The following is a 71574-nucleotide window of genomic DNA, read 5'->3' as shown; positions in this document are numbered from 1 at the left end:
GTGTAGTGCTGACTTGCCTGATGGACAAGCCTCCCATAACCCACTTAGCCGGCGGGGTACCTCTTTGGCCGATTGGTAAAGAAGTGGCTCTCCCGTTACGCTGGTCGCGGGTTTGATCCCCGGCGCCGGCAAACCTTTCCTTGTCTGGATTAATTTCTCGTGTGTTTCGTTACACGCAGAGATCGTGTTGGAGTATAGAAAAGAGAAAATTTCTGGCATTTCACTGGTGGCATGGCGGTGGCATCCTCTCCTGTCGTTCTGTTGTGTCACCCCGAGGGGGTAACAGGTAGAGTGATGGCCCATGCTCTCCGAAGTTCATAGAAAATGGGAACTCAACACACAAAAATTAATCTAAATGGGAATGGGGAGACGTGTAATGCTGACTTGCCTGATGGGCGAGCCTCCCATAACCCACTTAGCCAGCGGGGTACCTCTTTGGCCGACTGGTAAAAAAGTGGCTATCCCGTTACGCTGGTCGCGGGTTTGATCCCCGGCGCCGGCAAACCTCTCCTTGTCTGGATTAATTTCTCGTGTGTTTCGTTACACGCAGAGATCGTGTTGGAGTATAGAAAAGGGAAAAATTCTGGCATTTCAGCAGCATTCTCAAGCGATCTCGCGTAATCACTTAACACAAATGATGCTGAAGGCCCTGCCATTTGCCCGCGGGTAGTGACTTGGGGATGGGGCACACGTGGTCCGTCTGCTCACTCTGCTGGGAAGGTGACCACCAGCGGGTTTGCAGACGACGCACAAGGTGCAGACGACGCTATTTCGTGACGTAACTGCAAAACCTCTATACAAAGAAAGACGGGAAAGCTATCCCGTTAGAAAGCCGTGAGCACTATCAGTCCGGTCAGCGCCATCAGTTCAACCCTCGCGTAACTATTTTTTTTTTTGTGTGTGTGTGTGTGTGTGTGTGTGTGTGTACAATTTCAGGGTAAGCTGTTATATTTTATATGCCTGTTTTTTTTTTTCTTCTTTTCATTTATTTTATTGCTATGGGGAATACTGATTGCTCTTATGCTTTTTTTTTTACTATAATGCAATAGGATATCATATGAAAGTATATGACATATATATATATATATATATATATATATATATATATATATATATATATATATGTATATATATATATATATATATATATATATATATATATATATATATATATATATATATATATATATATATATATATATATATATGTGTGTGTGTGTGTGTGTGTGTGTGTGTTACATAAAACACAGGGTGGAAAGTAAAATCAATGCAGATGTATTCTAATTTCATACTTTATTGGCTTTCATTGAATCACAGAAGCAAGATAGAAATTAGCAAAACACTCACAAGAGGCCAAAAAATTTGGAAACTACACAGATAGTACAAGCTTACAATGTAAGTTCAACTGCATTAACAGACATGCGTCATATGCAGACATAATGGTTTTGAAATATAAAAAAAGTAAAGAAATGTTTACCAAGATCATATAATACAGCAATAAGAACAGGAAGGAAACCCTGTTCATGAAGCAAAGAAAATGTATAGCAATTAGCACATAATAAGCAGGCAGCATAATTCTGCACATGAAAGAAACACATAATAAGCAGGCAGCATACATGTATACGTACACATGAAACAAACATATAATAAGCAGGCAGCATACATGTGTACATGAAAGAAACACATAATAAGCAGGCAGCATACATGTGTATGTACACATGAAACAAACATAATAAGTAGCCAACATACATGTGTATGTACACATGAAACAAACATAATAAGTAGCCAACATACATGTGTATGTACACATGAAACAAACATAATAAGCAGGCAGCATACATGTGTATGTACACATGAAACAAACATAATAAGCAGGCAGCATACATGTGTATGTAGGTACACATGAAACAAACATAATAAGCAGGCAGCATACATGTGTACGTACACATGAAACAATCACATTGGTAATAAGCAGGCAGCATACATGTGTAGCCTACATGAAACAAAGACATATTAAGCAGGCAGCATGCATGTGTATGTACACATGAAACAAATACATAATAAGCATGCAGCATGCAAGTGTACATGAAGCATATACAAATCACCACTTGGTAGATCATGCATGTGGCATAAGAACAAACAATAACAAAAGAATGAGGTAAAAACTGTCTCACAAGGAGGGTAGTAGATGAGTTGAACAGGCTTAGCAGTCAGATATGAGTGAATCTTTGATATGAGTGCAAATGCAATATATAGCTTGAAGAGGTTAGATAAATTCATAGATAAAGATGAAAGATGATTTTAGGTAAATCTGCCTTGTGTAGGCCAACTGGCCTTTTATGGACTCTACATGTTCTCATGTACTACACTGATTCAACTCATTATGGAAATTCAATAATAAAACTTTATTGCAACAGAAGTTAATGCTTTATCGGTACTAACAGTTCCTTTTGATGTTCCACGTGTGAGTGCCAGTTCCTTCCTCTCTTGGATTATCTGCAATAGTTAATTTTGTCAATGTCATAGAACCCAGAATAACATTCTTTTAATCATGTTCCTTATAAATTTTAATATAATTGCTTCAAAGCAAATATGTAAGGTATTATCACTTTCCATAATGACATGGAATCTATTATTTCATTGAATTGCAAAATGCAAGGAATTGCTGTACTACATTTCATAATGAACAATAATTAATACACACCTTTTAGATTTTGATCTGGAACTGCATTTACACACTTTGGTTTCTTTCCAATGTAATTCTTTCCTGAGAAGTGCTTGCTACAAACTGTGTGGTTTCTGTTCAATATTTCATATGGTAGTGCTTTCAGTTCTTGAATATCACATGCATTTACCCATGCAAAGCATCTGAAAAGTACAATATAAAATTTAGCAGTTGGCAGAACTTCTAAAATAATATCAAATATTTATTAATCTAACTTAATTTAATCTATCATCATGCCGATCCCTTAAGGGCGTGATCATGGTACAGGAGTCTCCATTTGTTCATGTCCATACCCTCCTCTTTTGCACATCCCTCCTCTCTGTTAGGTATTTCAACACTCTGTCCTTTCACATCCACAGCATCCAGTCTCACTTTTTTTCCATTTTCTCCAATTGATGAAATCATTTGTTGCATTTGACCACCTCTAACATTCCACAATTCGTTCCTTAATCTTGAAGAGACATACCAAATCTTCTATATAAAATTCCATTGCTTTCACCATCCACCTTATTCACATCACATTCACATTTGAGTAAGTGCTTGTAAGTTATTAAGAAATCCCGCACATGGGATACAACACAGTCCCATGATCCTATGCTTTTAAACTTGTAGTCATTATACCACAGGGACTGGCATGCCAATGGGTCTGTGGTACCCTTTAATCTTTTTGTGCCCCATCCTCAATGTTCCTTATTGTGACATGACACTAAGTTTAGCAAAACAAGGTGAGTAAACCAGGTGGGTGAGTAAACCACAAGCATTACAGAGGCACAACACATATACCTAAAAGTAACTATTCAAGATAACATAGGTCACATACACTCACAGAAATATAAAGAAGAGAGAAAAGGAGGTGGATTAGGTAACAATTATGATAATTTATCTATCTATACATGATGCCTCCTTCCAAGAACTGCCTCCTATCCTTCTCTCTCCCCTTTCTCTCACACACTCTAGCACTTGTCCTCTCATCTCATTCAAAGTCTTCCTGTTGAACCCACCACATCTTCCATACTCAACATATACTCTATTTGTCATCTCACTTTTTGCCATTCTTGCCATGCGACCAAACCACCTCAGGGTGCTTGTGCTGGACTCCTCAACCACGCCACATTTTGTTGACATTAAACTTTAGCTTCCACATTTTGCACACACAATCAAACACATTTGCCAGCTTTTGTAGATCACGTGGTAAAATTACAGTTTAACACAATACATCCTACCTTATTTTTCTCTATCCCAATCCCAACAAACATGGGGACTTGGTGGAAAAGCAGGGTTTTAGGGTGGGGGAAGCCAAATTACTAACCTAACCTAACCCGACATATACAGGTAACTCTCGATTTACGCGAGTTTGGTTTACGCGTTTTTGAAATAACGCGGGGTCCAAAATCCCCCCAAAAAATTTATTTACACGTTTTTTCCACTGATACGCGATTTATGGAGTGGCCACCAGATGTCTCACGCAACTGGACTCACATAGCGCCGCGGCCACACAGCAGAGCTCAGTTCTTCCCGCGCGCCACTTGAACAACAATACAGTACCCACGCTGCCACGCTACTCAACAATAGGGGTGGGCAGGTACCGGTACTAACGGTACTAGCTATATGGTACAGTACCGGTACCAGACTGCTCGGTACCGGTACCAATACTAGCTAGCCACTCATGGTGTCCCTCATTTCTTCCTCACACGAGTGAGGCTGAGACTGAGCGCCTGAGTGGATATCTCGGTGATATGGATATTCTCTCTCTCTCTCTCTCTCTCTCTCTCTCTCTCTCTCTCTCTCCACTGAATGAAGTGAATAAGCATATTATTCCCACCATCACTCGTAGGTTATGACAGAGAACTAGGCAAGACACAATTCACACGTTTCTGGTGACACGCGCCATGCAGCTGTTTGTTGTATGGGTGTGGTTGTGTGGTTTGTAAACAATGCAAATGGCGGCCTGGCTGGTATTGCGCGAAATATCTCCTCGTACAAGACTCATGATGTACAGTTTCTGATATCATATTTACCCCATTATTCTCACTAATATTAATAATTAATAATGAACACATGGATATTTTTTTTCAATATGATTTTTCATGTAGCTTGTACTGCTCCTTAGTCATACAATCAAGCCACCTGTGACATCAAGATCATACAAATGGCGCCCGACGGAAAAACGGGATAACAACAAGGCATGGGCAATCCTCCATCGATTTCAATTTTGTATAGTAGTTATTAGATCACCCTGTATTCTATGGTAACATATTATGAGACAGCTACGGACTATGAAGGATTATATACAATGATAAAGGAAAGTTTGCCGTTATTGGATAAGACAAAAAAGACCCTTAAAAACACCCCAAAGAAGAAAAAAAATCATTAAAAATTTGTACATTCGGCATACAAGGCGCAGGGCTAAACTTTCAGGCATTTTTTTATGTGAAAAAAGTGCGCGCTATACGCTGAAAAATACGGTTTTTATTTTTCGACAGAAACCTACCTCTTGTTTGATTTACATTGTTTTTGATTTACGCGACCTCTCCAAGAACGCAATACTCGCGTAAATCGAGAGTTACCTGTACCTAACGTCCTAGCCGCCCCTGGACCCCCCCAAAGGGGTTATTAACCTAACCTAACCTGACATAAAGCGTCCTAGCCGTGGGGGCCTCGCTCCCCCAGGACCTTCACAAAGGGGTCGAACACACGCATTACCATTTACGGCAGAACGGCATTCAGTGAGTAAATATTTTGAAAATTTTGAAAATTCGTTTGAGTTGTTTATATATATCATTTGAGCCACATATGGTGTAACCACTAGAAATGCTCCAAATTATGTGATCTACAACTTGAGCATGATCATAAGTACCTTGGGTGTATTGTGTTAAACTGCAAATGAACTGGTCACTTTTAATGATGAACACCATCGAACCAAGTTAAATAAACTCATCTACCTCTTCCATTACAAGTCGATTCAACTTGATTTCACACCTATTCTCGCAAACTAGCCTCATGTTCACTGCATAATAATAATGTGCTGAAGCTAAATAGGTACAGAATGAAAACATGCAGATTTGTTGTCTGCATAACTTTCCCATTATTAAAGAGATAACTTTATTTGTGACAGTTATTATGGGTGTCTTTACCTTTCTTTATCCTTTGGGAATACATGGAACACATGCTGTGGTTTTTCCTTTTTATTTGTAGTGCAGATAACACGTCTGTGTCCTTGTCTACTCATCGTGTCTTCTTTGCCTACTTGAATTCCCGGTGTTGCGAGAAATACCTCAACTTAGAAATAAGTCGCTCGCCTGCCCACCACGCATGCGCACTTAGGGATACACTGCAGGAAAACCTTTGAATTTAGCTTGAATGGAATGATAGGAGGAATAATTAGGCCTAGGAATAGAGATTATACGATAGGGTAAGTGTCAGACCAACAGACCAAACAAGCAAGGACTGAGTGAACATCAAAGTAGGGTAATTCTTTTTTAAATTTTCCCTGTTTGTTTGTCATAAAGCTTTCTCTTGATTAAAAGTGATGCTCTGATATCTGTGCTATGTGTTGAATCTACTACAGGACAAGTGAACGATAGCGGTGTGTGATATATATTAAAAAGAAAGCAAGTTGGACCTGTCAATGCGAGCTATTTTGCGTTGCCAGCTAATTCCTACAAGATGTATGTAAACATGCAGACGACACACACTGACAAGCAGCGCCATCTGTTCAACCCACGCGTAACTTCTGCGGCCCCTGCTCACGCACGATTCACACATCTTTCCCGTCTTTATTTGTATAGTCTTTGGAGCGGCATGACGTGACGTGGAACACTGATCAGCTCTGAATCACTGGCCCGGATCTGAATCTGATCTGGATTCATACTGTGTAAATAGAACGCCTCTGGAAGAGGGACATATCAAAACAAAGCGTGTGCGCACACGCACACACACACAATGGCAGAGCAGGGTCAGTGCATACCGCGACTGCTTCAAGCTTTCTTTGACCAGAGGAAAGATAGAAGAAGCCAAGATAGTGACGAGGACGTTCAACCGGCAATCCTTGGCTGGACTGTGGGCTCTTGCTCTTGCTCTTGCTGTACTGGTGACCCGTTGGAGAGTCCCGTTGGTCTTGGTCTTGGCTACAACCCACCTTGGGATCTGGATCAGGCAGATCAGGATCCGGATCCACCAGGTCACGAGAATCCAGATCTCGGTGGTAAATAGAACACGGGTTCTCCGGACAGATCAGCGACCTAAAACGGATTCTTGTAAATAGAAGAGGTCTTGCGGATAGGTACTCAGTTAATGCTTAGTATCAGTCTAGTAGTGGAGCGATTAAATGGAGCTCGATCAGTATCACTTCCATTTTACAATTACAATTATACTACAAACTACCTCATACTATAATTATTTACTATTACAGATACTTATTATACATGCATTTTCAATTACAATTACTATAATACTGCAATTAATTATATTTCAATTAAATTAAAATTACAATTACTCCGACCCTGCTCTGTCCCATGACCGCCAGATCCAAACTTCCGGACGTACGATTCATCAGCCAAAGTGAACACTACATGCTTTTACTGTTATTCTTTATATACCAGTTGATCCTAATCCAATGGAACACTATAATTAGACACAAAGGTATAATATGAGAGTAGTAGGCTATATACTTTGTTTGTATGATAACTTATCAACTGATGCTGCCAGACCAGAATCGAAAGCAGCCAGAGGAAGACCCAGATACAGATCCATTAGTCACCGTGATCTCCTAGCAATACGTCATGCCCACCTGCCGTTCATTTATCTGGCTAGTGTAAAACCGCAAACCGTAGTGACTGTGTGCAGCGTCATCATGACTCCTGACGTGCGGTGGAGGCTGAGGATCTTCTTGTCCTCCGTGGCCCTGCTGGTGGTTGTGGTGTTGTTTGGTAAGTTTGAAATGTCAGTTGCCCAAGAGACGAGGTTGTATTAGCCTGTTGTATCTTTTGTTGTGTCTTCCGTTCTCTTCTGTTGTAGACGAGGTTGTATTATCTCGTTGTATATCTTCCTATCTCCTGTTGTATCTTCTGTCTTCATGGATTCTGTTGTATCCTCTGTTGTATCTTCCTTTATCCTGTTGTATCTTATGTTGTATCCTGTTGTATCTTTTGTTCTACCTTCTCCTATTGTCTTCTTTTGTTATATTTTTTTGTAGACGAGGTTGTATCTGAGATTGTATTATCCCGTTGTTTTTTCTCCCATTGTATTTTCCTGTATCCTTCTGTATCTTGTTGTAGACGAGGTTGTAGTATCCGAGGTTGCATTATCCTGTTGTACAGCTGTGGGAGACAAGTGTTGACGGTTTCCAAAATGTTTCGGACCCCGCTAGCGAAAGACGGCAACTATTCAATAGAGCTGCATTCGAGTTATATAAGACGTATATATGTGTGTGTGTGTGTGTGTGAGAGTGAGAGAGAGTGTGCAAGGATCATAGAGTGTGTGTGAGTGTGAGAGATATATTATTTTAGGATTTTTCTTACGAAACTGAGAGCATCAACTGCACGACGATTATGTTTCTTTAAAAAAAAAAATGTTATGAATGCTCTTGTTTCCACTAGTGTACGCTTTGTAATAAGATTTTCTGCATTCCAAAAGCTAAATACTTGCTTGGCTTTGGTCGTCAGTGTGCATTCTGGAGAGAGAGAGAGAGAGAGAGAGAGAGAGAGAGAGAGAGAGAGAGAGAGAGAGAGAGAGAGAGAGATTCATTTCTCTTAAGAGAAAAAGTCACTGCAAAATAATACCCTACTTTTCTTAAATGCATAATAATAACATAGTATTTGTAAATGCAAAGTAATAGCCTAGTTTCATAAATGCAAACGAATCGTTTAGTATTCTTAAATGCAAAATAATAGCTTTGTAATTCCATTCAATTCATAATAGCCTACTAGTTTCTTAAATGCGCCGGCTGGCATGGTCGATGACGTCATTGCACAACGTTGTCAAGCGAGAGTTAAATGGTATCATTATATATTTTTAGACCATATCAGAATTTTTGTGCACGTTATCAATGTTTTCATTGTATTTTCTTAGTGAGGACACTGCAGGAATGAACACAACATTTATTCAAATGCATAATAGCGTTGTAAACAACTTTAGCTGTCAATGACTAAATTTGAACGAAATGTAAAGAGACTTTTTTTTTGGGGGGGGGGGGGGTAGTTCGTTAGGGATATACCCCAATGGAGGAAGGCGGAGGACATTTTCGTCCGCGAATTAAAAACTTGTTATCAGTGTGCACAACTGACAAATTCCTATCTAATAAATTATGGAGAGTGTATATGTAGTGACATCTGAACATTAGCCTCTTTCCATGCTGTGTATATATTTTAAAGTCGGGGCCGGTGAACGAAACTCAGTGGACAGTGTGTCAATACTTGTGGCCCACGGTTGTACGTATCATCCTGTCTCCGTGGCCCTGCTGGTGGTTGCGGTGTTGTTTGGTAAGTTTGAAATGTCAGTTGTCAGTGTGCCCCAGAGACGAGTTTGTATTATCATTGAGATAATGACGGTCAAGGAGTCTCTCTGAATACGGTAGATAAAGCAATGAAGAAGATAATGCAGTGATTTCAGCTGAGATGACTGCCATACACAACACGGTGAGATTAGGAAGGAGCTTAATTAAGAGATGACACATTACAATTATTCTAAAAAAAAAAGAAAAAAAAAAGAAACGCACGTTTGTAAAAATGAAAACGCAGCTAGGCCTACGTAGATGTGCTTATGAAACAAACCAAATAGTGAAGCTCTACTGATTATATAATGCTTATAAGGATGCCCCGTACGTAGCCTAATTATAGTGGGGTAGGGGGAATTAAGGAAGGGTGAAGCTGTCAGCTTCATCTTCTTCTTTTGACCTGTGCCGCTTTGTACCGCTTCTTAACCCATAAGCGTCGGGCTAGAGGACTATTGTCGTCCCACCACACGCAGGTGCTGATTATATATTTTGTAAAATAGGTGTCTTTCATCAATGCCCCGTGTGGCAATTTCAAACGAAAACATAATAATTTATATTGTTTTTTCATCGCCAATCCTTCCTCTCCACGATTAAATAAATTTGATGTGTCTACGTCGCAGCACGGCATAGATATGATGTTGGGAAGAGGTGCTATTTTTAATTCCCGTCACCCGACGCACACGGGTTAAGGCGGTGTCACACTAGCACTTTTTCCGTCAACTTTTTCCGTCGTTTTTTCTGAAAATCGTCGATATCTTGGCTGCGGCCTGTCACACACAAACGGTGTTTCGTCTGAAACTTTCCGTCGGCACAGACCAAGGAGTGTAAACAAACATGGAGTCCACGCTGCGGCAAAGATACGCTGCTCTGAACCTAATACTGTGTATTGTGAGACTTAGACGAGCTAAACAAGCCAAAAAGCGTGCATGGATGCGCTCATGGTTGGCTCGTCGGGAAAGAGAAAATGTGTACCACAGGCTATTAAAAGAGCTGAGTTTAGAGGATCATGAGACTCTGAAGAATTGGATCAGGTTGGACAAGAGCCAGTACCACAGACTTCTGGAGTTAGTGACACCTCTTATTGCCAGAAGTGACACCAGGATGAGGAAGGCTGTCACTGCAGAAGAGCGTTTGAGACAGGTTAGTAGTCGGTCGGGAGTTTTGCCTTTGTAACGGTTGAAGCCACGCGGAAAGTCTCGGTCTTGGTCTTGGAAATGTAAACAAAGGCGGAAATTTGCAGGCGGAAACGATCCTGATCGTCTGACAAATTCATGCGATAAGTTCATGCGGAACGATGAAAAGTCGACGGAAATCGCATTAATCGACGGAAAAAGTGCTAGTGTGACACCGCCTTTAGGTCCTCCTTATCTTTCGTTCCTCTTTTCTTCTTTTTCACTTCTACACACTTTTCAGTATACATCACTTTCTTAAGCACTTCATCCTGAAACTTAGGTTTTCTGTCCTTTTCTTTTCCAGATTTATTTGCCTATGTGCTTTGCTATTTTCCACTAGTACACTTTTCACCCCACTTTTACTGCTCAGATCTTTTTTCCCAAACACATTTCAAGAAAATTTTTGTGTAAGGTATTAATTTCACTGCTTCCTCCTTACTGCCATATAGTCCTAACACGGTACTTACTCCTCCGTCTTCCTCCTCCAATCTGCTATGCCACTCCTCTTCCCCAATAATTTCCACTACTGATGCCAATAGCCCTTGCCTCTCCTCTTCATACCTGTCACAGGCCACTATCAGGTGCTCTATTGTTTCCTTTTCCCCTATACACAAGCTACAGTTTTGGTCCTGTTCGTCTCTGCTTCTCCCCTTTACTTCTAGAGTTCCAGACCTTGCCTTGAACAGCAGCTTACTCGATCCCCTAGTCTCCCCGGTACCAATTTTCTCTTTCAGGCTTTTGTTTTCTCTTGTACCATTTTAAAGTCGACTTTTCTGCTGCTCCTGCTTGCCATTTTTCCAGGCCATTGGTGGCAATGCATTTCTTGATGTCCTTAACCCTCATTCTGTTCCACTCATTTTCAAGATTTTCTCTAATCTTCCATCTAGCTATTTCTTTTTTCCATGAGGATGCTGTTCTGTCCTCTGTTATCACCTTTTTTACCCATCTTTCTTCACTTAGTCCTTCGATTTTCTTCATAAATCCCATCTTGCCCTTTATAATTCTCTCCTTAAATGTACTCCATCCCATTTCTCCCCTTAAGGCCTCTACGGCTGTGCATCTAGGAGCACCCAGTCCCCATCTGCCCATGGTGTTCTGCACCTTTTCTAATCTTGCCAGGTCACCTTCCCTGTACTCTGTTATTTCTGACCCGTACAGGCAGTATGGCACCGCTATCCCCTTCCACATACTCCTGCCTACCTCGTATTTATTAATAGTCCTGCTGCCTGCGTTCATGATCATGCCCACCATCCTCCTGGCTTTTCCTTCGTTTATTTTCCTTTGTTTCTCTCCTCCTACTCCTTCTTTGCTGACTTCCAACCCCAAGTATGTGTACTTCTCCACTCCCTCTATTATGATGTTTCCCAGGACCCACTGGCTGTTGGCATTGTTGTTAAATTCTATGGCCTTACATTTCTTGGCACTGAATTTCATCTTCCACTCCCTCCCATACTCGTTGGTAGTCCTCAGTAGCTCCTTCATATCTGCCTTGTTTTCTGCCATGAGTACAATGTCATCTGCGTAAGCTAAGCACCCAAGTTTTCTGTCTCCTACTCCTACGTACTCCTCTTTCTGATTTTCTGATTTTCACTAGGAGTTCTTCTACATAAAAGTTAAACAATGTTGGTGACATCACACATCCCTGTCTCACTCCAACATTGTTCTCCATCCAGTCCGTGGTGGTGGTGGCAGATCGGTATAGGCGTACCTAACATCACCAAATGTGGGGTACAAACTTGACGGAGGGACTGTTTTTGTGCCTTGAACGCACAGACTTGCATACTACTAAAAAAAAAAAAAAAAAAGTTTGAAAACGTACTGAATCCTGGATCGGCTATGGTGATATTATGCGCCTATTCTTGAACGCTTTTGCCTCTCACATCAACTATTTCCAAAGTCCAAAAGGAGATTAGTCGAGTTCTAATTAGGGTTATTTTTTTATGGTCATGGTACAAAAAGAAAGGTCAAAGTAACACCAGGGTCATAAAACTACCCCTGAAAATGCCCCAAACTCCTACGAAAGCCTTGTCAAATGTGTGATTAGGCGCCGATCTGTTATGTACCCGTAGAATAGCCTATGATCCTCATCCCCCCCACGATAGTTGTTGGGCATCACCACCATAACTTACAGAAAAATATATAGCAATGTTATTTAGAACACTGGATTATTTTGTATGGAACCCCAACCCCCTCCTCCCCACACATAAATTATGTGTGGGAGTGTGGGGGGGGGGGGAGAGAGACATAGAGCCCAACTACGCCACTGTCTTCTCAAGACTATTATAGAGCCGCACTGCTGAATGGTCCACTGGCTTGTTATCCTTCCAGCATCCCATCTCCTCTTCTCCATCAGACATGCCTAGTTGACATCTGTCACTTCGATCGAATTTTCAGAGCTGCTGAACCCTAAACCAAAGACTGAATAAGAGATGTGCAGTTCACGGGGACCAAAAAGTGCAGTCAATCATCACAGATGTAGCCTACCGTATCGGTATTCTCAGACGCTTTCGCCTATCACATCAACTATATAGATATATATATAAATATATATATATATACATATAGATATATATATATATATATATATATATATATATATATATATATATATATATATATATATATTTCCAAGGACCAAAAAGGAGATCAGTCGGATTTTAATGAGTGTTTTTAGGTTCATGATACAGAAGAAGGGTTAAACGATCACCAAGATCATAAAACTACCCCTGGAAATGCTCAAAACTCCTACGAAAGCCTTGTCAAATATATGTGTTTGGACGCCAAAATGTTTTTAAGAATATGACCTCTGGATAACTATGAAGTTCACACTTATAATCATCCACCTCAGGGCCATCGAATGCTGTTAACTTCTCTCTCCATTTGTCCAATTTCTGACATTGTGTGTGTTGTGTGTGTGTGTACTTTTGCAGTTGACTTAGAGGTGTCTAGCACCGACCGCAATGAAAAGGTCAAAAGAAGCTGGCTGTCCGTGGATGATGTGAGGCGTTACGTCATCGAGGCTGTTGACCCAGATAGAATACGGGCTTTTCTGAGGTGAGTCAAGGGTCGGTATATGCTTCCACCCCTCACACCAACAGTATATCCAAAGGTCGGAAAGGAGATTAGTCGGGTTCTAATGCGTTTTTCCTAGGTCATATGGTACAGTAAAATGGTCAAGCTACTACCAGGGTCATAAAACTATTACTAGAAATGCCCACAAGTCTTGTCAAATTTGTATGCTTGGGCGATGAAATGTTTAAGTAATATATAGCTATGGCTTCTCTCAGTCCTGTGGTTGAAAATTTACTGAACTATGCATTCTCTTATAAGTATTGTTATATGATGGTACTTCAAATTGTGGTGGCGTTCAGGCATCTAACCCTTCGCCCTCACCTCGGGGGGACTGAGGGGGAGAAGAGGACAGCGGAGTGGGTGGCTGACACGTGGCGGCTTCAGGGCATGGACGAGGTACACCTGACGCCTTACGAAGTGCTGCTCTCCTACCCCGATGCCTTGAAACCCAACAAGGTGCGTTAGCCATGCCATTAAAACGCTGAAATATACAAAACGTCATGCCATTCAAATGCTTAAGTATGCCAAAGATGTGTGTGTGTGTGTGTGTGTGTGTGTGTGTGTGTGTGTGTGTGTGTGGTGTTCAAGGGCCAGTGTGACGGAGATGAGCACCGAGGCCGCGCACATTTAATCTTGTCATGCCATTCAAATTTCAAACTATATAAAAATTATGTAATATATAACCAAAGATAAAAAGAGGTGCTCAAGGGCCAGTGTGACGGATATGAGCACTGAGGCCACGCGCAGCTATAATTTATGCCCCCACCTTTAATTTTTACTTTTGTTTGTTGAAGATGCGTCTCCTGGATGGGGCGGGGCAAGAGTTGTGGGTGTCCGATGCCAAGCAAAAGCCACTGTATGCCCCAGAGGAGGCCGACCCCGAGCTTCCCTTTACCTTCAATGGCTATGGAGCTGCAGGCAACGTGGTGGTGAGTGCTCTCTCTCTGGCCCCTTTCACACTTGCTGGCGAGGCCCGCGTCCGCGCTTATAACGCGGACGCGGGCCTCCCCGCGCAGGATCAAATATTTAAAGCTAAAATTAAAAAGTGAAACAGGACAATGATCGCACAACAAATCACATAGAAATCAAACAGGATACTGAATGAGTTTTCTCTGGAGAGATGCGCGGGCCGCCGACATCGCCCGCGCCGTGTGAAAACGCATTGAACACTGTATGCCAACCCTTCGGCTGCTATTCGCGGACGCGGGCCCGCAGATGACCTAAAGGGAGCCCGCGTTGAATTTCGCCCGCACGCGCGCGCGCTCTCTCTCTCTCTCTCTCTCTCTCTCTCTCTCTCTCTCTCTCTCTCTCTCTCTCTCTCTCTCTCTCTCTCTCTCTCTCGTCTTTAAAAAAAAACCAAGAAAGAAATAAAGCCCTCAAATCACAATAAAAAAAAATACAAATCCTGACCTCCCTGTGAACTCACTTCATTGAAAAAAGAAAAAAAAAAGTCCTCCTCCATCCGTATTCAAAGAAGACAAACAAGGCAGCTTTAAGGGCAGATTCCCTTCAAATTGGAAAAAGAACACATTTTTTTTACGAAAGGCCCATTAGTCTAACTTCGGTTGTAGGTAAGCTACTTGAGGCATAATTAGAGACAAAATTGAGTTACCTTGAAAGCCACTCATTAATTGGGGACTCACAACATGGCTTCCGAAACAAAAGATCCTGCCTATCAAATCTATTAACCTTTATAACGACCTCTTCACTGTTTATGACGTAACCAAATCACTGGACGTAGTCTATCTTGATTTAAGCGTTTGATAAAGTTTACAAATTAAAACAAATAGGTATTGACGGTCAGGTAAACCAATGGATCGCGAATTGGTTGATTAACTCAAAGTGGGCGCCTGTCACTAGTGGCGTCCCTCAGGCTTGTTCTTGGCCCAGTGCTCTTCATTATTTACATCAACGACGTGGATGTTAAGATTGGTAACTCGGTTCTCACTGACGAAGACAGGCAAAAGCCTCCAAGAGTTTGCACAAAATTTCATTGGTCGGATAGATGGGAGATGCCCTTAACGTAGACAAGTGCCAGGTCCTTCAAGTTGGAACGAGGAATAAAAGTTTGATTACGAAATGCGCGGCGTTAAACTCAAAAGCGTTCAATGCGTCAAGGACTTGGGGGTCAAAATCGCGTCACCCTCAAATTCTCACAGCAATGCATCGATGCAGCAAATAAAGCGACACAGAATGTTGCTTCATAAAAGAAACTTTTATTTAAGAATAAAGATGTCTACAACAGTTTAGTCAGACCCCACTTGGAATATGCGGTACAGTTTGGTCTCCCCACCATGCAAAGGATATTGCTAAATTAGAAGGTGTTCAGCGTCGGGCAACGAAATTATCCCCTCTTGCGCAACAAATCCCTCTAAGAAAGGCTTTCTACCCTTAACATGTTCTCTCTTGAGAAACGTCGCCTCCGGGAAAACTGATCGAATGTTTTAAAATTCTTACTGGTTTCACGAATGTAGACAGATCAACATTGTTTATGATCGATGACACTCTGCGCACGAGGAACAATGGCGTTTTTCTTCACCAACGTTGTAGTGCGAGAATGGAATAAGCTCCCATCATCAGTGGTCCAAATATCAACTAGAGTAGAAATGCAACGATTTGGAGTCTACTGATTAATGTAAAATCACTTAGGGATAAGGACAGACCACCAAGTCTGGACCATGGGGTCTGTGTGTCTTGATTTTCTATATATATCTCTATCTATGTCTCTCTCTCTCTCTCTCTCTCTCTCTCTCTCTCTCTCTCTCTCTCTCTCTCTCTCTCTCTCTCTCTCTCTCTCTCTCTCTCTCTCTCTCTCTCTCTCTCTCTCTCTCTCTCTCTCTCTCTCTCTCTCTCTCTCTTTAAGAAAGTTAACTTTTCCTGTACTTGTCTTCCAATACTCTATCAAAATAAAACTTCGGAAGAATTCAGCAAAAAAAAAAAAAAAAAAAAAAAAAAAAAAAAAAACTACTCATTTATTTTCAGAAGTGTTTTGAAAGAGTTGAGGTCACTGGATGGAGGAATAGTCAGTAGCACAGCATGTATCTAAGGACATGTGGAGTGGTGGCAGCTATTGTCTTGTGTGCTGAATAATGGCCACTAATCCCATACAACTGACTTGCCTCAGGGCCCTCTGGTCTACGCTCACCATGGGACCAGGGACGACTTCACCTTCTTGTCTGCAGCAGGTGTGAACGTCTCCGGCTGCATAGTTCTGGCCCGCTACGGTAAAGCCTTCAGGGCAAACATTGTAAGTGTGGGCTCCTCCTCCTTTGCTCTTCCAGACTCCTCACAAGACAGAAAGATGTGTATAATATGCACTTAATATTAGTGATATGAATTTTTTTAATTGAGTACTAGAGAACTGGGATGTTCATAAATTCATATGCACCATTCATGATAGATTGATAAACCTTCTATATTTTGGCAATAGTTGATTTTGTATCTGCCCACCTATCTATCTCTTATCACTGATGCCCTGTCCCCTCACAGAGACATACCTCAAAGGACTAGATATAGCAAAGGAATTACCAGCTTTTCTTGTTGTGGCACTCCCTCACTGCACACTCTTGCCTGTCACCTCTCCCCATCTCTTTCAATACTCATACACTTTCCACAGCTCAGCTTTCCAGAATGGTTGTTTTCCTGATGAGAGTCCTAAGGAGAATGAGGCCTACAAATTGATGAACACACCCCACTGGTGGAAATTACTAGGTTTATTGATTGCATTGCTTTTCCTCAGGCAAAGGCAGCTGAGGATCTTGGTGCTGTTGGCCTTTTGTTGTTCAGTGACCCTAAAGATTATGCTCCTGCGGGTCCAGACTTTGTCTATCCCCATTCCTACTTCCTACCCCCATCTGCCGCCCCATTTGGCACAACGAAACTTTTAGATGGCGATCCCCTCACTCCATTTTATCCAGCTATTGGTAAGTGTGGCCGACATGCTTGCTAGACTCCAAAGCTCAGCTACACCATACCATAAACTATTTCCTGTAGATGTAGGCTGGGGAAGCTAAAAAGGTCTAATGCATGTCTGGTAGGACCACCAAGACCAGTAGAACTTGGGCCATGAGGCAGGAGACAGTCCAATACTATTGTCATATCAGCTAAAACAGTTTTTTTAGAATACAGTGTGAGGCAGATCAGATGGTAACCAGTTGAGTATGCCAGACTTAGTGTAGTTAGAGGAATATAACAGTTCTAACAAAAGTTGTGAGGTAAAATAATTGAAAAAAATTATTCAGATTTTTTTCCCCTTTTGTATTTTACAGATAGTGCCTTTAGAATCCCAGAGGAGGAAGCTGCAATCCCTCACATTCCTGTGCATCCCATTAACTATAATGATGCTCTTCAGCTCTTGAGGTACATCTAAAGAATACTGAAGATACTAGAGTAAAAGACATTTTTAATAATCATTTGGGGTCAGGCTTAAGATGTTGATTTTTACAGGGACAAATACTACTTTTCTATATTGTTCAATTTATTCATTATTTCATTTATTCTGTAGTTAAATTTATCCCTCATTTAATCTCTTGCTCACTTAATTTATCGCTCAGTTGATTTATCCCTTAGTTATATACCTCAGTGTTACATAAAATTTTATTCTTCAGTTCAGCTTGGAGAGGTTGACCTACAATTTATCACTCGCTTACTTGGTTGGATAGACATTTTTACATTTTAAGCGCTGAGTTTTACAGTATAGCAGTAACATCATAGTATGGTAGTAGTATTTGTTCTGTTTGCTATGACAGTGGGCTGGGTGGAGCCGATGCCCCTCAAGACTGGCAGGGCGGCCTCAACATCACTTACCGGCTTGGCCCTGGCTTCCGAGAGGCTGACTGGACCGTAAACTTGGAGGTGAACAATCACAACACTATGGCCACCACACAGAATGTTATAGGTGTTCTTAGGGGCAGAGAGGAGCCAGGTAAGTAGTGTATGTCTTGGATTTTTTTCTTTTTGTCTAGATTTATGTTAAGAAAAGTGTTTGATATTGTGGTGGAGGACAGAATGGGGTTTTGATGTCTGATCATAAATCCATGTTACTAAAAGCAGCTGTGATATTTAAATTTGTACTGGCTTGCTTCGCCCTGCTGAGAAGGGGTTGGGTGGCTCTATGGGTATGGTGCTCGGTTCATGACTGAGGGGTTGTGAGTTGAAGCCCAGCCTGCCAGAACTATATGGTCCTCACAGCCTAGCGTGGAAAGATTCGTCTGTCACCTTTTATTCATTTTGCTGAGAAGATTTAGGTTATATTGTCAGATGATGCCACTCCTCACATCAACTGTTCCTAAAGGCCAAACAGGAGATCAGTCAGGTTCTAAAGAGTCTTTTTAGATTCATGGTACAAAAGAAGGGTCAGACTACCAGAAGGGTCATAAAACTACCCCTGGAAATGCCCAAAACTCCTATGAAAGCTGGGGCGCCAAAATGTTTAATATGAGCCTTAACTTTTGTCTTTTTGAGGTATACATGGAAGGATCTATATTTTAACAGATCGGTATGTGCTCCTTGGGAATCATCTGGATGCCTGGCTGCTTGGTGCCTTTGACCCCTCGTCTGGCACGGCCGCTATGATGGAGCTCAGTCGCGTCTTCCTTCAGCTGTACAATGAGACAGGTCACTATCTGAAGAGGTTATTTTTTTAGTTATAATATAGTCTTTTTTATGGTATGACACCAGTAGGCTTTCTTGAGGGGCCTGGTTGGTGGTTGGACCCAGCCCATCTTGGCACAGGCAAGTGTTTTATAGTGGCGCCATCTTTTCTTGGATCATGCTGCCCCCTGGAGCTCATTCTTGATTCACTTGGATGGTTTCCTCTAGAGTCCGGGTTGATGGGTGGTCCTCAGGACAGCATGTGGGTAGTCTTAGGCCACTCGGCGGTGACTGAAAAATCCCTGGTGGTAGCAGCAGATTCAAACTGATGTCGTCCAGCACGTGGTGAATGTGGGGCCCCCACGCTAACCACTCAGCCACCGCCTCCCCATGCTGCTTCTTATTTAGAAAAAAAAAAAAAAAAGTGTCAGAGAAAAGAATGAAGATGTCAAACAAGAATAATGAAGCTGAATTCTAAAGGTTAAGCCTATACTATTCACTGGGTGACACGTGTGGGGCACTTGGTTACATTATAAGTGGATTAGCATATAAATGCATATCATCAGGCTGTAGCCTGTTTCTTTTTGGCTAATTATAAGTATTTGTACCTTTATGGCATATTGGGTTATGAGTTACTTCCTGCTACAGCCTTGAGGGCCAGCATAACAGAGATGAGCACTGAGACCATGTGCAACTATAGTGTATGCTTCCAATTTTATTTTACCTTTATTTTTACAAACAACTGACCCCTAGGATGGAGGCCGAGGCGATCGTTGGTGTTCTGTGGCTGGGGGGCTGAGGAGTATGGTATAGTTGGCTCTGTCGAGTGGACAGAACAGTTTACGAAGCAACTTGAAGACAGAGCTGTTGCCTACCTCAATGTTGACATGGCTCTTGAAGGTAAGAAAGGAGTCAAGCATTCCCAGAAGGTTGACTTGATATAACAGTTTATTAAGAAAGGCTCAAACATAATGTAATTGTTCTGGGTGCTTTGGTTAACAGAGCTCAATGCATTAAGTAGTTATTACACAGTGATTTCTTGTTGTTAAGTTGCGTCATCGGTGTCATAAGTTCGATTGAGAGGATCAGAAAATAAGAGGTTAGATATGGATTTGATATATGATGTATTCAATATGGTGTAGTGGAAGAGCATAATCTGACTGAAAGTTTAAGGTTTAACTTATAAGATAGTTTTTAACCTTACTGCTATTGAAGCCTCTTAACTTGGTGTAGTTTCATACATCTGAAATAAGTGGCTGATATAAAAACAATTACATTTATGTGCTACTAGTTACATCTGATTATTTGTATCCTTTTCCAGGAAATTACACTCTGCGAACCAAATCAACACCACTTCTTATTACAGCAGTATATGAAAGTGCTAAGAAAGTAAGTACTGCAGTGAATTTCACTGATCACAAGTGGCAAAATTAAGTGTATAGTTAAGTAATCAATGTTTTTGTCCTCCATGGTGTAGTGGTCAGCATGTGTAGCTATGAATCCATGCACCTGGGTTTGAAAGGAACTTTTTTTTCAAATAAATCCTGCTTTGCAGGAGGATTACCTTTTCAAAACATGATTTTCCCATGTCCTTCAGATACCAAATCCAGACCCCAAGGAGGTAGCCGCTGGACGAACATCAGTTTATGACACCTGGGTGCACCGAAGGCCTGACCCTCTGCAGCCAGACCTTCCACTGATGCAGCTGATTGGGTCAGGAAGTGATTACAAAGGCTTGCAGCACAACATTGGTGTACCTTGCATGGACACACGTTACACTCACGATAATGTAAGTGTATCCAGAGTTTTAATGTTCATGTTATGATACCATTTTATAAAAAGTTGCCTCTTCTTGAGATACGCTTCAGAATATTTCATGGAGAAAATCATTACTGCTTATGGTGCTGGAGTCATTGTAACTGACACATACTTCATAGCTCTTTATTCCCAAACCTGAGTTAATGATTATGTAATTAAGTTAACGGTTAGTTATTATTTGAACTTTATCTTTCAGAAAACTCTTGGCGACCCAATGTACCATACACTGTATGAAACATTTGCTGCAGTGGATGAAATATACGACAGAGGTTTCAAATTCCACTCAGCAATCACTGCTCTTTGGGGTGACCTGGCAGTTTCCCTCGCAGAGGACAAGGTACTCCTTATTCACTCTGTCAATAAAATATGAAAATGAAGGAAAATTCAATGCAGTACATTGGCTTGAATAAAGATTGAACCCATTGAGCTGAATTCTTCAAGGAAACATTTTACTGTAGATTACTTGGGGATTAGTCATTTTCTGCTAATTTTTTTTCTTCACATATGATGTGGTTCAGTTATTCTGTTTTGTTTTTTTCAGGTTCTTCCCTTTTCTCTAGATGTTTATGCAGACTATATATCCAGGTCTCAACAGACTCTTGAAAAAACTTTTGGACAACTGATTTCTTCACAAAATATTTCCTTGGGTAAAAATTTTAAGCTTTGAGTGTTGTAGCTGTTGGTTGCTCTGACATTTGTTCTTCAATTTTCTGAACACATACTCATATGCAATCAGGAAGTAGTGTGACTGGCTTTGTCTTTAATATAATTTATTTTCAGGATTCTTAACTGATGCTGCTGCAAACTTCAAGAGTAGTGTTGTATCATTCAAGAAGATTATAAATGGTTTAGACCAAAACAAGTACGTATGTGAAAACTGCAGGTTTTATTTCCCAAGCTGTACCAAGTAAGATAGTCAAAGTTTGTATCTATCTCAGTACATACAACCTTTCAATTAGGAATTATGTTTTCATTAACATATTATACAAAGCAGGTAATAAATTTGTATTACGTAGTAATATGTAGTAGTTATTACATAGTAGTTCAAACATGGAAAGACTCCTTTATAAGATATTTTTTATCCTCAGTCCACTTGCTGTTCGCCGAGTGAATGACCAACTGATGCTGGTGGAACGATCCTTCATTGACCCTCGTGGACTACCTGGCCGGCCAGAATACAAGTATGCCTCCTTGCTTCTCTTTTTCGTCTGTTACTTAAGTCTTGAATGATACTCACTCATTTGCTTTATACAAGTAATGTTATGGTATCAGTGTACAGAATTTTGAGGAGTGCAAAGAGAGAGATCAGGAAAAAAGGGCTGGATCACTCAAAGAAAGGCTTTAATGCTTAAGGCTTGTATTATGAGACACCATTCACACTGTCATGTTATTTTCAGCCATGTGATAACTGCCCCCAGCAAAAATGATGCGTATGGTGGAACTGCATTCGCTGGCTTGACTGATACTCTGAACGAAATTCAGGGTGCCCCCGAGACAGACAGAAAGGAGTTATGGCGAGTCTTTGCTCATCACTTGGCCGCTGTAACTCACCTTCTTAACACAGCTGCAAAAGTGTTAACAGATGAGCTCTGGTAGCCTTCAATTGATAGGTAAAATGCTGCAGGAAAGTTTTACCACTCATATGCACCATTAAAATTAGTACTCAGCCTACTACACATCCAAAAAAGTGTACTCCTCTTTAAAACTGAATTGATGTATAGCAGTAGTAATAGGTAGTTATAGTAGTAGAGGTAGTAGTAGTATAGTAATATAGCAGTAGTAGTAGTATATAGTAGTAGTAGTAGCAGTAGTAGTAGTAGCCAGCCAAGGATACTGTATATGATAATAGTCTCCTTGGTTGGTATACATAATATTTTCTTTGTAACCAAACTCATAGAAATAATAGTATGGTAAAGCTGTGGGATGACTGGTATACACTATACACTATTTTACACTAAACACATTTTTCTCTTAAGCAAAATAACCCAACCATTGGAAATAAAAGTGATAAAACTCCACCAAATGCAACTATAAATCCATCCTGAAGTACAGTACATGGTTTGGTAGCACTAACAAGTAGTAGTGATGGAGATGGTATGAAATTACTGAGGCTGGTATTCTCAGATGCCTCTACCTCTCACATCATTTATTTCCAAAGGCCAAAAGGAAGGCCAATTGGGTCCTTATGCTTTTTTTTTTATTTTTTTTTTTTACATAAGGCATCATAAAGCTACCCATGGCCATAGCTGGGCACGATAACAGAAAACCTTATTCCCGTTAACCGATAACTGATAATGGAAAACCTTATCAGTGATAACCGATATTCGTTAACTGGAAACACAAATATAGGCGATAACCGATACCCGATATTAATCCACAATTCCGATACTAACTAGCGATAAGTCCGATAGGCGAAAACAATACTATATTGATATTTCAAATAAAAAACATAGATGAATTCAAATTTTCAGTATCTGTATTTTAGAAAACTTACAAATCCTGAAAAGCACACGTTGACACGTACATATGGACGGTAATACTAGAAACGCCTGAACCGGTGTTGTGTTATTTGGCGTCCCCACCGTCAAAAGCTGGCGCTTTTGTTTACAAACACTGGTCTCTCGTGAACTGCGCATGCTCAGACCAGCAAGCATAGACCTGTACAGTCTCACAAAGCTTTTTAACCGTAATTAAGAGTTGCTGGAAGGCTGAATCAGACATACAGTACCACTACCACCATCCCCGCTGTTTCTAGACCGACACTGTATGAATTGTATTTATATGTGCAGTGTCGTTCTAGAAACAGCGAGGATGGTGGTACTGTACGTCTGATTCAGCCTTCCAGCAACTCTTAGTGTTAAAAAGCTTTGTGAGACTGTACAAGGCTACGCTTACTGCATGGTCTGAACATGCCTAGCTCACGAGAGACCAGTGTTTGTAAACAAAAGCGCCAGCTTTTGACGATGGGACACCAAATAACACAACACCGGGTGCCTTCAATAACATGGCATGCTCATAAACGAATATGGAATATCAAATTTGAGGCAGTGAATAATTATTTTGGGGGTAAAGTTAAATGATTTTTCTCTTTGATATATTGATTCTTGAGTCTAACATAAAAAAATAACCTAGTGTTTTAATGTTGATGATCTAAGTATGAAATCTCTTCATCGAAGATATATCATACCCCGAAGTTTTTTCATTCAACACCGGGCGCCCGGGCCGCGCATGCGCAGTAGGGAGGAAACAACGTTTGTTTTTTGAGTCGGAAAAAAGTAGCGATTATTGCTAGTTTGGTTACAAAAGTAACGAAGATACCGATATATATTTAAATAAGTAGCGGATGGCCGATAACCCGATTTTGTTATCAGCGATAAAGTATCACGATAACTTATCGCGATAACGCCCAGCTATGCCCATGGCAATGCTCAGAACTCCTATGAGTCTTGTCAAATATGTGAGACTGGGCATGGAAATGTTTAAGAATATGACCTTAAGCCTCCTTTTCTGATTTTCATTTCAACCATGTTATAAACTCCCAAGCAAAACCTTTAGGCCTCTTTGTATAAGTGACATGTAGCAAGATAATTATATAGTTAATGCTGGTTTGTCTGTTATCAATGGCAAATTTTGGGACATATATAGGTCCTACACTGCGCGCAGCCTTTGATCATAAGGAACATAAAGGGAAGATGCTGGAGCACTGCAAGAGGATCTCAACAAACTGTCAGCTTGGTCAGAGAAATGGCAGATGAATTTTAACATCACCAAGTGTAGCGTACTTAGTGTAGGAACACGCAACCCATTACACGGGTATAGTTTAGACTCCACAGCGATAGGCAGATCAGAGTGTGAAAGTGAATTGGGAGTGTTAGTGAACTCTGACCTAAAACTAAGGAAGCATTGTATTAGTGCGAGGAATAGGGCTAACAGGGTATTAGGCTTTATTAACAGGACGGTAACCAACAAAAGTGCGGAGGTCATCCTCAGACTCTATTTAGTGTTAGTTAGGTCAAACTTAGATTATGCTGTCCAGTTTTCGTGCTCACACTACAGAATGGACATCAATTTGCTAGAATCACTTCAGAGGAGGATGACCAAGATGATTCAGGAGCTGAGGAACCTCCCATATTAAAATAGGCTGAAACATCTAAACTTACATTCACTAGAAAGACGAAGAGTGCGGGGAGATCTGATAGAAGTATTGAAATGGGTCAAGGGTTACAACAAAGGCGATATAAATAAAATACTGAGAATTAGCCAGCAGGATAGAACATGCAGTAATGGATTTAAATTAGAAGAGTATAGATTTAGGAGAGATATAGGCAAGCATTGGTTTAGTAATAGGGTGGTGGGGGAATGGAATAGACTCAGTAATCACATAGTTAGTGCAGGGACGATAGCTTGTTTTAAGAGTAGATTGGATAGCTACATGGACGAGGATGACAGGTGGCAGTGAGGTGTGGGTGCAGTAAGGAGACAGGGTACTGGTGCGTACGCCCGTACCGAAGGTAAACGAGGATCAAGCCTCTACCTGTAACCCCTGAAACTACACCTCATGTATAGTTATTATGTATAGTTAGTAGCAACCTAAAAAAAAATTGGACATGAAGAATTATCAATAAATCCAATAAATAAATCCGAGCTAATAACTAATAACTAATATATTCTGGATAGTAGGGGTGGGCAGGTACCGGTACTAACGGTACCAGCTAAATGGTATGGTACCGGTATCAGATTGCTCGGATTTATTTATTGGATTTATTGATAATTCTTCATGTCCGATTTTTTTTTAGGTTGCTACTAAATATTGTTATTGTTATTAGACTATGATCGAGTACATCCATAATAACTATACATGCTATTTTTTTTATCGAAAAAATAAATATTCACTTCATTCAGAGAGAGAGAGAGAGAGTAGTTGGGAGGATTCTGGATAGTAGGGGTGGGCAGGTACCGGTACCAGTACCGGTACTAGCGGTACCAGCTAAATGGTATGGTACCGGTACCAGATTGCTCGGATTTATTTATTGGATTTATTGATAATTCTTCATGTCCGATTTTTTTTTAGGTTGCTACTAAATATTGTTATTGTTATTAGACTATGATCGAGTACATCCATAATAACTATACATGCTATTTTTTTTATCGAAAAAATAAATATTCACTTCATTCAGAGAGAGAGAGAGAGAGAGAGAGAGAGAGAGAGAGAGAGAGAGAGAGAGAGAGAGATCACCACTCAGTGAGTGGATATCTCGGTGATATGGGTAGAGCCGGTATGATTCGGACACTTTTTAGAAAAATATTTTTAGAAAAAGAAGTTTAAGTAATAGTGTAATTTTGTTGATCTCAAAATGTTCCTCCATCCTTTGGCTCTTTAGGCTGCTAATATGACACTCGTAGCTATTTCCAGTTTTCAGATGTAGGTGGTGAAAGACAAGTTTCTAAATCGTCCGAACCATCCCCACCCGTGGTGATGGTTCGGCCTGAGAGGTGGGATGGTACGGACACTCATGATACTCGTCATAATATTAATATAAGTTAAGTTTGATTGGCTAATAAACAAGATTATATCTTCTACAAAACATTTATATAAGGACAAAGTATGCTCTCAATATTTAGAGGGGAAATAAATAAAAGGAGAACTACAAGAAACATCTCAAATTTTTTGGTATTATGGCTTCCTTCTCTTCTCACAAGCATAATATCTGAATATAAATCAACCAAATTAACCTTTATATAACCGTTGCAACACCTATAATGTTTAAATTCATATAAGTTTTATAAAAATCATGAAAAAATCAACCGTCCGAATCATCACGACTCTATAAAAAAGCAAATGTGTGGTCACACTCCTTTTCCAGCACGAGAGCTGGGTGATTGTGTTATACGGCAATACCTTCGCCGTGCATCGCTGCGTCACCGAAACAATTTACATCTCGCTAATTGGCACGTTTTTGAAGCGAGAGCTTATGATACACCCTGAAAATATTACATACGAGATGCAGAAAAACATAAAATAGGACTTGCAACGAAAATAACAGCTCTGGGGGCGTGGTTGTGCCTTTGTGGGCCAAGGTAACAAAGTTTTGCACATTCACACAAAATCTCGCGGCACTCAGTTCCATACACTTTACAATAAGTGCGATGGCCGGACCATCCCACTGTCCGAATCATACCGGGTCTCCCCTACTCGATCATAGTCTAATAACAATAACAATATTTATTATCAACCTAAAAAAGAAAAAAACATGAAGAGATCCAGACGGTACCGGTACTAGCGGCAATGCGCAGTGCCGAGTGATCATGAAGCTTCCCGGCACCCGAGTGATCATGAGGCTTCGCGGTACCAGGTACCGGTACCGGGTACCGCGAATAATCGATTCCTCGCGGTACCCGGTTCCGGTACCTGGTACCGCGAAGCCTCATGATCACTCGGGTGCCGGGAAGCGTCATGATCACTCGGCACTGCGCATTGCCGCTAGTACCGGTACTGTCTGGATCTTAGTGACGCTCGGCGCTCGCCCGCCCGCCTCCATGTGGTATCACGCGGTATGGGCCCTGTGTGGAGACCCTGAGTCACTGCCTCCCTGACCGTCTCCCCAAGTTCCCACCATTTTGTCCTGCTTTCCGTTTCCATCACAGCTCCCGTTTCCATTATTTTATTATTTTATTTATTTATTGGAGTTACTGGATAATTCTTCATGTCCGATTCTTTTTCTTTTTCAGGTTGCTAATAAATATTATTATTGTTATTAGACTATGATCGAGTACATCCATAATAACTATACATGCTATTTTTTTATCGAAAAAATAAATATTCACTTCATTCAGAGAGAGAGAGAGAGAGAGAGAGAGAGAGAGAGAGAGAGAGAGAGAGAGAGAGAGAGAGAGAGAGAGAGTTTTCTTTACAGGAAATTTATTTGGGAATTTCATCAGAAGTCATAGAGATAAAAAAATACTCCTTCGGGTACCGGTACCGGTACTAACGGTACCTGAGTTTTCTGTACCGGTACTACCGGTACTCAAATTAACGGTACTTGCCCATCCCTACTGGATAGGGGTGGGCAAGTACCGGTACCAGTACCGGTACTAACGGTACCAGCTAAACGGTGCGGTACCGGTAGTACCGGTCCCAGTACCGGTACAAACTGTACCAGCTAAACGGTACGGTACCAGTACCAGATTGCTCGGTACCGGTACCAGATTGCTCGGATTTATTTATTGGATTTATTGATAATTCTTCATGTCCGATTTTTTTTTAGGTTGCTACTAAATATCGTTATTGTTATTAGACTATGATCGAGTACATCCATAATAACTATACATGCTATTTTTTTATCGAAAAAATAAATATTCACTTCATTCAGAGAGAGAGAGAGAGAGAGAGAGAGAGAGAGAGAGAGAGAGAGAGAGAGAGAGAGAGAGATCACCACTCAGTGAGTGGATATCTCGGTGATATGGGTTCTCGATCATAGTCTAATAGCAATAACTATTTATTAGCAACCTAAAAAAGAAAAAGAATCGGACATCAAGAATTATCCAGCAACTCCAATAAATAAATAAAATAATAAAATAATGGAAACGGGAGCTGTGATGGAAACGAAGAGCAGGACAAAATGGTGGGAACTTGGGGAGACGGTCAGCGAGGCAGTGACTCAGCGTCTCCACACAGGGCCCATACCGGGTGATACCACATGGAGGCGGGCGAGCGCCAAGCGTCACCAAGATCCAAACGGTACCGGTACTAGCGGCAATGCGCAGTGCCGAGTGTTCATGAGGCTTCGCAGCAACAGGTACCGGTACCAACAGGTGCCGCGAAGAATCGATTCTTCGCGGCACCTGGTACCGGTACCTGGTGCCGCGAAGCCTCATTATCACTCGAGTGCCGGGAAGCCTCATGATCACTCGGCACTGCGCATTGCCGCTAGTACCGGTACCGTCTGGATCTTAGTGACGCTTGGCGCTCGCCCGCCTCCATGTGGTATCACCCGGTATGGGTCCTGTGTGGAGACGCTGAGTCACTGCCTCGCTGACCGTCTCCCCAAGTTCCCACCATTTTGTCCTGCTCTTCGTTTCCATCACAGCTCCCGTTTCCATTATTTTATTATTTTATTTATTTATCGGAGTTACTGGATAATTCTTGATGTCCGATTCTTTTTCCTTAGAGAGAGAGAGAGAGAGAGAGAGAGAGAGAGAGAGAGAGAGAGAGAGAGAGAGAGAGAGAGAGAGAGAGAGAGAGAGAGAGAGAGAGAGAGAGAGAGAGAGAGAGAGAGAGAGAGTTTTCTTTACAGGAAATTTATTTGGGAATTTCATCAGAAGTCATTAAGATAAAAAAATACTCCCTCTGGTACCGGTACCGGTACTAACGGTACCTGAGTTTTCGGTACCAGTAATACCGGTACTCAAATTACCGGTACTTGCCCATCCCTAATTCTGGAGCTGCCCTGTTTAGGCCACTCGGCCTCTTGCAGATATACTCTATGTTCTTATGTTCTTATCTCCATCACATTGACCTTTCAGCAAGTAATAACATCTTACCTGAGCCTTCCTATTTGTTTTTGGACTTTTCCCTTTTACTTAACAATCTGTGTAGGGGAAACGCCAACCAGGAAAAGTGTGACTTGCTGTCTATACATGGTAAACATTATTGGGGTGGTTTAGTTTCTGTAATCCCTTCCCAAATACCTGGATGATTCTTTAATTATCGAAAATCTAGTTGGCGGTTATCAAGGGAGGCCGGGCCGGGTGTCAGTGGTAGCTAGATTGATTATTATATGTTGCTAGTGATTTTAAGAGGGAAGAGAGGCAGCTATTATAGCTAGTGCTCGTAAGGGGGTACACTGTATCTTAATTAAGGTTTTCAATATGCCGGTTATAGTTATTCTTAAAAAGAGTTAATACTAGTTGCTCCTACTGATGACCCCTTCCGGCAGTTTATTCCAGGGGTTCACATTTGAGAAAATCATATTCCCTCTTCTGTTGCGATGTCATATGGTTTGAGTATAGTTTTTAGTATGTGGCCTTTGGATTATTCCGCCCATCCATCCACCAGTGATCATCGTGGTTAGTAGACAATCTAGGGGCGTTTTGACTCCTTCCAGACTGGCGGTGACTGGTTTACATGTGATACAAGAGGTACGTGGTGATTGGTGTGCATCTCAGGTAGAGTACAGGAAGACGCGTTCGATTACTAGGAAAACGATATTATAGTGATGAACGTGAAAGAAGAAAATAAAAGTTGATTATGAAGATGAAGACGATATCATAACGATGGCAATGAAAAAAAAAAAAAAAGAGGGAATGGTGGCAGAGAGCAGTGGAGGGCGCGGGGCGAGGCCGAGGCCAGAGTCACCGGGCGGACGCGGCAACAGCCACAACAAGGCGCGGACAGGGTGGGGCCGAGGCGTGTGCTGCTGAAGGCTTCATATCCACGCCACAATGAGGGCCCAGGCCTCTGTTCTCGTCCTCGCCGCCAGCGTGACCATGGGTGAGTCCCGTGCCTGAGTGTGGAGGGCCTGGGCGTGCCTGCTGGGGGTGGGTGGCCTTGTCGCCTCTCCTGTTGGCTTCCCCGAGTCAGGGCAGGCAAAGTTTTGTCCCTTCATTGTTTTCATCATTTTATACATTTTTTACTTTTAGTTCGTGTGATTGTTTTGATGCCTCATTTGGGTATTATTCTAGTGTTTGCCCATACTCACCCCTCGCAACCAAAATTGTCTAGGGGGCCATTGAGACTTCAGGGAATGCGGTGGTAAACATGAAATGCGTCGCAAATGCATAGTTTTTGAGTTATGAGGGGTTGAAAAATACCCTAGATGTAGGGAAATTCCTTACAATTACTTAGATGTAGGGAAATTTCATACATTCCGTTTTTTTTTTACAACGTACGGAAACCACGCAAGGTAATTATTGAAAATCACTCCGCACCTCGAAAATACGATATTACGCCTCCATATTGTACTTAAGGGCAAGGGCGGATCCAGCCTTGAGTTTTGGGGGGGGCCAACTGTTCATCGACGACGGACTGTACACATGGAATTAAGTCACATCGGATTGCATTGTGCTTTTCAGGGTTATATTTCTGTTTATGAAAGTATTTCTTGTACATATAAAGGCAGAGAAGTTATTCAGTTTTGTAAGGATTTATTTTTATGTAAGCTACAAACACGCGTAATATGTAGCCTAATATGTTTATGTATTCCATATTTGTACAGTGTTTATGAAAGATTTTCTTCGCATATAATAGCAAAAACACATTCAGTTTCGTAAAGAGTTATTTTATGAGCGTCAAACCTGCGTAATATGTAGCCTAATGAGTGTATATATGCCATAATTGTACTGTGCTTATGGAAGCTTTTTTCTGCATGTAATAAAAAAAAACATTTATTTTCGGAAGAAGGTATTTTTTATGAGAGTCAAACATACGAAATATGTAGCCTAATATGAATAATCGAGCTGGTAGGAAAGGATGTCTACTGTGATGGCGCGGCAGGAGACCAAGGCCCAGGTCAACAGCACCAAATGGTACCTCTTCCCAACATCATATCCTTGCTGAAGCTCAACCTTGGTATTTTCCCTAATCGCTGATTGGCCGAAGAGGCCTTCCTTCTCAGCGCTTAATTCCGATTCGCTTGTGCATTGAGGCCATAGAATTGGATTTTGTTTTATGTAGTAGAGCGATGCAGTATCGACTATCGAGTTCTACATGATATGTATATGATTGAGGGAGGCTGACAGTATCTGTAACGAATTTCTTTGGGGGGCCAAACATACTCTCAGAGCGTTTGGGGGGCCATGGCCCCCCCTGGATCCGCCTATGCTTAAGGGCATATTATACATTTGGACGATGTGTTTACATGGCGACGCCATTGCAATATGAGCAGCGTTGCCAACGATCCGGTTGGCAATGATACGCTAGGTGAGACCAGGTCCACCACGCGTGGTTATTATTATTATTATTTTTTTGGAACACGCATCTTTACCTAATACTATTTCTGATGGTACGCTAGGTTAGCGATGGTACGCTTAGATAGCCATTAGCCCACGCATGTGAGACCAGATCCACCATGCGTGGTTATTTTTTTTTTAGAACACGCACCTTTACCGAACACTATTACCGATGTTACGCTTGGTTAGCGATGGTACACTTAGTTAGCCATTAGCCCACGCATGTGAGACCAGGTCCACCACGCATGGTTATTTTTTTTTTAGAACACGCACCTGTAAGAGGGGGGGGTCCAGGGGGGGGAACAACCCCCCCTTGGTTAGCAGGGGGGTCGTTAGCAGGTCGTAAAGTTTGGTTGGAGTAGTTTAAATATGCTCCCCCACCCAAATACCCCGAGTTCACGCAGGTCCCCCAAGATTGTTGGGGGAAGGGGATTAATTCGGCTTCTTTACTTCTAAGTACTTTTTTTTTTTTTTACTGTGATATATGGAGGCGTATTATCGTATTCTGGAGGTGCGGAGTCAATATCCACAATCACCTTGTATACTGGGAATACGAGCCCGTGAAGCAGATTCAAAATCCGGTCAGTAAGGATTCACGTGTTCGAACAGCTTGGGCAAGAGGTCCGAGAGCCTGCACTTCCTGCACAAGCCGCAGTAGTGTTAAAGGCATGGTGTTGGATGGATCCCGGCTAGCCGGTGGTTTTACTTGTGTCAGCGATAAACAATGAAGATACACTGTGTTCGGTGCCACGGACTCTACTTGGAGGACGGAAACCTTGCGATGAGGTGACAACCTACTAGAGAGAGGGCATGAGTGCGATGGAGGCAGTTTATGTGAGCACAGATGGCCGCCGGTGGCACGCCAGATGGTGAGGTGAGCATCGTTTGGTGGGTTCACTACGCTTCTCTCCCAAAACAAGCTTGGGGATCCACTGAGTGCGTGGTTTTTGTATGGGAAACACTAAATTTGTCGCAAACGCTTATTTTAGTGGTGGTGGGAGGAAAAATTCCCTAAATTTTGGGAATTTTCCTAGATCTAGGGAGTTTTTATCCCCACCCACACTAAAAAATACGCGAATGCAATGGATTTTGTATTCTCCACCCGAAACCACACATTCCCACCAGGTCCCCAGGCTTGTATGGGGGGAGGGGGGAGTATGGGCAAACACTAGAATTTTACCCTCATTTGTTGTGCAGATGATTAATGCAACAGTGTATAGAAACACAGGGGGTCAAGGGGGAAAAGAGACCCTCATTATGTTAAATATGTTCTCAGGGTTAAGATTCGTTTTAGGTCCGTGCCAGTATCTCATTACTGACCTTATGAAACATCAGTATCTCTTCATATATCTTTTCTACAAACCTTCAACAGTCATGGAAACGCTTTGAAAATCCAATTCAAGGACTTTTTTTGCTCTTGAAAATAGGGGATAATGTTTATGAAAGCACGTCACCTTCTCTGGCGACGGCCGCGGCAACGCTGCAGCTGGTGTTGTGAGACATACCTCCTTGCTGAAATAAGTCACATATACATGTGGGGGGGGGGTCGAGGGGGGCACAGCCCCCCGTTAGTAGGTTGTAAAGTTCGGTTGGAGTAGTTTAAATATGCTCCCTGACCCTAAACCCTCTGCGAGCTCTTTTACGGCTGGGGCGGCTGCAGCGTCGCCGCGGCCGCCACCAGAGGAGGCGACCTATTTTCAAGAGTAAAAACGCACAGACAAGAAATAGGGAGATGACACTAGAATGAGGTTGTGGTGGTTGAAATAAAGAAGAGGCAAATGATAGTGGCAGTTCTCTACCGACAACGAAAGTGATAAGCAAAGACTCTCACATGATTGAAAAATGAAAGAGAAACTTAAGGAGAATATAATAACTCCAAGAAATGTGATTCTTTTAGGAGACTTCAACCTGCCAATGATCAAATGGCCATCATGTAAAATCATTGGTGGGACGAAGGAAGATCAGGATTCTCACCTGGTAGGGCCATACCAACTGGCAACCAGCCTAGACTGGGCAGGGAAGGCAAAGCCCAAAAGTAACAGTCAGACACTCCAGTCGGGCGAGCTTGCAGCACTACTAACACAATTGACATATAGTGACTGGTTAAGTGTGTCTTCCAATTAAAAAGACATAGCTTCAGCTTATCATAATATTAGAATTGAACAATAGAATTAAAAGTTATAAAAGTAATAGTTAGAAGAGGTTTTAGAAGGAGGAGAGTTCAGCACTCAGAAATAACTGTAGACTAGACTTAAAAGTTGGAGGTCAAGACAGTCGTAAATTGAGGACCTCCTGTATAGGAAGTGTTTATAAGAGTGTGGGAAAGGTCAATAAGAGTGTGGGAAAGGTTTATAAGAGTGTGGGGATGGTTTATAAAGCCTTAAAATATATATACCACGTAAATAATAAAATAAACATAAGGTTGCTACTTTGCGGATTTTCACCTATCGTGGGGGAGGGGGTCTTGAACCTAACCCCCGCGATAGACGAGGGATCACTGTATTAGTAAAATACCTTGAAGATAAAAAATCTCCAACTCTGGACAACATGGTTATAGGAAGGGGAAATCCTGCTTTTCTCAGCTTCTAGTACCACACAAATGTTCTCAAGGAGGTGAAAAATGGAAAGAATGTCGATGTGACATACCTAGACTTCGCAAAGGCATTTGACAAGGTGGATGCTGGAGTTCTCCATAAATTGAAAAGATGGGTATCAGAGGGAAAATTGGTACATGGGTCCATAGCTTCCTTACTGGAGCCAGACACACCCCAGGTTTGGCAGAACATGTCCTGTGACACAACGGCTAAAAACAGTTGAGGCCGAAAGGTCATTGTGGAAGGAGTCGAGTCCAGTAGCTCTTGTTCAAGAGTATTGAGTAGTGTACCACAAGGATCCGTACTTGGACCTCTCCTATATCTAATCATTATAGGGGACAAACGAGGAGGTCACATACTCAAGGGTCACATCATTCGCGGATGACACCAGGATATCAAACATCATCTGCACAGAGGAAGATGTAAATAATCTACAAAGGGACTTGGAAAAAATATATACCTGGTCATCAACTAACAACATGAAGTTTAATAGTGAAAAGTTTGAGCTCATCCGCTACAGAAGTGATAAAGCTCTGCAGGACAACATCTACACTGCAGGGGAAGACACCATCAAAGAGAAGGACTCCCTCAAAGACCTGGGAGTGCGGATGAGTAAGGATTGCTCATTCTTGGAGCATATACAGAAGATTACGAAGACAGCAAAACAAATGTCAGGATGGATTCTGCACACCTTCCTGTCTAGAGATCCACAACACTTTCTACCACTGTGGAGGCCCCTAGTGGTGTCTAAAATGGAATATGTGCGTCAACTGTGGTGCCCCTACAAAATCAAAGACATTCAGGAGCTGGAGCAGGTGCAGAGGGTATTTACCAGAAAGATAGACAGTAAATCTCTGGGTTATTGGGATTGACTAAAAAAAACTATGAATGTACTCCTTACAAAGAAGGCGAGAGAGATATTATATCATATACACATGGAAGATACTAGAAAAATTAGTACCCTGCCCATCCCCACATGAAGAGGAGGCCATCAAGAGCCAGACACACCCCAGGTTTGGCAGAACATGTTGCAGAAAACTCTCTCTTCAGCGACACAACGGCTAAAAACAGTTGAGGCCGAACATTTCATTAACTTTGGTCCCAGGCTTTTTAACTGCCTGCCAAGAGAAATCAGAGACATGACAAAATGCACTATAGATGCATTCAAAAGGAGGCTCGACAGCTTCCTGAAAACCATACCAGTCGAGCCTCCTATTCCACACAGCCCATGCCCACAGGGTGCAGTTTCAAACTGTATAATTGACCAACTACAGACAGTACAAGAAGAAAGAAGAAAAATGTGAGAGGTGGTGGACTTTCAAGTTGGCCGTGATGATTCCACCAGAACTTTTGACAAGTAAGACAAGTAAGTAAGACTAAGAGGTTACATATACACCTGTCTTTTAGTGATCCTAAGAGGGGTCAAAAGGGCCAAGCTCCCTGTAGGTAAGAGTGTGAACACACCTTTTGGATTTTCTATGTGGTAAGCTGCAGGCTTTGGCTGCTGGAGTGCTGTGGGACAAACTGCGCTATCTGCCACCCGGGGCCACATGGGATAGCAAACACATCTCATGGCTATTTTCACACTTGTTTTGATCACTATGTTCTTTCTAATGTATTTCCAGGAGGTTTGAAGGCTAGTAGATGTAGATGTTCATGTGACAACCGAAGAGCAGGTGGGTTAGGAAATAATATATTGGTACGTTAATAATTCCAACCTTAGATTGGTATTGCACTGGCCCTCTTTTGCCATTCCCAGAGCACTCTCCCTTGTGCCAGTGAACACACAAACTGTTCTTCTCTTTATGTACAGAATTATAAATGTGTGCTTTATTTTTCCAGTGTCCAGCCTGTGGTGCTATCAGTGTGTCAGTTCCCACCCCGGCTGTGGCCTGTACGACTTTGACTGGCGGTACTACTGGAGCCACTACTGCCAAGATGCCAATAACAAGTGTGTCAAACTCATTGAGCAGAAAGGAGGTGAGGTTATGCTAATTATTGTGCCTTTTTATTTAACTCGCATGTTTTTTCCTTGTATGAAGTGATGATAACCCATACCAGTAGTTGAAGAAAACACATCAAATTAGTACAGAATAAACAGTCAGTCAGTATATTTATCCCATATAGCTGTGACATGGACATTGTTAAAATAAGTTTGTAATGTTCAGTTTGTGTTATCTGAGGTTGATTTTACAGTGTACGGTAGCTTCTTTTTATCTTAGTGTGTAGTTGTAGCTGCCAGATATAATTGAAATTTCATGTCCCTCAGTGGATATAAAGGTGACGAGAGATTGTCTGAGCAACCTGGAGGGCCACCGAAGAGACATTCCAGCTGATCACTATGAAGGATGTCGCCCGGCTGCCAAGGACCCTCTTTTAGGACAGTACATCTTCCCCTCCATACCAGAGATTGACCACAAAAGGTTAGTTATTGTTGCTTGAGTTCATGTTGAGGGTCAAAATACAATATGACAGAAGTGTTAAAATGCAATACTACTTTGTACGTCTCCATCCGAAATTGACCTCTTTTGGCCATTCTTGTCTACTCTCTTTTATAGGAGCAGTTCTTAGCTGGCATTTTTGTTTTCATATGTTTTTGCCCATGAGCTGCTTCCTTTACTGTAAAAAATAAAAAATAAATGCTAACCACAAACTAATGTGGGGCATATCCCAGGGGATGTGTCGCTTCACTCACCCGCTTACCCTCCACTCCTCACAGTCCCCTTGAGCAAGCTCCTATGCAGCAACCCTATCCCTCTCAAGTTACATGCCCCTCCCTTAAAAAGTTTATATGTGGAATAATGCACTTTGGGTCCCATCACCAATTTTTTTCCTGTCATATGTTACCTATAGCTAACATATGAGAGGAAGAGATAGGTGTTGGGACTGTGTGGCAGGGCAGGGCAGAGGAGAGGAAAGGAACCCCGGAACCCAACGCCACAACAAACACCAAATTGGCTTCACTATAGCAAGTTTTTTCTTCTCTTTTTCAGGGAATATTACACAAATGTCACTTTTTGCTTCTGTGACTTTGATGAAAGGTGTAACAGTGCTTCAGCATCTGTGGTAAGCATGTTCCTCTTGGGCTGTTTAGCTATGGCCCATCTCGCTGTTTGGGGATGACTGTGGATGGTGTAAGTATTGTTCTACTTCTTGGGAGGGCCACCATGGGACAATACTGTATGGAATAGAATCTTTGGGTATGGCTGTTTCATTAAATGCTACTGATATCACTGGCATTCCAAAAAAACTGGTATTTAGTAAGAACATTAGTGTGGTGTATGAACTTTAGTAGTCATAACACTACTAACATTTTCTATTTTCGTATGTGATGGGGCACCAATAAGATAGTCTTCCACTCCTCAGTATTGTGTATGGCTTCTTGGTGTTTTGAAGCTTATTTCTCACTACTGTACCTGCTTTTCCAAATTACTTTTGTACTAAATCTATAATGAACTTTAATCAAAATACCAAACATATCCATAAATATCTTTGCTTGTGTAAGCATTTCAACATACACTAGTTTACCTACTTTGAGTTACATAAAAATTCATATTGAATCAATTATATGTGCCAATGTTTTGCTTTCATTAACTATGCTTATTTTTATGCAAAACATCAAGGAGCTGTACTAGAGTTTGTATCAGTGGCACATGTTATCTCTCACATGTCAAGTGTAAGTGTTGGCTAAGAGTCCGTCCCTTCATTAGGTGCACAAAGTTTGGTTGTTGACAGTAATTTAACCAACTGTTCAGAATCTCATATCAAGTAATTTACTGTCGCAGTAACCTCAGTATGCATGGTAACAAACATTAATTAATTTTGTAATAGTTGCAGTATAGTAGATGTTTACATGTGGTCAGATTCCTGCTCTGTTGTCTGTAAGTGTTTACACATTATAGCCAGCCTTCAGGGGGTAGCCTGATTTACAGCTGCCCAGAAAGAAGCACTGAAGTTTAAGGACTTTGACCACTCTTGTAATGCTGATGTTTGTAACCAAAAGCAGCTTGACATAATCCGTCCATAGCAGATTCATTGTAACCAAAAGCAGCTTGACATATTCCGTCCAATTCAGGTTCGTCTATTTTTTTGTTTTCATCCCTGAAAATGTTTGTATATAATTGCCTTTTCCCCCTTTTGTGTAGAGGCAATAAGAAAGAAGCAGAAACTAGGAGACAAAATAATGATTACTGTAAGTCCGTCCTGTGTTTTTCTTGTTAAGTAGGAATTTAAGTACAGTAAACCTCGATATAACGGACTAATTGGGGGGGACCTTAGTCCGTTAATGCCGAGTCTGTTTTAAGCGGCAGAAATGTAAAAATATGTACAATAATACCAACGAACCTAATAAACATAGGTATATAGTTTTTTCTTGTGTATGTTGTCTGTATAACTGAACAGCACACTTGGCGATGGACTGTGAGGCACTGAGGCTGCCAGGTTGGCAGTGGGGCCCTAGGGGGGGGGGGGGGGGCTGTATGTTTACAGGTATGGGTAAAATTTTACAAGTTTGTCTATCTCGCAATAGCAGATGAAACTTTTTTGGGGGGTAGTGTTCGGTGTGTTATGAAATAATCTGCTAACTGTTTCTGTCACAAATCATTAAGTGATTGACTGTTCAATGCCTGTTGTATGCCTGCTGCCGCCGCCACAAAATAGCTCTCAGAGAGAGGTTCAACTTGCTTACTGTTTCACAAAGATCACAAGCAGACAAACTAAAATAAAACAGGCAAATTAATGCTTTTACTGCTGTGTAGTCCCCTAGTGCGCATGTGTGGTGGACAGCAGAGCGATTTATTTCTGTGAGTAGGTATTTCTCACAACATCGGCGCCCTGTCCCATCTTGTGCATTGTACAGTAAAACCCCGATTATCCGAAAGCGGATTATCCGAAAAACCGGATTATCCGAAATTGATCTGGATAATGCAATTAAAAATTTTTTTTTTTCTATACTAAAACGTTATAAAACATCAAAAATAAATAAAAGTAACTACATATGTACTATATTAACACATTTAAAATTGATAAGAACAGTTAAAATGAATATGCTTTCTAATACGTATTGCCGAAATAGCTTGTAACGAATAGATCAATGTACTAGACAAAAAACATTGAACAAACTCTCAACAACACCACGTCCGCACCTTCGCCCCAGCAAGGACGTAGGTGCGGCGAACGAACAAACTACTGCACGACTACTCTCACACCGTACTCTCAAGACAACGACACAAACACGACTCCCCTCTCCACTCCATGCCACATTCCCCTTGCAACATACGAGTTGCGGGATAATATGAGTCATCATACTGTGTCTCCACCTGCACGATGCATCAAGGTCACACTTGCAAGCTTGCACAACCATTCACAATCGCACTCTGCAACATTCACAATTCAGATCTGCAACGCTCACAAGTATCAACATACACTGGTCCAGACAAGGAGACACACAGACAAACATACAATAAAACATTTACATCACATGTTTTAAGCGTACTACTTTGTTTAGCGTAGCGTGTGTTTGTTTGGTTTCAAAATCAAAATGGCGGCGATCAAAATGGCGGCCATTAATTCCGGATTATCCGAAAAATCGGCTTATCCGAAAGAGGCTTCCCCCCTTCCATTTCGGATAATCGGGGTTTTACTGTATTTCCGGCGCCCCACACTGCATGCCGAATAAATTTAATCTAACCAAACTTATCTTATTATAATCTAACCTATGGTACCTAACAGGCGACCCCTTAAGCTGTGTCAGTACTGACACAAACACTTGGCTATTTTCCATTACTTTTACGTCCTAGATTGATGCATAAGACTTTCTTGTGGTAATGTATTTCTTCATTTGAATGGGAACCACAAGGAGGAAAATATTTCATAAGGTGAGTTGAAAATGACCACAGTAACTAAAAGGTGAGACAGCAGATAAAGGGAAGAGGCCGAGGTGGCTAACAGACGCTATTGTAGCTACCGGGCGCAGTTCATTCAAAAAACATTCTCGGTCGGTCCCTGTGGATTTCTGACCCTCCGACCTTGTCTGTTGTATCCGAAATCCGTTATAAGCGGGTCCGTTATATCGAGGGTTTACTGTATTTTTAGGGTGGTATTCCCAGTCCTTTCTCCTCATCTTTTTCCTTTGTCTTTCATATCTTGCTGAGAGCATTATATTACTTACCTTAGGATAAGAAACCATTCACTTGGTAATGTATTGATGTTAAAAGAGTCTAATCCGTCCATAGTTTAAGGTAACTAAAGAGAAGACAGGAATACATGTTGCTTTCTCCCATGGAATTCTTATTTTATAAACTTAGGGAGAAAATGTTCATATGTATTTATCATTGCAAGGAAAGGGATTGAGAATTTATAGGGGCCGTTTTAAGCCGCTGCAGCAAAATCTGCTTGTATATATTGAAAGTGTGACTTCATTTTCACTATATCATAGATTTAGTGGTAATACTTTACCCTACACATTATGAGGAATTTATAGTAAACTATTAGTGAGTTTAAAGTTCCCATTGTGAGTCAGACTTCTTCAGATTAATTTTCTTTTTATTTGCAAAAGCTCTGCTTTGATTGTCAAGAAAAATTGCCAGAAGTATTTCATGTAAATATACAAAAGTAGAGAAAGCAATAGCTTCTTCAAGGTCACTTCATCTTAGTTCTTTGTTTAAAAGGATTATTCACAGACTGTCTTGACTATTTTCTCTCCTCCATTCTCTCCACCCGTTTGCCTGCTCAATCTCTTTCCTTTTAAGTTTGTGGGATTTGTGGTTCCAGGTGTATCAATTTCCAGAATTCTACATTTCCTTAATTTACTACTGTTTGAGGCACGGTACCTCAGAAAATCAAATAGGCACACAGCATCTGCTCAACATCTGCATTGGGTTAGTCCTTAATTGGGGCACAGTGCTCATTCTGAAGTGAGAAGCCTTATTGCAGAAGTGACCTGTAGTTACAAATTCTGTAAATACTTTGTTGTTCCTCAGTATTTTCATGTGAGGTTCAGAGGATCTAGTATTGTAATAGCATTAATGTCAGTGAAATGTAAAGCCTGAAATATCTCGGCATAATGTCTCAATAAAATTCAATATTATTTTAAAATAGGTTTCATATATTTCCTTCTAGTATCTGATAATCCTAATATTGTTACATTAGTGTCACAGTCAGTTATCGGCTTGATGGTAGTATTAAAAGTATTCCAGATTTTCTGATTACCTTTAGGATTCATCATAGCATAGGTTTGCAAAGAGTGGTTTGGATAGTGCCCGAGGTTGAAAAGTGGTTTTACCTCACATGATAGCCAGATAATGTTGCCACAATGCCAGATTTGTTGAAGGAAAAGGTGTAGAGCTAACTCAGTAGAGGAAAGTCACAGGGAAGACTGACAGATTAATATGATAGTAGTGTAGCAGTAGTGGTAGTAGTGGAACAGAAATGGTGAGGTGTTGTTGGAAATGTTCGTGAACCCAGGTTCCATCTTCAATCAGGATATGGAGGCATCCAGACTCAAGAAGCTCCGAGGAAGGAGTCACCAAATAAAGTAAGTAAATTTGCTGCTGCTCATACTGTCAAAACTAAACTGGCCTTTGATAATTTTCAGAAGTGTAACAAAGTGGAGGAAAAATAATATATATATATATTTTTTTTTAAAGAATTCATTTACATCAACATCACCAAAGTTTGCTTTATACACATTTTTTTTCAATTATGAAATGTGTTCTGAATAATAAAGGGTTTTAGAATCCCATTTAATTACACTATGTAAAAATATTTTACAGATATCAAAAGAAAACTTATTATTATACTAAAGTCTTCAGAGAAAACTGATAAAACAATTAACTTGTAGACTGCAAATTCCCATTGCCTTTTACACAAACATCAACTTCAACTACTGTAAAAAATACATGACAATACAAATGTTCATTTCAATGAATTACAAACTTTCCAGTATATATACTATATATATATCCTGCAAAAGTTTATATTGATTATTATTGCATCACAGTTTAACAAAAGTCTAACTTTTGCAAACGTTAAGTGGCACACAGTTGTTAAGCACTCCATGATGAGAGCCAAGTCTTGACCAACAGCTGTCCCATTGTTAATAGTAATTCCCTCGGCCTCTTCTGCCTCCCCCTCGGCCACCACGATGAAATTCCAAAGTTCCTGTTAACAAGATTTTGCATTTACTGTAAACAAAATATATACAACTAAAGGCTGATTCACATGACCCATTTTAATTCCAACAAGCAGGCGGATGGTTTGATGTCATCAAGATTTCTAATGTGCTTCCTAATGTGAATATTCACATAACCCGTCGTCACCTGGTTGGTGGCAGGTCGTGTGAATGGCCACATTAGAATACATGTAAGAAATCTTGGTGGCATCAAACTGACAGCCTGCCTGTTGGAACTAAAACAGGTTGTGTGAATCAGCTGTAAGTCATATATCTTTATTGGATGAATACAAGAAGAGGTTGTAGTGAAGACTTTTTGCTTAATGATGTATAGACTGGGATGTCATACATGGTAATCCTTTTGAAGATACAAACATTGATAAAAAATACTTTGAGTTGCATCTCAAGCTCTCAATTCCATCAGGTTAATCCACTAGTATTGAGTATAAGTTCACTTACCAACAAAATTGGAGTAATCACTGCCTCCCTCATACCTCACATGACTTGTACCCTGAAAAGTAGGTTATTAAGAATCCACTGAATATAAATTATCATCATACTACAAGAGCCTGACGAAAACTTAAAAGAATGATTGAGGAACTTAAGGGGACCCTTCGCCTGTAAAATTTGAAAACAGTTTTCTATTTTATGGCTTTGTTTATACCATTACACAATATATAGGTTTTTGTTTGCTTCATTTTTGTGATATTTCTCTAAAAATATATCACTGCTCCTGATATGGTATCATCCCTTGACAAGAGCGCTTACTTGTGTGCTGCTCCCCCCGTTGGGCGATGTCTGAGAAAACGGCCGTTTTCTCAAAATGTAAGTTTTTGGTATTTGAAGAAACACTCCTCCCTTAGTTTCTAACCTATGATAAAAGTGATGATATCGTATGAAAACTAAGGAAAAGACAAATTTTTTGTCTGTAAAACATTCGTGTTATCTCTTTTAGTCATGATTTTATATACTTTTTTCGCTGGGTAACTAGGCGAAAAAAGAAATCTTTGAGGTATAACTTTTTTAATGAAAATGATACATATTACAAATGTTTTACGGACAAATTGTAGCAATAAGTAAAATATTTTGTGGACCAGCAGTCAAAGGCATACTATAAAAAATAAAGGAGTGTTTCATAAAATCATGACATTTTCTGAAGAAAAAGAATAGTTTTCTCAAAAACTCTGTCTAAATTTCATCAAACTTTCAGGTTTTTCAAATTTCAATATAGCACTAATAGATACAGGTAATACATTCTGAGGAGCCAAAAAAAAGTTTGCATTCAAGAGTAACAGGCGGAGGGTCCCCTTCACAAAGTCTGAAGTAGGTTTGAAAGTGAAAGAACAAATATAAAGTTTCATAATTAATTGTAGGACAATAAAAAAATTAGAAAGTAATAGCAGCCAAATAACAATCATAGTATAAGTAGTCAACACAAGAAAAGTTTAAGTTTTCCTATACTTACCCTGTTGTCATAATCTGGCTGATAATGTCCTGACACTGTCATGCTGTGCTGGAAGTCTTGAATCATCTCCAGCTCTTTGGCCGAATACTCTGCAGATCGCCCTCCTCTGCCACTGCTCCAATTGTCTCTTCCTCCACCATAGCTGCTGTCATAATTACCACCATAGCTTCCTTGCCTATTACTGTATTGATCATATCTGCCACCATAATGAGTATTGGTACCTCCCCCACCACCACTTGTTTTGTTTCCACCCCGGGAGTCACTGTAGCTATTTCCGTCACTCCTGTAGTTGCCACCACCTCTGTTCTCCATTGACCTATTGTAATTACCATCTTTGTAACCAACACCGTAGTTTCCACCACCTCTCGAAGCATTGGCACTATTTCCTCTTCCACCTCTGTACTCTTCACTGTAATATCCGCTGCCCCCACTATCTCCTCCGGCATAGCCTCCACCACCTCCATAATTATTACCTCTGCTGCCTCCTCTGTAGTTTCCTCCACCACGTCCTCTGTGCCCACCTCTGTCATGGAAATAATTATCTCTCCCTCTCCCACTGTCCTCCTGCCTAGCTCCACCACCTTCTCTGTAATCTGAGTCCCTTGCATAATATCCACCTCTTTGCCTTCCATCCACTCTCCCATAGCCTTGTCCCCTATCCTGAGTGTTGTTAAGGTGATAGTCCCTTGATCCGCCTTGCCCCATTCGCACAGGTGGCTTCCTCAGCGAATTATCCTCCCTCTCCTTCTCTTCCATCAGTTCCTTGCTCTCCAGGTAACTTCGGTTGCTTGGAGGAGGTGCTCTCTCCTCTCCTGGTGCTGGCCAGTTCTCTGCTGTCATGCTGGGCGGTGTTACACTGAAAAAATATACAAATAATTATTGACAGATATTAGCAGTTACATTTCTATAAAAGTAATAGGCTATGTACAGGTCTAAAGGCCACGTCACATTTAGCCAGGTGTACAACATACGTACAATGTGCGTATGGGGTTAGTAGAAAATATACAAGATACGTATGGCATACGACCTCTATCTGAGCTGCTTGTCAAACCTTTCACATCCTGGGAATAAGCCAATCATATCTTGTATGTTTTCTACTAACCTCATGTGCATGCTGTATGTATGCTGCACACAAAAAATAATTTGTAAGAGCTAGCCGAAAAGATATTGCATTCAATATCTTTTCAGTGGCCTCCAGGAATTCTGCTGTATTTGACCAAACATCCCACAATGCTCTAATGTTCCTTGACCAAGGACAAATTTGGCTGTGACACATTACAGCTTCAAAAACAGTACATGATTCTTTCTGCAGAAAAGTATCATAATGAATTCACCTGCCGTTGATGGCTCCCCTGTTGGAATAGCCGCCTCGGCCCCCTCGGCCTCTCTGGTAACCCCCTCCTCTGCCTCTGCGGTCACTTCCCCTTCCCGGTGGGTTATAGGCAGGACCTCTCACATCAGCCACTGGCTCCACAAAATTTACGCTCTCTGCAGAATATTATGAACAATCCATAAAACATTGAAAAAGCCCATTCACCAGGATTCACCAGGTGTCTGGTCATTATTTTATACAGTACTTCAATAAGCAAAACAACTACAGGATTTTGATATTATTCCTACTTTACAAAAATATCAACTTGCCTTTCTTTTCTATCATCTTAGTGTCAAAGAAATCAAAGAGTGAAGCTGGGCCTGAGGGGCGAGGCATGTTGGGAGGAGGCTCAAAGTCATCATCGCTGTCATCCGGTCCACCACCACCTCTTCCTCTTCCCCTGCCTCGGCCCCGACCACCCCGCCCACGACGACCACCCGTGTTTCTCTCTTCGTCATCTTCCCAGTAATTGTTACGTTCAGGAGGAGGCTGGCCACTGGCAGCCTATATATAGAATGGACATTTTGAAAGCTGCATCATAAATTATCAACACAATGTAACTGCACATCTTACTAGGTTAAATTCTTCTGCTGTTCATCTTATTACAATCTTAATTACAATCTTAATACAATTTTTGGCAGGTGGTGGCTGAGTGGTTAGCGTGCGGGCCCCGCATTCACCGCGCCATGGATGACGTCGGTTCGAATCCGTCTGCAACCACCTGTGATTTTTCAGTCACCTAAGACTACCCACATGTTGTCCTGAAGACCACCCATCAACCCAGACTCTAGAAGAAACCGTCCAAGTGAATCAAGAATGAGTTCCGGGGGGCAGCATGAGCCAAGCCTAAATGGCGCCACTATAAAAATTGCCTGTGGCATGACGGGCTTGGGCCGACCACCATGCCCCTGAAGAAAGCCTACCGGCGCTACAGGCTAAGACATAAAAAAAAAAAAAAAAAAAAAAAAGATAATTAACTTTGCAGGGTCATAAATAGAAGCCTCTTACAGGACTGATCATAAAATAGAAAAAGGTGGAGGTTAACATTTGGGTTACAATGTGGTTATAATGGACACCACTGTTTTCCTGTTTATAAAGAACCAATGTTCTTTTATTTTCATTATATCACCTAGAGAGAAATTTTGCTGATAAATGAATAGTACTGTGGGTAACTAAGTCTTGCTGAGTCTAATTTTCATTATGGATGGATACTAAGGAGCATATACTCAGTGAAGCACAAGTACTCACCGCACGCAGCTCCTTGATGGCCTTGACGGGGTCATTCTTGCTGTTCCGGAGGGCCCATTCAGCAACATCAAGAGAAAATCCTGCATTGACAACTTTTTGTACATTAGCATCCAGCATTTGCTTTCCTCCTCCAAAAACCTGAAAGTTATAACATTAAAATGGCAGCATTCTATACTAGTTTATAAAACTATAACAAACTATGTGACAAAAAGTGTTTGATTACACACTTTGATAGCTACTTTCAGTGTATATGAAAGAAGCACTCAGATAAAAAATATAGGTTATAAAATAAATCAATTTATAATGATTTAATAATATTGATAATTATAGAAAATTAACACCCATTAAGGATATCAGATGAAAATTTACATCAACTTCACTGCAAAAGGAATTAAATAAATACTGTACTGATTACTTACCTTCAAATTTCCTTCCTTGGACAACTCCTTTACCACCTGTTTCCGCTGGTTTTCAAATTCTCCATCCACTTTTTCCTTTCCTTCAGGATCTTTTAAAGCCTTGAATTTCTGCATCTCTGTCTGATTTTTAACAATGCGCTTCCCAAAGGGGACCCACGAAGGCGGCCCGGACCCATCAGCAGCACAAACCCCACGACTGTACTTGGAGACACTCTGTTCAGCGGGTGAAAAAAGGTATTTATGGAATATGAGATGTGTTCACTGGAAGCAAACTCTTGAATTATGGAGTGGTGCACTGGGGGACATAATATAAAATGGGCTTTATATGTAGGAAAGGCTCAAAAGAGACTATTTGAAAGACAAAATAGTGAAAATAAAGAGGAATGAGATGACAACAATGTCAAGGGCTGACTGGGAAAACTGGATATGTACTTCTGGTCAGAAACAAGCTCCTCCTGGGAGCTTATGAAGGGTGTGAGACAGAACCAGTGAGTTCTGCACTAAATTTCTGATCCTAAAATAAATACAGTTGTCCCTAAACTCTCACAATTTTATTTTTACAATTTGCATGTCACTCATTTAATTTGATTAGTGGGGAACTCGGGAGGTCGAGGGATACCCCACAAATGTAAAATCCATTACAATATAGTGCTGCATATCTTTTTTATGGCTGCGATATTCAACAGTGTTTCTAAATACCAGAAATAATTTTTTCAAATTTTTTTTGGGGAGTCACAATTTTGTGTGTGAATGTTGGGGGGGGTAACTGTACTGATTTCCTTTAGATTCACTATGTAAGGAAGTTCAAACATACGGCAGAAAGTTTCCACTTGTCGTAGAGTTCCTGGACGGTGCCGCCAATCACCGTAATGTTGTTGGGGGTCAGTAACAGGAAGCCGCCACTAATGGGAATTTTGCCACTCAACCGAACTTTGGTCCCTGGCGCTGTTTTCAAGCTGCAAGAAACTTTCTTATCAGAAATACACAAATACAGGTCTTCCTCGATACATTCTTGGAAAACTGATTGTAATTCAGAATATCATATAGCGAGATCTATATTACATCTACATACCATGGACCTGCCCAGCCCCACACATCACACATAAACACTCATAGGTGAGTATGTTGTTTCTATAATATAATCCTATCTTTGTGTAATTGGTTAAGAACTATTTACAAACAACAAAGCCCACATTAACATAACTGACTAACTACTAAAGTCACAGGAATAATTCAAATCATTGTGGCAAGTTTGTATTCCCGTATGGTGAGAAATTCATGTGGATTTGCCTGAACAGAGCTATAGAGCATCTATGCACCTTCTTTTTCTATTTTACTTGGTGCTTGGTCTGTCTATCCCCTCAACTATAAAAGAATAAAAGAAATGAAGAAGTAGACTAAAGGAAAAGAGAAAAGTGTAGTAATAAGTACCCTATCTGCAATATTAGTTACAAGGCTTCTCAAAAATCCTGAGCCTGACAGGCCATGGTCTGACCTGAGGGTCTTGATGTTCTGCACCTCAAGGCCCTGCACTGTGCCGAAGCCATCTGTGAGGGTCACTCTCAGCATCCTTGGGGCACCACCAGATTCCTCAAATGCCTTGGGTGCTGACACATTTCTCATCTTGGAGACTTGCAGCACCAAGGGGCCTGGCAACTGTAAAGAGCACCCATCTATAGTTTTCAGAAGCAAAACCCAAGTAACTCAACTATTTCTAATAGGCACACCTAACATTACCAAATGTGGGGTACAAACTTGGCGGAGGGACTGTTTTTGTGCATCAAGCGACAGTAGTGGGCTAAATAGTAGCCTATCCAGATTTTTTGTTTTTATTTATAAATGATCCACGAGACATCCTAGAGTTGAATCAATGTATGTGCTTATCTTTGTATGCATTCATACACACACTGGTAATATTTCTATTGTGTCTGATTCACTTAATTGAGTAAAATTCTATTGTGATAAAGTCACAAATTCATGTCACTAGTAAAATTGAAAGTAGTAATGTAAGTTTTGCCTTCATGAAATATACACAAATAGATAAATATGAAAGCTCACAAAGTCACAATAAGTGACATCACCTGCTTTGCGCAGTAAATATGCTTATTTAAGGTATCTGATACCTGCAAAATGGCATGCGCTGCTGCCTCGGGCCACAGTTGTCATATAAAATATGAGCGTATTTTCATATTATTGTTCTGTTGTTTATTCAATGTTTTGTTCAAGAAAAAGAAAACTCATAATTTTAGTTATATAGTTTTTGGTTATAAGGATTCTTTATGAAATACAATTATAACATTACTGCCTATAAGTTCGGAAACATACTGAATCCTGGATCGGCTATGGTGATATTAGGTGCGACTATTCAGAACTTTATCTTATCTAGGCAAAAAAAAGTCCAAATATTAGTTATTCAACTTCTTTTCTTGTTTAACTTTCTTATTTTCTCTTATGGGGTTGGATGGGCTAGTCTCTCCCACTCTTGATGATCATATACTCTAATGTGGGTTCTCATTCATTTAATGATTCCTCAAAATACCTCATCCATCTCTCCACTGCTTGCACTGTTATATGATATTTTTCTTCATAAGAGCAAATTCAAATGAACTTAAACAAGCTAAACTGTAGATTACTGAGCTGAAAACTTACAGAATTTTTCTTTCCTTTCAGCAAGTCATCATGAAGACAAGTGGCACCAACATCCTTCAGATCACTCTGAAATTTTGAAAACATTAAAATGGGTGACAAAAAATAAACTAAGTAAAAATAATAAATAAATAAATAATCAATCAATCAATCAATAAATAGCTGCACCACTTCCTTGAACATTGAAAGTAAACAGGTAACTTACGTTAAGTACTTCTTGATTGGCCTGCTGAATGTTAAGATTTCTGTCCTCCAGCAAGCTCTCGACACCTTCTTCATCTAAATTCCTGAAAAATAAAGCAGACTTTAACTCAACCATGGAACTCATACCAGAGAATAAATATGAAAGAACCTCCATAGTTTATATGTAGTAGGTTGCCATATTCAGTCATGGTGGTTTGGAGGGAGGCAAGGAGGGGTTGTTGCCCCCCCTTTAAAATCTGATATTACCATAAACTCATTGGTAAATAGAAAAAAAATATAGGTGTAGTGCGGCGATTATGTCTGATGAACGAGCCTCCCATAACCCACTTAGCCAGTGGGGTACCTCTTTGGCCGACCCAGTAAGGAGTGGCTCTCCCGTCACGCTGGTTGCGAGTTCAATCCCAGGCAGCCGGGGAATATCCTCTCCTTGTTGTGATTAATTTCTCGTGTGTTTCGATACACGCAGAGGACGTGTGGGACCAAGAGAGTACAGTCAAACCTCACCATTTGCGCACATATGGGCAGTCTGAAGGTGCGCAAATGGCGAATGCACAAATGGCGAACTTAATAACTTATAGGGATAAATATATATGGGCGGTCATGGCCCAAAACCCCCCCTACCAGCACAAAAAAAAAAAAGTCTGCTGGCAGGAAACACGTCGTACTCACGGCCAATCTCTCGCTTTTTTCTTCAACTGTCCACCTTCTTAATCACTTCCACCTGTGCTATGGTCATCATCAGGTTCTTCCGGGGTTTAGTCTTCGATGACGCTGCCTGCAGCATGATGGTAGTGCAAAGGTGAGGCAGAAAACATTGAATAATCGCAGTTACCACGAGACGAGGAGAGGCGATCGGGTTATGACAGGAAACGACATGTTGTGTTTTGGGATTGCCACAATTGACCCTTTCCGGGTTTCCCCAGGTACCCATTTATCGACCAGCCCAAAAAGAAGAAGGAACAGCTGGGTGAGCTGCACACCTACTGCCTGGGCTGGGATTCGAACCTGGGATTGCTGAGTGGTAGTCAGGCATGCGACCACTAGACCAAGGAGGCCACCACTAGTGACAATAATGATGCAGCATGAACCCGGAGGAGCAAGAGGAGGGTATCAGGACACCTCTCCTCCCGAATTTGACCTTGCTTTTGGCCACCTCTTCTGGTTCTTTTATGGGAGCAGCGATTAGTGGGCTTTTTTATTATTTTTTTTCTGTGCCCTTGAGCTGCCTCCTTTGTTGTTAAAAAAAAAAAGAAAAAAAAAAGGTACTGGTACCGAGCAGTCTGTTACCGGTACCGTACCGTATAGATGGTACCGTCAGTACCGGTACCGAGCAGTCTGGTACTGGTACTGTACCGTATAGCTGGTACTGATAGTACCGGTAGTGGTACCGGTACCTTCCCACCCCTATTGTTGAGTAGCGTGGCAGCGTGGGTACTGCATTGTTGTTCAAGTGGCGTGTGGGAAGAACTGAGCTCAGCTGTGTGGCCGCGGCGCCGTGTGAGTCCAGTTGCATGAGACATCTGGTGGCTACTCCATAGAATATCGCGTATAAGTGAAAAAACGTGTAAATTAAACATTTATTTGGATTTTGGACCCCGCGTTATTTCAAAAACACGTAAACCAACCTCACGTAAATCGAGAGTTACCTGTATATATATATATATATATATATATATATATATATATATATATATATATATATATATATATATATATATATATATATATATATATATATATATATATATATATATATATATATATATATATATATATATATATATATATATATATATATATATATATATATATATATATATATATATATATATATATATATATATATATATATATATATATATATATATATATATATATATATATATTATTTCTCAGTGTGCCGTCATACTAAACAGTTTGAAAACCACTGTCCTAGATGAATAAATAAATATTGTGGAAGACTGAGCCTCATAGAAATTGCTGGGATTTACATGGCCTGTTTTGTGATCCAAGTGATAGTTTTATCAGACTTCTGCATCATGAATGGGATAAATTACCCATGAAAACCCAGTTAATCTTCTTTGTGGCCTTGAAAAGAAGTCGTAATGGGAGCTTGATACGTTTAACTCCTTCACTCCGGCGATGCCGCCGTCGGCGTCCTACGGGCGTCTGATGGAGTCACCATATGGAAAGGATTAGTCCTCTTCTAAACCTCTTAATCCTCTTCTAAATCTCTTAAGAGGAAATGGAAGAGGATTAAGAGGAATTTAGAGGAGGATTGAGAGGTTTAGAAGAGGATTAATCCTCTTTCATTTCCTCTTGACCCTTTCCATACTGTGATGCCGACGTCTGCATCACGGATGGAAAAGGTTAAGAATATGGCTTTATGGGACATACTTTTAAAAATGTTGGCACCCAAGCACACGTATTTTACAAGGCTCTCAGGAACTCCTATGGAATCCGGGTCCTGCCTGACTCAGCTGCTACCCATGGGCCAAAGTTGCCAGTTATGCATTTTCTGCTGCAGTGTTACCATGCAGCACTCCTTTCCACACATCCATACATTCACACACACTAATTCTCAAGCATACTTTCTATTGCGCTATCAATCATGCTTGTAATAAGATATGAAGCTACTTTTACCAAGTACTCCAATTTTTTTTTCATTTACAGAGCCAATCAGTGAGTCATGAAAAAAAAAAAAAAAATGTAATACTTGGTAATAGTTTCATATCTTATTTCAAGTATGATTTCAAGTATGATTTCAAGCCAGGATGGCTCCCTCACCCAGCGTGGTAACACTGCAGCAGAAAATGCATAACTGGCAACTTTGGCCGGCAGGTAGAAACTGAGCCTGGCAGGACCTGGATTCCGTAGGAGTGCCAGCTTTCGTAGGAGTTGTGGGCATTTCCAGGGGTAGTTTTATGAGATGGTAATTTTGCCCTTCTTCTGTACCATGAACTTAAAAAACACTCATTAAAACATGATCTATCCCCTTTTCGGCCTTTGGAAATAGTTGATGTGAGAACGTATTTGACAAGGCTTTCCTAGGAGCTCTGGGCATTTCTATGGGTGGTGTAATGACCCTGGTGGTAGTCTGCCCCTTCTTCTGTATCATGAACCTAAAAAAACCTCTAGAACACAATATATCTCCTTTTCGACCTTTGGAAATAATTGATATAAGAGAGTTGTGGGTATTTCCAGGGACAGTTTCATGACCCTGGTGGTAGTCAAACCCTTCTTCTGTACCATGAACATGAAAAAAAACAACTCATTAGAACACGATTTATCTTCTTTCCGCCTTTGGAAAGAGTTGATTTAAAAAGGGAAAGCATCTGAGAACACCGGCCAATGACCCAGGAGGCGATGAGGTCATGGTCTACTTTGGTCACAGGTCCACCCGGCGCCGCTCCCCTCTTACCAGCCGTCAGCCTTCAGCCTTGAGAGTAATTCCTTGGCAGACACCATGGTTTATTCCTGCTGGGGGCGCTGCTCGAGGGGAAAATACAGCGGGCACGGGGCGGGCGGCTTGCTCCTCCCACGCAGTAAACAAACGCCTTATTGGGCCATCTTGCGTTGAGGCAGGGCCGCGGGTCTTAATTTTTTACATTTTGTGAGCTTTAAATACGATGTTGAAGAGTTTTTGTGCGGTAATTAATAAAATGGGTAGAGAAGGAATGCATATATGACGACAGAAGAGTAGTTGATGGAGTGGGAGACGATCGAGGTATCAGCGAAACCCATGGCCTTGATGAACCCAATCTTAGCTATGTATAGTCTCCAACCACTACGAGTTTCTTTTACACTTTATGAGTTTTAAATGCGATGTTGAAGCGTTTTCGAGTGGTAATTAATAAAGTGGGTAGAGTAAGAATGCATTTAAATGACGACAGAAGAGTTGATCGAGTGGGAGACGAGGCATATCAGCGCGTTAATGAAACCAATCAACCTTCTTTTACATCTAATGAGCTATAAATACAATATGTTGAAGCGTTTCCATGTAATGCTATAAAAACTGAGTAAAGGAGAATACATATATGCCGCCATAAAAAAAAGTTGAGAGTGGGAGACGTATTATTAGAGCGTTAATAAGATCTTAATCTTCTCAAATTCACGAGTTTTTTTTACATCCAATGAGCTGTAAATACAAGTACTCTTGCTTTTTTTCCTCAAGTCCCCGCCCTTTATATCATTTGTATTTTGTATTTTGTCTTGTAATGGCCCCTTTATAATAATTAGTACAGATGCTTCATGAACAGCAGCGCATCAAGGTGGAAACAAAAATACAATGGCAGACATCCACCACCATCAATAACCTCATTTCCTTTCATGGGCTTCTCCTAATATATAAATACAGTATGCTGCTTCGAGCATTACAGATATAGTGTCTGACTCATACAGCCAATTACTATTATTGTGGGCCTACCTTTTGTACTTCCTTGAGCTGTTCCTCCATCAGGCACCAGTGTCAAAATTCTTCAGTACTCTCCCTGTTACACTCAGTAGCCTATATTGCAGTACAATGAAATATATATATATATATATTTATCAGTTTCCATCAGTCACAATGCTCCTGTCTGTATGTTAGTTGATATAATGCTCATACATAATTAGCATTCGAAGCTAACATTTTAAGTAGTTCAAGCAACCTTTAACACAATAGGTGCACTTTAGACTGAGAATCAAACTTCATCTCTTTATTTTGTAATATTTCAGGTCTTACTGCTAAAGGAATCCACAGTAGTCAAATAAACTGGTCAAAAAACTCCCCATTTCCTGTCATTCTAAACTGCCTGATATAGGGAACAAAGTCAAGATAAAGCAACTCAATGAGTGACTGATAAAATGAACTGAGTAGAGGGAACCTAGTTTTATCTCAAGCTAACTTATCAGTTTTGAAGAAAATGAGCCATGAGGAAGGGGTTTGAAATGTATGTCTCAGTTCCCTGAATGATTTAATGAAGGGTTAAAAGGATGAGGGCAGAGCTGGGGACCTTCCTGGAATATGGTTATACTATTACTAGAAACAAGAAAAAGTAAGGGTTATCATAAAATCTCATTTATATTTGGTAATTTCTTTCTTGACTGTCACCTTACATATTTGAGGTAAGACAATCTGTAAACACCTGCTCAATTAACATAGACAAACCAATGAGCAAAAGGCCACATATTGACCATTATCCTCATGGTATATAATAAATGTCTTTTCTGAGAGCTCATTTATTTTTTCAAATGTAATGAGGATTGAAAAAAAAAGAAATTCAGTGAAACCACAATAATTTGCCTCACATTTACTTCACTGCCTGTGTGTGTGCTGTAGACACTATGCTTCCTTACTATGAATTTGGTCACCCATCTGGATCTGGTCAGTAGAGGAAATCAACAACAAAAAATCTATATATAAATTATGTACATGAAAAGTGAAATTTCCTCATAAGGCCTCTAGTGCCTTGGAGGTAGGCATTTTTGAACTCTGTTGATTGAAACAGTAGCTATGGAAGCCCTTACTATACAATGGAGATAAGATGTACAATTTCTACAGAAAATTTACACAGTCACACTTGCATTCCACTAAAAATATATTCATATTAAATATGAAAACTTCAAGTACTAGAGTATCAATAATATATCACTTCACTACTAACTGTCTTATTGGTGAAGTTTCATTAAATACCTAATATACAGTGCTATTTATTTAACAACTTTTCAACAAAACCTTTTACCTCCTTGTGGGACACCAAACCCACAAACTTCTCTACAACCATCCCTCGGTGGATCCCCAAGACTGCCGGCACTGCTGTCACCTCAAAGGCCTGCAGCAAGTCAACGTGTTCATCCACTGCCACCTGCGGGAAGGGAATCATCACCAACACAGTCCTCCTTCCAAGACAACTTCATAGTGTAACAATAAAAGAACCACCAGTTGATATCTAACTATAGATTTGACACCCAGCTTGATCTTATCTTGTCTTCAGGCACATTCTCTTTCTTCCAAGCTAACTTTATATAGTAGCAATAAAATAACAATGAACTGATATCTAACTATAATTCTGACACCCTGTTTCCTCCAGAGTGGAAAGCCATGGCAATATCTACCCGAATAGGCTGCTTACAGTAACAACTTAAAACTACTATAAGTGTGTTCATTCATCCTCAAGTAGACCCAAGGGGGTTCTTTGATGGGTATCTGAAGCAAACAGGGTTGACATTAAAATGCCCCCTCCCCCAGACACACACACAAAAATAACCAGCTTGTGTTTTTTTTAATAATTTTGAGTTTATATTTAATATGGTTAAATTTTACATAAGAAAATGTAGTTTTACATCATACTGACAAATGAGTTCTACATATACATATAGTATTCAAATTTCAAAACCAATTAAAATTTCCCAAAAAAAAAAAAAAAAAAAAAAAAAAAAAAAAAAATTGAGTAGAAGTTTCTGGTCTCACGTGATTGTGTTCTAGTTGCTGCTCTGATATAAACAAGGTTGGGAATAATCTGTTTTTTCAAATCCAACCCACTGGGACTTATTGGGTTCTATTTTTTTGGGGGGGTGGGGGGGGTGGGGGTTCTATTGTTTTACATTTTCATTCTTCATATTTAAAGATAAATCAGTTAACATAAGCAACTGAAATGTAATTTAGAGTGAAACAAAAGATCATTTCCTGTACAGTACAAGTTAACACAGACCAGGCATAAAAATTTGTCACCCATGTCCACACAAAAACTCTCACCGTACCTCAGCCAAATGAAGGTGGCCCTCGTTCTCCTGAGCAATCTTCTCCAGCAGTGGTTTGAGAGAGTGGCACGGCTCACACCACTCGGCATGAAAGTTCACTATTACTGGGAGTGTATTGCGCATAACTTTGTTCTTAAAATCATCTTCACTGTTTATCATAAAGATTTCTGTGAGTGGTTCACTAACATGCAGATTCCTAACAGCTGAGAGAGCCTGGAGGTTCTCCGCCTGCCGCCCCATGACGGGTCCAGTCGCCACCCGCTGCAGCAGGGAGCGCACAGCTGGCTTGTAAGACATGTCTGCAGATGTAATGATCTAGAGTTTCACTTTCTTCAGAGGCTTGGCTAAAATGGGTTCAGTCCAGTGCACAACCACAGTTCCAAGTCCTGCCAGCACAGACAATGCCAGCACAAGCACGATCACAACTCGGGGAATGAAGAGATGGTCTATTGTCTAGAACAAGAGAAAATCAATTAATGTCAAATGTGAAAGAAATTTGGGATATGAAGTCAATTTTTGGAAAATTTAATAGATCAGTTTTACTATTCCAGTGAAACTAATACTGAATCAAATTTTTTATTTACATCTTCATAAAAAAAACATTTAGGACTTCCTGTACTTAAATGCATCAAACTATTCTGTAAGGATTAATATTTATATAAAAAAGGATTTTATGAAGCAACTGATGTTACCTTCATATATGTACACCACACATGCAAGAATATACAAGGATAAAAGGAAACTATACTGGGCAAGTCAGCCTAAACATGGCAGCTACTATGAACCACTTATTCATTTTCTGTCTTCCCCATCCATAAATTTAAATATCTTTCTATCTATACTTGAAGCTAACTATCTGTCTAACTATATATACAAAGCTAACTATCTGTCTATCTGTATCTTTGAGGCTGGAAGTGTGTGTGTGTGGGTGAAAAATTTGTTACAGATTAATAAATGCACAGTAAAATTTCACCAATTCATTATCAATATCAATAGTAAGGGATCCCTACCACATCTTGCAGGACTGGCTGATGGGGAGCTGAGTGCTGCGGCAGAAGCAGTAAGGCAAAGGATAGGACTGCAGACACGAGGGTAACTCCAATTGCAGACACTGAACTCCTATGCCCACAAGCAAGGAGAGCCACACCAGCTACCACCCACACCACTGCCAGCACTACCACACCCGCCCCCACACCCAGCACCAGCATGTTATTCTCACAAGGTACTGCATGCACTTTAGAACCTGTTTAGAATAACTCCAGTTAAAATCTTAAAATATAGCAAAAATTAACTTGAATTAGAATAAAAACTAATTCAGATTCAACCCAGATGTTAAGCTCATTATTATGCTAAGCCTGATTAGTTGGCTGCTCTTTGGGTTTAGTCACACCTGGTCAATGCTGGCTGCAAATATTCACATGAAATCAACAGCACAACACTTGTAGGCAAACTGAGAGAAGTCTTCCCTCTCTGAGCTGCAGTATGTCAAGCCTGTTATATACAGCCATAAAGAGGTTAGAAAGCTTGATCTGATTAAAGTGGATTACACAATCATAAAAATGGAATTAAGAAACACAATTGCATAAAGTTAACATACAAATGACCACAGCTGGAGCAATAGTCCAGCAAGAAATAGCTTTGAGCATGAGATTTAAACTGCTCTGGTAACCTGGGCTGAGTTGTGATTTACTGTAACTCTAAGAGGCTTGCACCCAAGCGGATGAACTGGAAATCAGCTTAATATGAGCTTAAGTTTTGTACCTTTGGATTGAATGTTTTATTATAATCATGTAAATATAAATAATATTGAAAAGGTACTGGTCAGCATAAAGCATGCATACTGGGTGGTATTTGCCTTAAAACATTCTAGACTGGATGTAAGTTATCCAAAATGCTTGAGGGTGAGAAAAAATATACAATATGGGTAATCTTGCATAAAAGATCTACCGTTTACCACTTACCATGTTTTTTTTTGCTTTTTTTTTTACATTCCCGCCTATAGCGCCGGTAGGCTTTCTTCAGGGGCCAGATGGTCGGCCCAAGCCTATCATGGTGCAGGCAAAAAAAAATTTATAGTGCCCCCCTTATAATACTGAAATATCATATTATAGACAACTTGCGTGACATTACCGTTTTTTTTTTTTTTTTATTTTTATTTTTTTTTTTTTTTACAGCAAAGGAGACAGCTCAAGGGCACAAAAAAGTAAACATTAATAAAAAATAAAAAAGCCCGCTGTTGAGTAATAGAATATATGTTGCAGTTTGGTCTCTGAATAATGCAATGCAGTAACTAATACCATAGCTTCTGGAAAATTTAGGAAACTTGTATTTTTAGCAGTGAGACACAAGTCTGGTCAGATTGTTTGGGTTATATTCATTGAGTTGATTGTTTACGATAAATACGTAATACACTTCACCCAGTGCTGCTGTTGTCACCTCCTCCTCTGCTAAATGCTGATGGCACGAGTGTCAGGCTGTCAGCTGTGCCAACACCAGAGATCTTCAACAACTGCAGGAAGACCTCAACAAAATATATTCTTGGGCTGCAGACAACAACATGGAGTTTAACGAAGATAAATATGAAATGTTACGGTTTGCAGACCAAAAGCCGGGCTACACTGCGACAATTATAGTAGCCAGGCACCAACACTCACCCCAGGCCAGCGGCCGTCACCTACACCTACCTGGAGTCCCTTGATAGAGACTCTCCCCTCACCTAGACAAGGTTGATTTAGGTTGCTGGATCCCCGCGAATGTCAGGCGTGGGCTCCTGCTGGACAAGACTAACTATAATAAACTATCTTTTTCACTGACTTCGGTGTTTGGAGAGGCTGTTTTTTTCTCTCATACACCTTCCCAACGGTATACTAATGGTGTTTTGTACATGTATAGGTTCTCATTGTTCAGTCAACCTTTCAACAGTGTCGATCGATGTTTAAAGATGAACATGGAAAAATAAATTAACATATGACCATATATCTACTCTGGGGAATACGTCAAAATCTTCATGCGTACCGTAGAAAATCCATAAAGAAGGGGTCCGCCAAAAAGCCCACTGGCCTATACTTGGCAGCCCCTGTCTACCTACCGCGAGTAGCAGTGTAGCACCTATCATCCGCCTCCCCAAGCCCATCCAATCTCTTGAATGCAGTAATCTTGCCACATCCAGCTACCACACGGCCACCCAGCCTATTCCACTAGTGTTCTACCTTGTATCCCACTTACTACTTACTACCAAATCTTTTCATCCATAAACTTATCTAACCTCTTTTTGAACACATCCAAGTCCAAAGTAACTTGCTGAAGTCAAGGAAACAAAGGAAAATAGTCAGGGGAGTATAAGATTTAGTGTACAGACAAACAAAGCTCAGTGCAGGGTGAAATATATAAGTATAGGCCTATCTACTCCTACTGTAGTGTCCGAAGTACACCAAGGAGAAGCGAAGTGGAACAGCTCAAAAGAAGAAGAAGAAGAAGAAGAAGAAGAAATTCACCTGTGACATCAAGATCAAGATTATGGCATGGAGGAGAGAGGGGCAGCAACTTGTTTACTCTAGAGGCCGTGGTCCCATGGCCTAACCAGCGCCCTGAACACTGAGAGAGTCACTGTGTGAAGCAAGGACAGGAGCCCTGGAGGTAAAATGGCAAGGAAAGGGACGGGGAAAACTTGAGCTGTAGCTGCGTAGGATATCTAATCGCTAAATGCAGTACGGTAACTAAGAGAGACAGGACTAGTGGAGGACGGCGGGGGCGATAGGTCAGCATTTCCTCAGCAATATATTACCATTTCCACGGTGATAGTCAATTTAGAACTGGGCTTCAGAGCATTTAAGAGGAGTGCCCCCACGGCTCTATAATGAGCTACCCGAGGATGTTAAGAACTGGCAATCTAGCAACCTGAACACTCACTTGTTCACTAAATCCTACGACGTTACAAATGTGAGCATTGAGGACAACTTTTGGTTATAACATCATTGAATGGTATTCAAATAACTGATTCAGGATTCACAAAGGGAGGTAATATTGTCATGAACTTTGATAATGAGAACACAAGGACAGGCAGCTCAAAAATTGGATATTGTTGAGCAAATTAGTACCAAGAGTGTTGTAAAAATGAAACCAAAGATCATGATATGCAATGTGCATAAAGAGGAGACCAAGGAAAAAATAAAGGAGACCATCTTAGACTGCAATGAGTTCTTACACGCAATTGAGGGTGTTGAGATTAAGATTGAACTGGTTTTTATTAAGCCTGCAGCTGGCGGCATGATGCACTACATTCTGAGGTGTGATCCAACTGTAAGAACTGATTCACAAGAATCACGACAAGTTGAAATTAGGGATAATATTAATAAAAACTTAGCCACCTCTGGCAGAGTTAATACTTACATCATGGATCTCTTTTTGGTCCTTGAATGCAGTGCAGTAACAAGTGACTTCCGTCAAGGAGAAAGAATCCAATTCAGAGACTATTTATTGTTGAAAATAGGGGATAATAATTCACGAAAGCGTCGCCTCCTCTGGCGGCGGCCATGGTGCCGTGTTGCGAGAAATACCTCCTTGCAGAAATAAGTCGCATATACATGAGGGGGGGCTCTGCCCATGGTCAGAAGGGTGGTTGAGGGTGGCGAACACCCCCCATTAGCTGTTAGGTCGTAAAGTTCGATTGGAATAGTTTAAATATGCTCCCCCACCCTAAACCCTCTGCAAGCTATTTTGCGGCTACGGTGGCAGCACCATCGCTGCGGCTGCTGCCAGAGGAGGCGACGCTTTCGTGTATTATTATCCCCTATTTTCAACAATAAATAGTCTCTGAACTGGATTCTTTCTCCTTTCTGGAAGTCACTTGCTACTGCACTGCATTCAGGGACCAAAAAAAAAATCCATGATGTAAGTATTAACTTTGCCAGAGGTGGCTAAGGTTTTGTTAATTTTCCCCGAAATTTGAGTGGGGAATATATACAGTGAGAGACAGATACCATGCAATTATATGCTATCATTGTCAGAGATACGGCCATCTTGAGGCCAACTGTACTTCCAAGACCAATGGAGACACCCCAAATTGTTTCAAATGCACTGGCAATCATAAATCACAGGAGTGCACCACGGCTGAGAAGAAATGCATAAATTGTGTGAGGTACAAGAAGCCTGAAATCAACCACTCAGTGAATGACCAGTGTTGTGTAGTTCTCCAGACTGAAATTGAGAGAATTCATAACATAACCGATCATGGCTATTAATCAGTGTCTGTACTCAATGATAAATTGTGTGTGATGAATTGTTCAGTGTGTTGGAAGTAATCGTTGGACATTTAATTGTGATACTATAATGAAAATATTAGACATGAAAACTGAACTAATGGATATTTGTGCTATTATTCGTGAAAGCAATTAAGATACTCACTCACTACGATGTTTGAGAATGTGCACTGAAGACTGTTATTGAGGCTAACGTTGTAATTGTTGACGGCCCTCGTAGAGTGCTGCATCAGCAGCGGAGCAGGGCCTGAAACCTCATCAACGGTGAACGGTGCAATGGTTATATTATTGACAGCCCTGCAGAGCTCTGCGCTGACAGCAGTGGAGCCCGAAACCTCACCAATGGTAAATGGTGAATGTTACATTTCCGCAGCAAGAGGGTACCATTTTAGCAGCGTTAAATTTTTTTTTTTCAGAGTTGGCCATGGAGAGATTACCAGACATCCAAGTATTGCCGAGTGATGGGCAACAGCAGCAGGCGGAATGGGAGAGGAACAGGCCCATCACATTTGAAGATTTAGGAATTCCTCGCTTCAATGCCATGCGCACCACAGTCTTTGGAAATGTACGTGTGATGCCAGGAAATTTGTCAGTTGTATTTTTTAACAAACCTATATCACTTGTGTTTATTAGATTGCTATGCTGGAAAATATGCTGCCGTAAAGGTCCATTCATTCAGATTTTACTTATCTGAAATTCCTTTACATACCATAGTCTAAATTCATGGAGAGTATCAAGACACCTCTCCGCCCGAAATTGACCTCTTCTGGCCTCGTTCTCTTTTTGTTTTGTTTGGAGCCGCATCTAGTGGACGTTTTTTGTTCTTGTTTTTTTGTCCTTGAGCTGCCTTCCTTGCTGTGAGAAAAAAGGAATTTATATATACAGGTAACTCTCGATTGACGTGTGTTTGGTTTACGCATTTTTTAAATAACGCAGGTTCCAAAATCCAAATAAATGTTTAATTTACACGTTTTTTCACTTATGCGCGATATTTTATGGATGTCTCACGCAACTGGACTCACATGGCGCCACGGCCACACAGCTGAGCTCAGTTCTTCCCGCGCGCCACTTGAACATCAATACAGTACCCATGCTGCCACGCTACTCAACAATAGGGGTGGGCAGGTACCGGTACCAGTACCGGTATTAACGGTACAGGTAACTCGATTTATGTGTGTTTGGTTTACGCGTTTTTGAAATAATGTGAGATCCAAAATCCAAATAAACGTTTAATTTACACGTTTTTTTCACTTATACATGATATTTTATGTAGTGGCCACCAGATGTCTCACGCAACTGGACTCACACGGCGCCGCGGCCACACAGCTGAGCTCAGTTCTTCCCGTGCGCCACTTGAACAACAATACAGTACCCACGCTGCCACGCCACTCAACATTATAAGGGTGGGCAGGTACTGGTACTAACGGTACCAGCTATACAGTACAGTACCGGTATCAGACTGCTTGGTACCGGTACCAATACTAGCCAGTCGCTTATGGTGTCTCTCATTTCTTCCTCACACGAGTGAGGCTGAGACTGAGTGCCTGAGTGGATATCTCGGTGATATGAATATTCTCTGGTCGGTATTATGAGACACTTTCGCTTGTCACATCAACTATCTCTAAAGGTCAAAGAGGGGGTCAGTCGGGTTCTAATGAGTGCTTCTTCAGGTTCATGATACAGAAGAAGGGTCAGACTACCACCAGGATCATAAAACTACTCCTGGAAATGCCCCAAACTCCTACGAAAACCTTGTCAAATAGGTATTCTAGGGCGACGAAATGTCTTATAATACGACCCAGAGTCTCTCTCTCTCTCTCTCTCTCTCTCTCTCTCTCTCTCTCTCTCTCTCTCTCTCTCTCTCTCTCTCTCTCTCTCTCTCTCTCTCTCTCTCTCTCTCTCTCTCTCTCTCTCTCTCTCTCTCTCTCTCTCTCTCTCTCTCTCCCTCTCTCTCTCTCTCTCTCTCTCTCTCTCTCTCTCTCTCTCTATCTCTCTCTCTCTCTCTCTCTCTCTCTCTCTCTCTCTCTCTCTCTCTCTCTCTCTCTCTCTCTCTCTCTCTCTTTTTTTTTTATATTTTTTTTTTATTTAAACAAATTTTTACAGAAAAAGGAGGCTCAAAATTACACTTTTTTGGTAAAATTATTCTAAGAGCCTGTGTATGGGACAAATTGAATTGTCGAATGTTGAAACATTCAAGCATACAAATACAAAAATACGAAAAAAATAAAGAAAACATGTAAAAACAATATCGAATAATGTCAGTTTGTCACTTTATATTTATAGTTTATAGCACTAGCGCACTTGGGTGTCCCTCACGCCACCTGTGAGCAGCCAGCTTCACCTGCTGCGTGCTCATGTTCTCCACTTGGGGAGTGGCTGCCGTGAACATGTTCCACAGGCGTGTGGTCCTGGCTGTATAAGTGCGCTGGTGCTGCCTGGAGTGTGATCGAGGCACCTCCACGAGCTGGTCACCGGAGAGTGTAGTCCGGGTGAACCTCTGAGCAGCGCGTGGAGGGAGCCTCAAGCTGCTGAGGTGGGGAACCCCCTGCACCTGGGCTTTGTGACACACCACCAGTGCTGAGACATCACGGCGGTGCTCCAGCGATGTCACAGTGGCAGACTCCTCCTCCAGGTGGTCGCTGGCCTCCACCAGACGCAGTGCTCGTCGCTGCACTGCGTCGAGCCTCTGCATGTGGGTGGCAGCACTCGCCATCCAGCACAGGGCACCGTACTCCAGATACGGACGTATCTGTGCCTTGAATGGAGGGAGAATGCCCCGTGGGTCGAGGGATCCCGCTACTCTTCGCAGGGCAGAGACTCGCAGGGAGGCCTGGCGGGCAACAGCTCGGACGTGGAGGTCGAAGCACAGGCTTTGGTCCACAGTCACTCCCAGGACCTTGATGTGGTCCTGGAGGGGCAGACTCTTGCCTCCAAGACGCAGCTGGCCTGAGACTGCTCGAGAGGCGTCTGGGGACCGTGAGATGACCATGGCCTGCGTCTTCTCCGGGGCGAGGGTGACCTGCCACTCCTCTCCCCACTGCTCCACCAGGCTGAGCTGCCTGTTGATCTCCTCGACGGCGCGCTGGCTGTCGGGGCGGCAGTAGGAGTGGGAGAGTGTGCAGTCATCGGCGTAGGCTGACACTGCCGATAGCTGCCGGAGGAGATCGTCGATATATATGTTCCACAGGATTGGGCCAAGCACGGAACCCTGCGGAACTGAGGCATGCACTGGTGAAGGCCTTGATGACTGCCCGTTGATCACCACCTGAAGGGTCCTCCCCTGGAGGTAATCCTTGAGCAGCATCAGTAAGGCACCCTGGACACCTTTAGCGCGAAGCTTCTCAATGAGCCCCGCGTGCCAAACCCTGTCAAAGGCTCCAGCAATATCCAGGGCTACCTCGAGTGTGTCCAGGCCTTCATCAAGTGCGTCTTGCCAATCCTTGGAGAGGAGGAGGAGGAGGTCCGCGGTGGACCGGCCAGGCCTGAAGCCAAACTGTCTACCTGAGAGGAGATGGCTCTCACTCAGATGCTGACAGATGACTGCAGCCACCACACGCTCCAGCACCTTACCCACCACAGAAAGCAAGGAGATGGGCCTGTAGTTGCTGGGCTCGGACCTCGAATTTTTCTTGTGGACCGGAACCACACGCGCCTCCTTCCATAGTGAAGGCCACTTGCACTCCCTCAGGCAAGATGTGAAGACGGCAGAGAGAGGACCTGAGAGCTCCTTGGCACAATTCTTGAGGATGCGTGGGCTTATGTCATCTGGGCCAATGGCTTTACCTGCGTCCAGCGCGCTGAGCAACACGGTCGGTTTCCTGTGGCAGCACAGGTGCGGGTCGTCCCGGGTCACCAACCTTCATTTTCTTGGCGAATAGTTCAACCAGGAGCGAGGCTTTGTCTCCACTGCTTGTGGCTGTGGATCCGTCAGGCCTGGTGAGTGGAGGGACGGCATGGGGTTGGTTAGCCCCCTGCCGCTCCTTAACGAGACTCCACCAGGTTTTGTTGCCAACTCCTGGGCAGCAAAGTTTCCGCTGCTGGTCCTCTCTCTGTCGCCTCTTCGCCCACGCGCAGGTCGCTGTCATCCGTTTGCAGGCCTCCCGGTGTTGGACCTTATTTTGGCGTGACGGATGGCGCTTGTACCTTTCCCAGGCGGCATGCTTGGCCTCGGCGGCAACCCGGCATCGGAAACCGAACCAAGCGGGGTCACTAGGCCTGGCGAGGTACACCCTGCTGGGGACATATTGTTGCTGGAGGGCAAGGAGCTTGGTGGTGAGAGCCCGTGCCTTGGCCTCGGCGTCCCCAACCAACAGGGTCTCCCAGTCCGTGTCCTCCACGGCGTGTCTCATTGACGGCCAGTCGGCCCTCTCCCAAAGCCAGATGGTGCACGGGACTGCGTCTTCCCTCTCTGTGGTCAGCTCAACCCGAGCCAGTACGGCATAGTGGTCAGAGCTGCCCACTGGCCCCAGCTGCTGGCAGCGGAGGCTGGCCTCGGGGAGGTCCGATAGCACAGGGTCCAGTAGCCCTCCCTGCTCATGTGTGGGGAAGGTTACGTGGTTTACCAGACCCTGCACCGTCAGTAAGTTATCGAAGGCTCCCTGCTCCAGGTGGAAGTTTAGATCTCCCACCACCATCACGTGGGAGCACTGGTGACGCAGGAGCAGGGTGTCGAGCTCCTTCGCCAGGCAATCCAGAGAAGCTCGCCCTTGCCTAGGGGGGCGGTACATGACACAGAGGAGGAGACCACTGTTGTCCGTCAGTGCCACCCTGAAAAATAGAGCTTCTGTTTGGTGAGGCAGCGTCACTTCGAGCTTCTGTACATTTAGGCAGTCCATAAAGCAGGCAGCCACGCCTCCGCCTGCTCTGTTCTCTCTGTCCTTCCTCACCCAGTGGGAATAACCCGGGATTTTGCCAAACGTTGGCTCCACCTCCTCAGTGAGCCACGTTTCCGTCACAGCAACAACGTTGGCTCGATGGCGCAGGACAAAATTGTGGGTGAGGTCGCCAACATTTGTGCGCATTCCCCTGACATTGGTGAGATGCTGGGTGAGCGCCCATGCCCCGCCTCGTGGCTTGGGCAGGAGGTGTGAGGTGTGGTGGTGAGGCGATGTTAGTGCCTGCCCACCCGGCCCACACCCAGGTGCGGTGAAGCTCATATGTATATATATATATATATATATATATATATATATATATATATATATATATATATATATATATATATATATATATATATATATATATATATATATATATATATATATATATATATATATATATATATATATATATATATATATATATATATATATATCTATATATATATATATATATATATATATATAGATATATATATAGATATATATATAGATATCGATATATAGATATATAGATATATATAGATATAGATATAGATATAGATATAGATAGATAGATATATAGATATAGATATAGATATATAATTTAAAAACAAGTCTGTTTTCTTGAAGGTAGGAAATTATTATGCATCTGTACAAGTGTTTTGGAAATGTGTGTTGGAAAATGTATGCAGATTTCAGAATTTTCTTTTAAACATGGATATCTGTACAGTAGTCATAGGGGGTCACTGATGCAATTTTACCACGTTCAATTTACAGATACGAACTTGTCAGAGTCTTATGCTGCTAGAGTGGATCCTCCTTATTGGTGGCTTAACGTCGGCACTCCTCACCATTGCCTTGGCCCTCTACAGATTTTGGTTCTCCAGGCCTGGGGAGGCAGACTATGTATTTGCTTTGTTGCTTGTGTTTCACTCAGGTAAGTTAAGGATTATGGATGAGGAAGCTTAGCCACTGGGTCCCCACTCAACAGTTTTGCATATACAACTACCACTACTAGTAATAATAATTATAATAATAATAATAATAGTTTTAATTCGCCCAAGAGCATATATAAAAAGATGCTTCCCACAATGGTCACTAAGTCTTTTTTTGTCTCCCAATCCCCACCTCTCTGGAAATCGGGCCTTTGATTATGATGACTATTTTGCTATAATATTTCATTATGTAAAAATCTGTTGTTTGAAGTGATATATTAATAATTACTATCCTGTTTGAGATTCTTTTCAAGGGCTCACAGTAATAATAAGAAATTATATCTCCTTTCAGCATTCTGCATAATCTACATATTTGATGGTGTGTTTCGGGAGCAGGCCTTCGAGGTGCTGGCGTTTGTTGTTTCTTGTGGCTTCCTCATCGTCTATATTGTGGTGAATTTTGTCAATGCACCATCTTCATCGTCTGACGTTTTCAAATTGGTATGCTTCAATATATAATGGACAGGACTGTTTTACTTCTGTATGTGATTTAAGAATGATTACATTAAACCCTTTACGAACCTTGACATTTAATGAATTTTGGCTTTGACAAACTTTTTGGACTGGTACGGTATATGCAGAGATTTATTGTATGTTGAAAGTACATTACTATTGGCATCATAAATTCACTTCTAGCATAAGAGAAAAAGAAAATGGCATGCATGGTTTTCTTTGTGTCTGCCAATTTCCAAATGACATATTTTGCACTCCTCACCACATGTCCTTGTGTCTGACAGGTGCGCCTTGTGCTGACAGTTGTTTTTGGGACCAGCATGGGAGCAGTTGGCTTAGTCCTTGGCTGTCGTTACTGGCAGTCTGAAAACCTAATTTTCAGAACAGTAGGAGCCGACAGCTCAATCCAAGCCTTGTGCCGAACACTTTTCACAACTATCACCCTCATTATGTTTGATGCACAAATTGTGGTAAGACATTGTTCTCTGGGTTCTGTTCTGTAAGGGCTGGGTAACTTATAAGACAATTGTACATTTTCTGTGGAAGTCAAGTATTCTGTAAGAATTATAATCCCAAGCAGTCTAATTTTAAGTTTTCCTTCTTACTTAACAGCACTGGGTAAATAAATGGAATAAAGCCACCTCAGAAAAGCAAGTGTAGCTACTCAGTTCCTGATGAAGGGCTGGAAAACCTTTGGGCTGGAGTGACTTGTTAGGTACCACTTTATAACCGAGTTGGTTTTATCTCTATGAACTTTGCTAACAAATGGTAATTCTCGTGTTCAGGGCAGTGTTATCATCCTGGCTCTCCGACACAGCATCACTCAGCTCAGTCTGCAGGAGATTCTCACTCTCACAATTGGATCTCCGGTGCTTTTGGCCTGGGCTGTGATGGCATATCTAGCGGTGAGTAACTATGTAATGAATGTGTGTTAAATGTTACTGCTGTAGTCAACTCTGGAACAGCCTCCCTTCGTTTTTATTTCCTCCTACCTACTACTTGACCTCTTCTGGCCTTTCATTCTTTTTCTTTTGTTGGAGCAGTGTCTAGTGTGCTTTTTTGTTGATGTTTTTTGTTTTTTTACTATTGAGCTGTTTCCCTTGCTGTGAAAAAAATTCAAATGAACAATCATTTTTGCAAAGTGTATTGTGTATTTTCTATAAGGCAGACCTGTTGACATGGTTATTGAATAGCATCTCAAAATGGTTCTTCAAAGTTTGGGTCAACACAGTACTGGGACACAACAATATACCCACTGGGTCATTACTTCATAAACAGATGGCAGGAGGCAAGCAACTCTTAGTAGTACTGGCAGAAGGCTTCAAAATGGGTTGTTAAGGGAAAACTCGGTTGCTGTAAGAAGTAAGTTTGAGAAATTGTGACTTAAAGGAGTACATATTTCTTCCACAGCTTCGACTGGAGAGCAAGTATTTCTTTAGCTTGACGATGACCCTGAGCCCCTGCCACATAGCCTACATCCTGCTGGCCATCATTCAGGTGAGTATTATATAAGAAAAGAAAGTCCCATCTTTATACATTCATTTACTTACCCAGTCATATGTTTCGTTACAATCAGATATCTTAGCTTGTCTCTATTTAGGCCACATTCCCAATAGATTCCATGTCTGTTATTATATATACAATTTTCTTCTCTCACAAATACTGCTAGCCATCAAATCTTGTCCATCTTAATATAGACAGATTGCACACCTGTGTTGAATAGTATAGCAGTGGTCTGTTTTTCTTTACCTTCATGTCACTCTCATGTAAGGAGATGGGTGACATTGTTGGTTCAGTGATGCTCAAGCTGAAAATGTGTCTTTCCTCTTTCCAGCAACAACAACAAAAAAATGTGGTTTCTAATGCAAAAAATGGTAATTTTTTTCCCTCTTTTTTTTTTTTTCAAGTGCCACTCCAGCTAAAGATTTATCCATCTGTTTATATCTTCATGAAAAGTGCTTTATAATGCAAGAAACCATAATTTTTTTCCCCCTCCTTTTCATTCCACAGACTGCCTTGAATCATGAAGCAAATAGGATAGCATACTGTCGGTACGCTGCCAGTGCTGGGAGTCTGGTGGTACACATTGTGCTGATTATTTTCTTAGTCAGATGCTACAGAAACTTTGGCATGGGACTCAAAGAAAAAGGTAAGGTCTCACTTTTATATATCTTAATAATTTTCTTTTGCATATAGCAATGGAAGCAGCTCAAGGGCAACAAAAACAAAACAAAAAAAGCCCACTAGATGTTGCAGAATGTTTGCTGTGGCTGCCCCATGGGAAAGCTCTTTTGATATTCATGAAGAGCATATTAATTATTTATGGTTTGTGTTGATAATGATAATGGTAATACTGTGCATTTGTATTTCAGTTTATCCCCGGCAAACTTCGACTTCACAGGGGAGACTCGTGCAGTAACAGGGAAGGAACGTGACAGTCAGTACTAGTCTTGTGATGGTTGTATGGACATACCTCTGATTGTACAGGGGAACTTACTACTCCATTAATATGTGTGAGTGTGTGCGTGTGCATGTGTGTGTGTGTGTGCGTGTGTGTGCGTGTATTCATGATTTTATATTTTCATAGTCTTGATTTTATATAAAAAACATTTTATCAATAGATTTTTATCACGTCGAGGGTGAGATGTCTCCATTATTCTAGCAGACATCTTCCCAATGTATTTTAATTCTTACCTAAATGAGTGATAATATATATAGTTAGAGTTAATTAATAAGAATCTGTTGAGTTATTTGGTAGCTTTTTAAGGAGGAATGTGTAAACTGAGCTCCTGTCTTAAGAATTTTTCCGTGTGGCTGTAAATCAACAAAGCTTATTTATACTTTGTTGAAGTCCCAGCTACTACTCCATGCAATTTTAATTTTTGAAATCTTGTGGTTAGGAATTGTATAGTACGTTTTATGTTCCTCCTAAGAGTGAAATACAGATCTGAAGATGAACTTAATCAGTGAGATTTCTCAGAACTCAAGTTTTTTTTTACAAGTCTGCAATTCAAAGCTCGGAATCAGAGAGTATGATCGTTTGTGATTCCTGTGCTACACATCATAAATTTGATTCAGTTTTATCTTCCTCGTGAGAAGAAGTATGTTTCCAAAAATAGTTTAAGGACTTCAACTATATTCCTCATTTCATCATCACATGAGGCGTGCAATGACAGAGGGGCTTACACGCATCATAATGGAATGGTAAGTAAGCCCCGCTGTCACTACATGCTGCATATTACACAGACATCTGTCTATTTACACCTAGAGTACCTATTTACTTAGAGAGTAGCAAAAACTCTAAAATAGAACACCATTTTCTTCAGCTGAG

At 41.3% G+C, this 71574-nt stretch overlaps 4 protein-coding genes across 9 annotated transcripts; 2 read left to right on the top strand and 2 right to left on the bottom strand.

Moving 5' to 3' along the window:
* Positions 1 to 6451: 6451 nt before the first annotated feature.
* Positions 6452 to 24376, top strand: LOC126999633 (putative N-acetylated-alpha-linked acidic dipeptidase). Of its 4 annotated transcripts, none has more exons than XM_050862391.1 (18): positions 6452 to 6599; positions 7433 to 7653; positions 13321 to 13444; positions 13762 to 13918; positions 14257 to 14391; positions 16587 to 16709; positions 17202 to 17385; positions 17731 to 17821; positions 18211 to 18386; positions 18956 to 19078; positions 19808 to 19954; positions 20376 to 20443; positions 20652 to 20843; positions 21069 to 21209; positions 21414 to 21519; positions 21653 to 21734; positions 21961 to 22053; positions 22270 to 24376. In XM_050862391.1, exons 2-18 carry the CDS (start codon positions 7578 to 7580, stop codon positions 22466 to 22468), a joined length of 2217 nt encoding a protein of 738 aa, XP_050718348.1. In that variant the 5' UTR covers positions 6452 to 6599; positions 7433 to 7577; the 3' UTR covers positions 22469 to 24376. The 4 variants fall into 4 exon arrangements, with proteins under 4 accessions (XP_050718348.1, XP_050718350.1, XP_050718346.1 ...); XM_050862393.1 differs by having other exon boundaries at positions 6453 to 6507; XM_050862389.1 differs by having other exon boundaries at positions 6462 to 7653.
* A 5821-nt stretch (positions 24377 to 30197) lies between these two features.
* On the top strand, positions 30198 to 38781 carry LOC126999617 (uncharacterized). The gene is made up of 4 exons (XM_050862388.1): positions 30198 to 30362; positions 36256 to 36393; positions 36683 to 36836; positions 37407 to 38781. The coding sequence occupies exons 1-4, from the start codon at positions 30314 to 30316 to the stop codon at positions 37534 to 37536; spliced, it is 471 nt and encodes a 156-aa protein (XP_050718345.1). The 5' UTR covers positions 30198 to 30313; the 3' UTR covers positions 37537 to 38781.
* A 3360-nt stretch (positions 38782 to 42141) lies between these two features.
* LOC126999598 (tudor domain-containing protein 3-like) lies at positions 42142 to 53593 on the bottom strand. Of its 3 annotated transcripts, XR_007753466.1 has the most exons (13): positions 53359 to 53585; positions 49939 to 50020; positions 49737 to 49802; positions 48583 to 48743; positions 47902 to 48043; positions 47088 to 47300; positions 46669 to 46806; positions 45686 to 45924; positions 45383 to 45532; positions 44049 to 44904; positions 43352 to 43454; positions 43043 to 43094; positions 42142 to 42573 (listed from the first exon to the last, which is right to left on the bottom strand). XR_007753466.1 is itself a non-coding variant. In XM_050862379.1 (12 exons), exons 1-12 carry the CDS (start codon positions 53403 to 53405, stop codon positions 42509 to 42511), a joined length of 2211 nt encoding a protein of 736 aa, XP_050718336.1. In that variant the 5' UTR covers positions 53406 to 53581; the 3' UTR covers positions 42142 to 42508. The 3 variants fall into 3 exon arrangements, 2 of the variants coding, with proteins under 2 accessions (XP_050718336.1, XP_050718341.1); XM_050862379.1 differs by lacking the exon at positions 43352 to 43454 and having other exon boundaries at positions 53359 to 53581; XM_050862384.1 differs by lacking the exons at positions 42142 to 42573; positions 43043 to 43094; positions 43352 to 43454; ... (1 more) ...; positions 45383 to 45532; positions 45686 to 45924 and adding an exon at positions 46059 to 46207 and having other exon boundaries at positions 53359 to 53593.
* Positions 53594 to 54996: 1403 nt separating this feature from the next.
* Positions 54997 to 57131, bottom strand: LOC126999587 (thioredoxin, mitochondrial-like). The gene is made up of 2 exons (XM_050862377.1): positions 56679 to 57131; positions 54997 to 55783 (listed from the first exon to the last, which is right to left on the bottom strand). Exons 1-2 carry the CDS (start codon positions 56973 to 56975, stop codon positions 55625 to 55627), a joined length of 456 nt encoding a protein of 151 aa, XP_050718334.1. The 5' UTR covers positions 56976 to 57131; the 3' UTR covers positions 54997 to 55624.
* Positions 57132 to 71574: the final 14443 nt, after the last annotated feature.

Source organism: Eriocheir sinensis, chromosome 2 (genome assembly GCF_024679095.1).
Source record: "Eriocheir sinensis breed Jianghai 21 chromosome 2, ASM2467909v1, whole genome shotgun sequence".
NCBI classification, from domain to species: Eukaryota; Metazoa; Arthropoda; class Malacostraca; order Decapoda; family Varunidae; genus Eriocheir; species Eriocheir sinensis.
The sequence above is the reverse complement of the archived record's forward strand: the minus strand, read 5'-3'. Positions and strand labels throughout refer to the sequence as shown.

Bases quoted from the DNA above. Each gene is read 5' to 3' on its own strand.
- LOC126999598 (XM_050862379.1), bottom strand. From the start codon at position 53,405: ATGGTGTCTGCCAAGGAATTACTCTCAAGGCTGAAGGCTGACGGCTG. The intron at 45,925-46,668 runs GTGAGTACTTGT...TTCTATATATAG, and splicing joins CCATCAAGGAGCTGCGTGCG to GCTGCCAGTGGCCAGCCTCC. The intron at 43,095-44,048 runs GTAAGTATAGGA...CCTACTTTTCAG, and splicing joins AGCCAGATTATGACAACAGG to GGTACAAGTCATGTGAGGTA.
- LOC126999617 (XM_050862388.1), top strand. From the start codon at position 30,314: ATGAGGGCCCAGGCCTCTGTTCTCGTCCTCGCCGCCAGCGTGACCATG. The intron at 30,363-36,255 runs GTGAGTCCCGTG...TTATTTTTCCAG, and splicing joins CGCCGCCAGCGTGACCATGG to TGTCCAGCCTGTGGTGCTAT. The intron at 36,394-36,682 runs GTGAGGTTATGC...CATGTCCCTCAG, and splicing joins ACTCATTGAGCAGAAAGGAG to TGGATATAAAGGTGACGAGA.
- LOC126999587 (XM_050862377.1), bottom strand. From the start codon at position 56,975: ATGTCTTACAAGCCAGCTGTGCGCTCCCTGCTGCAGCGGGTGGCGACT. The intron at 55,784-56,678 runs GTACGGTGAGAG...CCCTTCCCGCAG, and splicing joins GCCACCTTCATTTGGCTGAG to GTGGCAGTGGATGAACACGT.
- LOC126999633 (XM_050862389.1), top strand. From the start codon at position 7,374: ATGAGAGTAGTAGGCTATATACTTTGTTTGTATGATAACTTATCAACT. The intron at 20,444-20,651 runs GTAAGTACTGCA...CATGTCCTTCAG, and splicing joins TATATGAAAGTGCTAAGAAA to ATACCAAATCCAGACCCCAA. The intron at 21,520-21,652 runs GTAAAAATTTTA...ATTTATTTTCAG, and splicing joins TTCACAAAATATTTCCTTGG to GATTCTTAACTGATGCTGCT.